At 30.4% G+C, this 72,089-nt stretch overlaps 4 protein-coding genes across 5 annotated transcripts; 1 reads left to right on the forward strand and 3 right to left on the reverse strand.

Annotated features, from left to right (window-relative positions):
- Positions 1 to 3,412: 3,412 nt before the first annotated feature.
- Positions 3,413 to 10,971, forward strand: LOC108326296 (chorismate synthase, chloroplastic). Of its 2 annotated transcripts, XM_017559704.2 has the most exons (14): positions 3,413 to 3,821; positions 4,520 to 4,670; positions 4,847 to 4,923; positions 5,009 to 5,067; positions 5,164 to 5,247; positions 5,341 to 5,433; positions 6,632 to 6,712; positions 7,506 to 7,637; positions 9,336 to 9,438; positions 9,542 to 9,636; positions 9,744 to 9,809; positions 10,044 to 10,128; positions 10,455 to 10,614; positions 10,743 to 10,971. In XM_017559704.2, the coding sequence occupies exons 1-13, from the start codon at positions 3,686 to 3,688 to the stop codon at positions 10,598 to 10,600; spliced, it is 1,308 nt and encodes a 435-aa protein (XP_017415193.1). In that variant the 5' UTR covers positions 3,413 to 3,685; the 3' UTR covers positions 10,601 to 10,614; positions 10,743 to 10,971. The 2 variants fall into 2 exon arrangements, with proteins under 2 accessions (XP_017415193.1, XP_052730911.1); XM_052874951.1 differs by having other exon boundaries at positions 3,414 to 3,821; positions 10,455 to 10,971.
- Positions 10,972 to 24,327: 13,356 nt separating this feature from the next.
- On the reverse strand, positions 24,328 to 29,683 carry LOC108326237 (patatin-like protein 6). Its single transcript, XM_017559618.2, has 4 exons — positions 29,059 to 29,683; positions 27,647 to 28,952; positions 26,524 to 26,834; positions 24,328 to 24,835 (listed from the first exon to the last, which is right to left on the reverse strand). The coding sequence occupies exons 2-3, from the start codon at positions 28,751 to 28,753 to the stop codon at positions 26,565 to 26,567; spliced, it is 1,377 nt and encodes a 458-aa protein (XP_017415107.1). The 5' UTR covers positions 28,754 to 28,952; positions 29,059 to 29,683; the 3' UTR covers positions 24,328 to 24,835; positions 26,524 to 26,564.
- Positions 29,684 to 41,988: 12,305 nt separating this feature from the next.
- Positions 41,989 to 43,206, reverse strand: LOC108325324 (caffeoylshikimate esterase). The gene has a single exon (XM_017558382.2). It carries the CDS (start codon positions 43,177 to 43,179, stop codon positions 42,136 to 42,138), a length of 1,044 nt encoding a protein of 347 aa, XP_017413871.1. The 5' UTR covers positions 43,180 to 43,206; the 3' UTR covers positions 41,989 to 42,135.
- Positions 43,207 to 58,338: 15,132 nt separating this feature from the next.
- LOC108326143 (aquaporin PIP2-1) lies at positions 58,339 to 61,179 on the reverse strand. The gene is made up of 4 exons (XM_017559444.2): positions 60,748 to 61,179; positions 60,034 to 60,329; positions 58,894 to 59,034; positions 58,339 to 58,763 (listed from the first exon to the last, which is right to left on the reverse strand). Exons 1-4 carry the CDS (start codon positions 61,052 to 61,054, stop codon positions 58,644 to 58,646), a joined length of 864 nt encoding a protein of 287 aa, XP_017414933.1. The 5' UTR covers positions 61,055 to 61,179; the 3' UTR covers positions 58,339 to 58,643.
- Positions 61,180 to 72,089: the final 10,910 nt, after the last annotated feature.

Below are 72,089 nucleotides of genomic sequence, written 5' to 3' on the forward strand. Positions count from 1 at the left end.
TCCTGTACCTCGCCACTATTTTTTTTATTCCAAAAATACTCTACACCTCCCTATTATTTTCTTTTATTCCAAAAATATCCTACACCTTCTCATTATATTCAACAATCTATCTCTTTCTCTATCCACATTAATGAGCATTCATATGGCTCAGATTTAAACTTGTGATATATTGCAAAATTTTATTTACACTTTTCCTTAAATAAGTTTGATTCAATCTTATTTTTACTGTTCAATATATTTTTTTTTCCTTCAAATTACTTAATAAATGGTAAAATTTTGTTCTAAATTTCTAGAAAAATGTTTATATATATATATATATATGTGTGTGTGTGTGTGTGTGTATTTTTTTTTTACATTTAATATCTATAATTTTTAACATTATATTATGTTTTAACTTATCGACATGTTTAACTCAAATAAAGTATTTAATTTATTAGATAAATAATATAAAAATATTATTAAATATTTAAAATATAAAAAAAAAAGTTATTTGTTAAAGATTTGGAATTTATTTAGTTCTTTCGTCATTATAAATTAGTATATAATAATAATAATAATAATAAAAATAATAATATATTATTTACTATTAATCTTATTATGTTTATTATTTTGTATTTGCATCTAACTTTTAAGTTTATAAAATGGAAGTGGTAGAAGCATTAATATTGAAGTTTCCTCTGAATTTTATATTTTGCAATATATCACAAGTTTAAATCTAAGCATATGAATGTTCCATTAATGCGGAGAGAGAAAGAGAAAAAAGATTGTTGAGAATAGTGGGAAGGTATAGAATATTTTTGAAATAAAAAAAAATAGTGGAGAGATATAGAATATTTTTGAAATAAAAAATAATAATTGGGAGGTACAGAAACACTTAAGGTGATAGAGAAAGTAACAGCAAAGCGTGAAATGTGGCTAGTAATTACGAGAGGCAAGGAACCAATAACATGAAGGCTGTTTCTTCCTGCACCCGTAGAATTTCTTCATGCACCCACCATATATGTAAATTTCTGAAACACGATAATTCTAGGAATATATTTCCAGAAAATACCCATTCAATAATATTAAGGATTTTTTTTGCTGAAGTATATGTTACGCCTCCGTTCCGATACCAAATTCCCACCAACCACCTTTTCAGATAAAAAATTCCGAAAGCCTATATTTTTGTAATGGGGTGCAAGAAGAAATATGATAGATAGCAGAAAGAAACAACTTAATGTAACATTATCTATCAAGTGAGTATTATTAAGCAGTACAAATTGGAAGCCCATTTCACATACAAATTTTATACTTTCTTTCATTTAAATATAACACATTTCACAAAAAGAAAGCAATTTCATCCGTTTATAGCATTACAGTTAAAACTTTATTAATGACTAAAAATCATAACATGTATTTTATCTATGGAAAAGTCTTGTGAAGAAATATTTTCTTGAGTGTTTTAATTTTCTACATGTTGAATATTCTGATCTAAAACCATGTTTTTAGTATTTTAGATATACTTGTGTATCTTCACGAAAATACTAATTACTTGTTTTCTTAATCATGTTCGACACGTTAGAATAATTGTTTTCATTGAGTAACTGGAGTATTGGACTTTCTAAATACTAAAACCCTTTTCAAAATCATTATATAGAGTAAAAATTTAGAAAATTCAAACGTTTCAAAATAAATTGCAAAGTTCCAATTCACTTTTTTTTTGAAACTCAACTCGACCTTCAATTAGATCAACTCAACTAAGTTTTCAATCGGGGTCAACTGGACTTGACCTTCGCCCTGGATCAAGCTTCGGCACGAGTGACTCATCTCGACCTTCAACCAGGATCGACCTGTCTTACCATTTGGGCTGGGTTGACCTGTCTCACCATTTACTTGTTATTCACCTTGGGTCGACACGCCTTGCCCTTTTTTTTTCTAGAATATTGAAAATTCAAGTATGAGTCTAAGTCTCATATTAGATAGATATGAGAAAGTTTAGAACCATACAAAGATGAAAACCCATAAACTCGTTACTTTAATGTTTTTGATTCAAAGTGATGTTAATCATTTGTGTGGTTGAACTCATGTCTCATCAGTACTGTGTCTTCCTAATGAATCTTTCCCTCTTGATAGACTCATCAATGGTATCATAATTAATGGTTAATCTTACTGATCGACTCATACAAGTACAATATGGTTCATGTACCAAAATTTTATTGACAAAGGTTTCAGGTAAATTTATCCAGTTAACATGAACAACGATATTAAAAGGTTATTCGTAGTCAGAAATGTTTATGTTGGAGAGGGAGTATACTTTAGAAGAGACTCATCATTGTGGGGGAGATTGTTGAAAATTCAAGTGTGAGTTTAATTACCATGCCCATAAACTCATTATCTTAAGATTTTGTATTGGAAATGGTGTAGATCTCTTATGTGAGTTGGGCTTGGATTCATTTGTGTTGTTTCTCCTTGGTGAATTCTCTATTAGACAGACCTATCACAGGATGACCTGTTTCGTCCTTCAATTTAGGTCGACACATATCGTCCTTCTTTTTGTGATGCTATCTCGATATTTAACTTAAACTAGTCATGTTGAGCTTTGGCCCGTGATAAACCTTTCTCGACCTTCAATATATGACAACTAGTCTCGACTCTTAATTCATGTTGTTTAGTAGTTAATTGAAGTATTGTAGTGAAATAAATTCACTTTGACTCTAACTTTAACCCTTTTAAAAGCAAACTTTAGGAGTTGAGGTATTTTTGACTCACTTACAAATTGATACTTTTACAAATTTTTTGTTCCATTTTTTTATTAAGCAAAATTCTATTACTTAAAAAAAAAATATATCATAAAACATTATACAACAACCTAAAAACATCCAAAAAAAACTTACCAAAAACTTGTTCCATCTGTTTTAACGTCCCTTACAACTTTAAAACGTAAGTTAATTAACATTACTCTAATGTTTCAAAAATCTGACATCACTAATCTAGTTTAAAATTGGTTATCCGAAATCTAAGAATAATAAATGATCATCATAATCCAAATCACAGCATATTAATTTCAAAAATAACTTTGAACCATCAATATATAATGTACTTTAACCATAGATTTCAAAACCCAACCAATCAAAGTATTCATAAATAAAATATTAATATTAATTATATACAAATTGTTGTTCCAAATTCAAAATATATAATATCAAGTTAATTTGTGATCTATAATCATCACAATTTTCTCAAATTTCAATTCGAGAATCAAAGTTCATACCAAATCTAAAATGAACTTAAAATATTAAATTTATCGTTTTCTATTTATTTACTTTGGAAGCCCACTTTTTCTATTTCTTAAAAATATATTCTTAAATAATTCATAGCCTAACTGATAAATTGTAATTGTAATTAATAACTAGGAAGGGCGAAGTAAGTAGCAATGCTGTACCAAACACTAGAGATGGACATAGGCGGGTCCGTACCCGCACACCAAACACGATATCGAAGAGCGAAGGGTGGTGGGTAGGTGGTGGCCACTTGCATTTCTCACCTTTCATAATTACACCCACTGCCACCAAACCAAACCATACACCAACCTCCTTTTTTCCTCAACTCAACAACCAAACTTGATAGGATCACATCATATCACTGTGATTGCTTTTGTTCCTCATTCAATCTAATTTTCTGTGGCGTGTTACGAATTCCAGTTTCAATGGCGTCTTCTCTCTCCACCAAACCATTCTCAACCGACGCTCTCTCCGCCTTCGCTTCTCTCAATTCCGATCTCCGATCTCTCTCTCCCGGTTACCTCCGACTCTCGCTCCGTCCTCGTCTTCCCAAGAGACTCCGTCAGTCCTCTCTCTCTGTCCATTAATAGTTTCATTTTCTACTAATCCTTAGTTTTGCGTTTTTTTTCTTCGCTTATATTTTAATTCTTATTGTTTTACGTGATCACTCGGAGTTAATTTTCAGATAAATCAGCTACTAGAATCTGCTCCTCGTTTTTTTTTTTCGTGTTTCTCTTTTTTGTTCGTTCATTTGCTTAGCTGAATCGATTTTATCTGCTGTATATTTCAAATCGTTCGCTGAATTCGTGCATCTAGGTTTCTGGTATCGGTTGTAACTTGTTGCAAGGAATGCGGTGTGACATTGTTATTAAGTAATTCGTGTAAGAATTTCTGAAACAAATCGTTTTAAATGAAATTGGATGTCACACTTCTCAAATCTCCGTCGTTTGTCTTGCATACCTTCTGGTGCCGCTGCTATTTTAATTTCTATGTTCACAAGTTCATGTAGGTGTAGTCTGAATTTTCTTTTGTTTTATATCTACTTTTAGCTGCTAGGAACTAATATTTCTTAAACCATGTTTTTTTTTTTCGGTTTTCATTATAATTTCAAATTCAATAAATAAGTAGGATTGGAGTATACGATAAACGCAACGAATTAAGGATATGGTTGGTTCCGAAGCCAGTTACATTACATGTTAAGAATTCTAAAGTAACAGAGGGATGGTTTTTAACTTTCTTAGAGTGTTGACCTATTACAGAGATACAGGCGGCTGGGAGTACATATGGGAATCACTTTCGTGTGACTACATACGGAGAGTCTCATGGAGGAGGTGTTGGCTGTGTCATCGATGGATGTCCTCCTCGTATACCTCTCTCTGAAGCAGATATGCAAGTGGATCTTGACAGAAGGTACCTGTCTCTTAAATCATCTATTTATCTTCTTTGAACCACTACACTTTGGTGTTTGGATTGAAAATCTGTGCTAAACTGCTAGTTAGGGAATATGACATTTATGAATGATAGGTAGTGGTTGCTTCTGATGCAACATCTCTTCAAAAAATAATTGCGTGATTTCTCATGTATAGGAGGCCAGGTCAGAGCCGAATTACTACTCCTAGAAAGGAGACTGATACATGTAAAATATTTTCAGGAGTCTCCGAAGGTGAATATTTCTTCCGATTATCTCTTAGCTTGGAAAATTGTATGTTTCATGAAAAAAGGTTTGAAGTACAATCTGTTAATTGCAGGACTTACCACTGGAACTCCAATTCATGTATTTGTACCCAATACTGATCAAAGAGGAAATGTGAGTATTTAAAGCTATATTTTGTTTATGAAAAGCAAAGAAACTACTATCATAATTCAAGCTGATAAAATATTGTACTATGGGAAACTTTTTCAGGACTATAGTGAGATGTCATTAGCTTATAGGCCTTCCCATGCAGATGCCACCTATGACATGAAGTATGGTGTCAGATCAGTTCAGGTGCTGACTTTTCTATTGTAATGAGGCCAACATTTTTTTAATGGGATATGTATATGTAATAAGCTCATACATCTGAACTCTATTATGTTTAAGGGTGGTGGTAGATCTTCTGCAAGAGAAACAATTGGAAGGGTTGCTTCGGGTGCTGTTGCTAAGAAAATCCTTAAAGATTTTTCTGGAACTGAGGTATGTTACTTGTCTTGTGAGTTTATTCTTCTTAGTCCTTTTTGTTCTGTTTTATAACTGGCCAAGAAGGATATATATTTTAACTTAAGTACATCTTAGCCTTTCTATATCCATGTTTGTATTGTAATTTTTACAAATTCACGGTTTTTGGTTATTTTATTTGCTTCTAGAACTGCATAAACCACATATTGCTACAAGTTTTAGCCGTTAAAATTAATCATGATATAATTGCTCCAAAGTTAGAGGATGCACCCAGTGACCACCAAGACCCTTTCATATGAATTTAACCTTCTATGCAAAAATAAGCAGCATTCTATTTCTAAATTAGATTTATGCATAACGTGTCTTGGTGAGGCCTATTAGCTGCAGAAGTCATGTGTGCTAATCGTATTAAACACTGCTATTAAAGGGAAAGACTTGACTTTAAAGGACCTCTGGAGATGTAGATGAATGTGAAGAAGGAAGTTTTAATGATTTTGAGCTAGAAACCAAAAAGATTTAAAATAACACCAGAAGAATCCAAAGGGCTATCCCTTCCCCCTGGATCAGTTGTTGATTCACTTTGAAGTATAAAGGATTTCTGCTGAAACGAAAGTTCCAACTTCCAAGTAAACTTGGACCCTGAATGAAACAAAAGTTCTCAATGGTTATTTATGTACGGAAACCAGATGATAAAGGTGTTAAAAGCCTCTATGAAGGAAACATTCCTCACCCAAAATTCCTTCTAAAACGCAATATGACTATTATCTCCTAAATTTGAGGAAATGGTGATTACGAAACGTGAACCTAAGAAATAAATGTCTAAATGACTAGTTTGAGTTGCAATGATCACTGAGACGACATCCTATTCATCTTGATTTCTATGTCATTTTCATTGAGTGCACATATACTCACCTGAGTTTGATGATTTTAAAGAAACTTACCCTGAGAAATGAACTTCCAAAGACTGACATTGATTGCATCGATCACTAAATTGGCATCCTATCCCTACTGATCATATGTAAGGTCAGCTTGCATCTGTCTGTTATGGCCTAACTTTGCCAGATCAATCTCTGTGTTCTGATTTTCTTTTTACAAAATGAAAATCTTTAGCCCCCAATGGATGGTTGATATAGATATAATAATGTACATACATGTAACAAGTTTTATTTGCCAATTCCTTAAGAAACATTGTAGCTAAAGGTTCCTTATTTTTCAGATTCTTGCATATGTCTCTCAAGTTCATAAAGTTGTTCTTCCAGAGGACGTTATTGATCATGACACTTTGATGCTTCATCAGGTATTAAAGTTAATATTCATTTATGCGTGTACTGGTGGCATAGTGCTTCCTTTGTAAAGCTGTTTGAAGTGAATGTCGTGTATTCTAAACATGGAGATGATTATCTGTTTTACTTTTTGTTTTCTTTAATGGATTTTGAATATATCCGGCTATCAAATATTTTTATTGAGCCTGCTTATTGGCAATGGAATACATTTTGCAATATATGTTTGTTGTTTGATTTAAACTGAAATTTCAACATCCTGAGCATTAACCATAAATATTAGTAAGGTAATGACTTTTACCATTACTAAGGAAATGGGTGATAAATACCTTTACCACCTCAAAGCCAAAGCTGAATTTCAGGTCAATAATATGCACATGCACATATATTAGTCTAGTGCATGAATACAATTGCATAATTAGTGCATGAATAGCTGATGATAAGTTATTGAGAGTTACATTTGAAATCTGTTTATTTTTTAACTAATAACTAAGGAAGTATTCATACTGTCCTGTAAGGATGGAATCTTCCAAATCGATTGCTTATTGTTATATCTTATATCGAGAATACTTTTTGTTGATGTTGCTATCGTTATTATATTTTTGCAATTCTGGAGCCAAATTCGTGGTTTGCCACTTTTATTGAACAGGTGCCATCATACTGTCCTGTTCAGAATGCTGTCCTCCCATTTAATTGCTTATTGTTATAACTTATATTGAGATACCTTTTATTGATGTAATTATCATTATTTCACTCTTGCAATTAGAAGCTAAATTCCTGGTTTCCAATTTTTTTGTGGAAAATTTTCAGATTGAGAGTAACATTGTTCGATGTCCAGACCCTGAATATGCAGAGAAGATGATAGCTGCAATTGATGCTGTGCGAGTGAGAGGTGATTCTGTTGGTGGTGTTGTAACATGCATTGTTAGGAACTGTCCTCGTGTAAGTCTTTCCACCTGTCTCTATCAAGCTGAAATAATTTGGCAAGATAGCAAGTAGAGATAAAAGCTATAACAACTGCAAAGGTTTTTATTAGTAACTCAGCTATCACATGGTTAGTTGGCTTTAAATGGAAACACAACTACATGTTTTTTCTTGCTCGAGTACAGTGTTGCTAAGTATCGGGTTGTAGTGATGCAATATTAGTTTCTTAGTGCTTTTGTTTAATGGTCTCTTTGTTTTTTTATACTATTCACGTTTTTTCATTTTACTTACTAACTTGGGCTTCTTTACTTTTAAAATAAATCCGACATTAGCCTTTTCATTTCCAGGCCATGCAAACTTTGAGTATTATTCTATGACCTAAATTTCTTTCCTCTTACTCTTAGACATCAACCCTGCTCTTTCAAAACTCAAAACACTCAAACATTTTCTTTCAGTCTAGCAACACCTTAGTTTTTACTGGTAACAATACTCTTTTATAAATGTTTGTTTTCCCCTTTCTTAAATCTTCCCCTTGTTTCTTTAACCTCTCCTTTTCCTTTTCTCCTTTTTTAACCGTGCCTTCTTCCAAATTTGAAGTTTTTGTTTTTGTTTTTCCGCTTCTTATTCTCTCTTATACAAAAAAATGTACCCACTATGTGATTTCTGCTATTTGCCCGTGACGCAATCCACTGTATGACAGTGGATTTTAAGCTTTTCACAATTTTCCACAATTTTCTATTGACAACTCTGCTTAACTATGTTTTTCTTCTTAATAGATTAATTCCAAATAAGCTCATATTAAGCATCGCTATGAACTTTTATATCTTAACTATACTGGTATCCTAAAGCCCATCAATCCTTTGGTATCACATGAAAATTTAAAAGAAAGAAAAATGAATGAATACAAAGCCTTAATCAATTTTGGTTTTTGTTTCGTTTCTTTAGTTAAATCCCTGATTTGGTTAGAAATACATGTTTTTAGTCCCTGTCATTCCATTTGTTTTGTTAAGTGATGCTGAGGCATAATCAAGTTGTGGAACATGTCAATGATCCGTTTGTCGTTTCATATCATCACTTTAAGGGAGTAATTCTAATGATAGGTACTAAATGTGTATTTCAACAAAATCTGGGTCAAATGGTAATCATCTTTTAGGTAGCAAAACCAACGTTTATTAATTTTCTGGGAAGATATGAGGTATTTAAGCCTTTTTTTTTCTCTTCTAAGAATATTCTAACTTCTCTCTTCTAAGAATATTTCTAACTTTAAGCTTTAACCCTACCTACCTGTAGCAGTGCTTAATGATAATAAATTAATCTAATAAACACACATGACATGAAATCTTGTGCAGAAAATGGTAGAAAATTTTCCATTATTAGACTTTGAAAAGTTTTACCCTTTAGTCATCTACGAGTTTCAGAACTTCCCTTCCTTGCATAGTATAATTTGCTTTTACAAAAATTAAGTTGTAGCTCACGTCCATAAATATCAGATTGCTCCAAGGTATTTTGACCCGGTTGTATAATAATTTAATATTTAGCATGAGAGAAAACACTCTGCTTTGAAACCATGCTTGTTGTTTTGCAACTTTGATCTTCCTTAATATCTTGTAAGGCACCTCTTAGTTCTCATCCTAACACCTCGTAATTTTATTTATATTATTAGGTTTTTTCTATTAGTTTTCCACTTAGAATAAACATGACCTTATTATTTCTCAGGGTCTTGGTTCACCAGTGTTTGACAAACTTGAGGCGGAGTTGGCTAAAGCTGTTATGTCTTTGCCTGCAACCAAGGGTTTTCAGTTTGGTTCTGGGTTTGCAGGTAACCGAAACTTGCTTGTATTGTTGGTACCAATTTTACAACGTCGTTTCTTTGATAACTTGTGTCCGAGGTGTGTTCTAATGCCATAATGAAATCATTATAGGCACCTTTTTGACTGGGAGTGAACACAATGATGAGTTCTATATAGATGAACATGGAAGGACAAGAACAAGAACAAATCGCTCTGGTGGGATACAGGTATTTGTGCTGTTCTATAATTACTAATTAGTTGTTTCTAGATGTGCACGATGATGGTCATGTCTCTCTATATTTGTTTTACTTAAATTATCTGTATTGACAATCAGGGTGGAATTTCCAATGGGGAAATCATTAATATGAGAATAGCTTTCAAGCCAACATCGACTATTGGAGTAAGTTTAATCTGTTCTTTTTCTATCTTCATCACTGTTCCATTCGTCCATTAAACACACACACTAGCCAATCTGATCTGTTCGCGATATCTTTCACAGCAATTTTTCTTGTTAGATTATCTAGGATATTTTAAGTAACTTTAGTAATCTTTTAAGAGTGATTTTTGTATTTCATTATTTTTGTATTACCATGTGTATTTTATATTAATTGAACATGGTGTTGCACTTTTGCAGAAGAAGCAACATACTGTGACTCGGGATAAAAAGGAAACAGAGCTGATAGCCCGTGGTCGCCACGATCCTTGTGTTGTCCCAAGAGGTTGATAACCCTGCTTTTTTAGTTAGAATTCTATTTGTATCATCTTTAATTCATTTTGGTAACTTCATCTCGAATATAATTCATCTAAGTTACTGAGAGGACAATCTTTAGAACTATTAACATTGAACTGAAGGGCAAGATAATTTGATACGTGACAACTTTTCCTTAAAAGACATCTAAATTTAATGTCAGAAAGAAAGGACGATTGAGTATTATGTGTGTGCATGATTTTCAATCATGACAACATTTCAAGTTTTTGACTCTTGCTTGAATTTTAATGACTAGAAAATAAAATCTCTGAAAATTTTGTTGGATTGGGCTTGCAGCTGTACCCATGGTAGAGGCAGTGGTAGCTTTGGTTCTTGTGGACCAGTTGATGGCACAATATGCTCAGTGTAATCTGTTTCCCGTAAACTCAGATTTGCAAGAACCCATGGTGCCCGTTTTAGAGCCAGAAGAAGTACCATTCTGAAGAATATGAAGCGGGTACATAAATCAGTATTTGTCTGCCTTCTGGCTATAGTGTTTAGTTGACGGTTAATTCATTTTGATGAAAGTTCTAGTTTCCTCTTTTGAGGATCCGTCTCCTAATCTGCATGTTCACCTTCTGGCAGCTATTTTGGCGAATGGAATCTATCTTCTTGTATTAGTGTAAGTTAATCTGTGTCTTTTTATTTTCTCCTTTTTCATTTCGAGGGTAATATCGTTTCTAGAAAACCTGGTCGCAAAAGCACCGAGATGTATCCTTGAAGTGAATTGGAATTATATACTGAGAAATGTAACAGTTTTTGGTCTAGCAAGTGTTGCTATGCATTTCAATAAATGAAAGCTTTGGGAAGTTTAGCTGGCTGTTCATAATATATTATGCATTGTGATTGCGAATTACAATGTCAATTCTGTACTTTTATGCGTTACTTTTTGCTTGTTAATATGTTACTTCACAATTTTATGGCGAAATTTTACAGTAGCGGTGACAGATTCCTGAACTTGTTAAAATATAATCTGGACACGATACTTAACTTATTTGGTATGTAAGAAGTAGAAATTCACCGTAAGTGCGTACCACTACAAATTACCACCCTAAATCATAAAATATCACAATATAGTCGACTCAAATTTACAAAAAGTGACCTTTTTCATTCACGCTGTTTGGAATATGGACATGAATAGTGGCACAGAAGGTTTCAGTCATTCTTTTTGTATCCGTACATATATTTGAACATTGCAGTTCTCTATTAATTTTTTTTCCACTAAGAACAATTTTTATAAATGAAATAATAGTTAATGTAGGTAGGAAATTATTTAACATTTTGAAATAATCATTCTGAAATGTAAACAAAATGATTTTCTAACAACCAAAAGTCTTTTTAAATGAAAATAATAATAATAACATTTTAGCCATGAAATTATTTCAATACAAATAAAACGGAGGTAGAGATATCTTTCAGGGAGGGCTAGGGTGATGCTCACATCTTTTTGGTAAGAAAGTTTGCAAGATATTTTTAATGATTTTTTTTTTTAAATAGTAGTTAACATGCTTGGAAATTAAAAGTGAAATAGGATATAGTGTAGTTTTATCCATGGAGAGAGGGAAACATATAGTTTTAATATGTAAAGGACAATTTAATAGATCTTTCAAAAATAAAGTGCATTTTACTCTTTTAAACATTATGAAAATTTAAAATTGAATGAATGATCTACGTATATTCAGCTTTACATCCATTTTGTTTCTTAACAGAGGAGCACGAACAATATTAGAAATCCAATCATGGTTAGTAAAGGTAAATTGAGAACGCAACCAAACTTATTTTAGAAATCCATTTCGTCCTCTATGGGTTTTACCGTTCACTTTAACTTAGGGTAATTGTTTAAAAAATAGTACTTTATTTAGTCACAATTCCGAAAAAACACTTTTTATTTCAACATACTAGTTATAATTTCTGCTTTTCTATGTAAAAACACTCAAAATAGCTTCTGCAAATAATCAGACATATTATTAAACAATGCATTTTGACTTTTCTTAAAAGAGTTTAAACAAACACATTAAACTAGATACACAATTTAGAGATTTTTTTTTTCTTATCAACACACAAGTGATACTCTGAGTATCTCACTCTTGTCAATTACTTATGAAACATTTTTAACATCTTGTTATCTCTTTCGTTTTTATTAAGTAAGAAAATTAAGGAAAAATCTCTCAACTATTATAAACTGCTTTTCTTTTACCATTATTTTTTTCTGTACCTATTATTTTAACTACTTGTCGTTTTCAAGTTGTTTTTTCGCCTTATTCTAAATTAAATTCAAAGAACTTTTTTTAAAAAATTCGTTAAAATTTTAAAAATGGTATTACTTCATAATTTAAATCGTTCATTGTAAATTTAAAATATAACTTATATATTTAAAAATTATATATATATATATATATATATATATATATATATATATATATATATATATATTGTGTCAGACCTCGGAAATTTAACCCAAACCCCACCTGTTTAATCTCATTAATGCGCCTAAAACCCTGCTCAGAATCATTAAAAACCCACCCAAAACTCTGCACGCCAAGTGTCAAGAATGAAAGATTCGAAAATCAGTAGTGGAGGACAGGTGTCCACAGGAGAGCGCACATTCATTTGGACGTGGGCAGACAAAAATGATTTTTCTGAAAACCCTGTTCACTCTCCTCTGCACGCACCGTCTTCCTCCCCAAACTCTGAATATCCATTTTCTCCTCCTTCTCTCTAGAAAACTCTTCCTTCTCTCTACTGAAACTCATCCTTTCTCTTCTCCGTTCATCATTCAGAAACCATAGAAGTACTCCCGGCGTCGTGAGCTTCTTGCTGGACCGAACAGTTTCAGAGTCTGAAGCTGGTAAGTTCTCGACCTTAGCTGTTCATTTTTGGGTTACATGCAAAACCAAGATTTGGTTGTATGCAGGGGTACAATCTAAATTCTTCTGTATTTTTTTTTTATGGTTAGACTTAGTTGGAGGAATTAAGAAAAATCGTTGAGGGTAGAAAGCTGTAGTTGGACGAATCAAAATAATACTCTTAGGACGTTCACCACTGATCCAGGTAAGGGAAGCTTATTCAATTTAATTCGTATGTTTGTATTGTATTGTATGAATGTTCTGTGTGTTGCATGAAGTATGATCTGTATTATTTGATTGTTGGTATATGATTATGATTATGAGTTTAGGTATGAGAATCATGAAATGTACTATGATATGAGTATTTGAAAGTATGAAAGTTTATGCTGAGAAATGAGTTTAATGTAAATGAAACTTTGAATATGAATTTCCTATGATAATGAACGTTCGTCATTGAACGGTCCTTGACCGTTCGGTGTTGTTACCAAACTTCTGTGAAATTGAATTCTTTCATTTGGAAAGAATTATAGTTGAGGACGAACGCCCTCTTGCATTAAGTGCTACGTTTGAGCGTTCGGCCAAAACGTAGATATCCTGAGTGTTGTGTGAGGAATTGAGAAACTTGTAAACATAACTGGATACTTAGTCATTATGAATTCTATCTTCACTATCCTATATTACTCTTATTACTTTTTCTATTATGAGTTCAAATCAACGATGGGTCTCGACCCAAAGCGGACGTTATGAGTGGCGCTCGGTCTTATACCGAACGCTCGTCCTTGTCTTTAATTACCAAACGAGTGGAAATAGCGTTCGTCCAAAATTTCAGTAAATACGTATTACCGCGTTCGGTCATTGACTGGCCGTCAGTTTCTATAATTGAATTGTTCTCGGTATAGTTATTTACTCGTCTTGTGGTGTCTCTATCCATTTGGATTCGGCCTAGAGCCTTTGTACTTAACTTATTATGAGTATTGATCGGATCGTTCTAGAGTCAGTTCATTCAACTGATTCGAGTGGTAATGACGTTCGTCATCTGATATGTGTCGGTTTTATTCTGTTCTGAAACGAGGATTTCTCGGTCTCGTTTTTAACGTTCGTCCTCGTTATGAAGAGGGCTGGACGCTCGTCATTTTATGTAATTGGAACGGAAGATGGAAATGATATTAAAGTGAAAAATTATAAAGAATGAACAGTATATGAGATGAAATGATGGTTGTGGATTTTGAACGAGCGTTCTAGAGAGGAACGACTCTTGGATGAAAGTTGGAATTTGTAAAGTATGAATGTGGACAAAGCTTAGCTGATGATTCATCCTGATGTTCCGTGAGTGCTCGTCCTCAAGTAGAGGGGAGTATGTCATGTGTGGGAACGGCAGGAGGTCTTAGTCCATAAATGTACTTTGGACGGAACGGACTAACCTCGGGTGGTAGCTGATGAAAATCCCAGTTACTGTATCACCCGGGTGCATGAACGTCGTAGCTACACAGAATTCATACGGTCCAGACAATCAGTCTAGTATCAGGAATTGATTGAGTTAAAGAATTGATTGAATTATATGTTGTGAATTATTCGATATGTTTGATGTGATATGAAATGCATGTTATTACTTGAATTAAATTCAATAAGCTTACCCTTCGTTTTTCCTTGTGTTGTCTCGTCCTTGTACGTCCGTCCTTGTCTTGCAATGATCATCCGTGTGGATGTGAGCAGATGGAGAGGCGTTGCTTGAGGAGACGCTTGAAGAAGGAATCTTAGAGGAAGAAAATCTCGTCGATGTTGAAGTGAAGGCCGAACAGTAGTACGTTCGGTTATCTGTTTAGTTTAGTTAGATTAGAGTGCTGTATTAGAATGACCCCTTCCCTTTTTGATTAATTTGACCGTTCGGTATTTCTATTTTGTAAACCGTTCGGTCAGGTATGCTTAGATTGAACATCTTTATTTCTATTAGCTTACGTAAGGCTGTTCGGCTAAGAGCGTACTTTATTCTCTTTAATTGTAAGACTGAATTGATATATTAATATATGTGAATATTCTATTTGTATGGTTTATGACTGTATTTATGGGATGTTAGATATTGCATAATAAAATGTATGTGTTAAAATTATTTTCTAATTATATTTAAAAAGTCATTTCATGTAAGGTACACTTTACAGTGCGAACGGTTCCATATACATATGTATTTTTTTAGTCTTAATAGTTTTCTTGATTCATAGAAATTGAACACACAAAAATTTAATATAACTTACATACCATGCTAAACCAATTAAGCTGTATTCCCCTAACATAATTTTGTCTATTAATTTTACAAGTATAAATTTATTATAGACTTAAGTTTAACAAAATATGTAAGTTTATTTTTTATCGTCTGAAAATCGATAATAATAATATTTAAAACATTTAATAGTTATGCATTATTATTATAAAACTTTCATAGTATTAGCTAATAAAATTAATTTAACAAGATTTATAAGATAAATAATTGTAAAAAATAAAAATCAGCACCGCTTACGAATAGATATATTATTTATTCTTTTTTCCGATTTTGAAATTCTTCAAATATTCGTGGGAATTTGAAGACAAAGAATGGGAGAATATCCTAATTTCAGCATGAATCTATGAAATCACATACAAGTGTCTTAGTCAAATAATAAATAATTAGTATAATCATTTGGGTTAAAATTTGATTAAGACTAAGTATTCAAACTTTGTCAGTCCTGAAAGGTAAGCCGATCTAGGTTGTTAAAGTATCTTAGTTGGTTTGTCTTTAATTAGATATCATCATATTTGAATATTTTTCTCGCAAAGTGATATCTACTTTATAATGAAAGAGTGATTTTAAATTTTAAATATTTCTTAAATTTCATAACTAAATAATTTATATAATTATAAAATAAGTATTTTTACTTTTTTCTCAAAAATAAAAGGAATAAGTTATGAAAACTTGTGTCTGACTGATGAATTTTAGGAAAATAATTTACTTTCAAAACTAATTTAAAATATTAATTAAGAATTTATGAGAGTAGTTTTACTATGTACAATTGGATAATTTAAGTTTTACCAAAATAAAAATAAAAACAAGAAATTATCTATATTTTATCTTGTTTTATTTATTATATTGTCTCTTCAAGTTTATTTTGATTTAGTAAATCTATTTAACTTAGTTTGTTGTAGACTCAACTAATGTTTAAATATCATCAATTTAATATTATTTTGTTAACTATTGTTTTAGTTTAAAATAAAACTAATTATTTTTTACCATTATTTTCAAAGTTATTTTTTTATATAGATAGGTGTTAACTTTAATTATATTTTATTTTATCAATAATCTTAAGGTTTATAAATGTAAAGAATAATTATTTTAATCAACATTGACAATATTATTTTTAATTGATGTTATTTAAAATATTTTTTTATCAATATTTATAAAAACAAATAAGCTATGATTAGTTTTATTTTATCCATATTAAATAAATTTATCGATCAATGTTGATATGATTTCTTTTAATGTTAATTATAATATTTATTAATATTAATAAGATTATTTATTGTATTTCATGTAACCATTTTTTGTCAAATAATTGGTATGAATTAATATTTATTTAATATTTCTGATATATATATATATATATATATATATATATATATTTATAGAAATGTCAATTCATTTTTTTATTTAAAGTTTATAATAATTACTTTTTATCTATAAGTACATAATGATATTTTTTATATTTAGTAATAATTTAAAATAATGTCACATAAAAAGTGTTAGTTTTATTGTAAACGAAACATATATAATATGTGGTACGTGATAAATGTTTTAAATAATGAGTATTTGAAAAAATAGAACATCAAATAAAATATGAGTTCAATTTATATATAAAGAGTTGACTTTATTTTCAATTTAAATTTTAAAATATGATACTCAATTTTGTTATCTTTATTTAGGATTTAAATTCACATACCTTTTAACATATGTGTGGAAGTCGATAATATTTTATAAACTCATTCTATACCACAATCCTTTAGGATCGTAATTATGAAAAAACCCAAAGACACTACTTAATAATAACATTCATGTCAAAATTTATATATCCATCTTAAAATTTTCTTATAGTAAAAAAAAAACCATTACTCCTTTTTAAAATTTAATTAAAATCCAATTCTCAACTATCATGAGAACTCTTTAAAATTTTAATTATTGCGCAATCAAATCTCTTCTTAAAAAGTATAAAACGAATAAGAATTATAAAGCTTAATTAAGGAAATCTAATTAAAACGTTAAAAGAAATACTACAAAAATTGAATATCCTGGATAAGTTTTCTAAACTCTTAACTTTAAGAAATTTAAATTCTTCAAATTTAAGTTTTTTAAAATTTATAAAATTTTCTATTAAAAAAAAAATTATATAATAAAAAACTTGCTTAAGATGTGTGCCATTTGGTTTCGGGTTGTGTGTCTAATGCTCCCCCAGACCTTATCCCTTACATATATGTTTTGCACAACATTGCATTTTAATATGTTAAATATTATAAGATAAACATCAGTAGACTAATATTTAAGAAACAAATAATTATAGTTATCCAAAATATAATCATAGGTCAATTTTTATTTTCTCTTCTGTTTATATTATTTAAGGTGATTATCATACAAGAAAAAAAACAACACAATAAATATTTCACATAATAGAAATTGAATTAGTATTTTATAAAAGTCATACATAAAAACAAACATATTACAATGAAAGACTTTAAATAATATTTATTTATCTAAATGCATGTATTATATCATACTCCTCTGACAAATACTGTTGTGCAGAATTTTATCAATAAATTCATCCTATTACACATAATATTAGTTCCAAGATAAAATTCATATACTAAGACTTTATACTTCTTTCAACACATATAATATTTTTTCTACATGAATCTATAATTATTAGACCGTCCGAATAATTTATAATATTGAATTCTCATACATACACTAAAAAAAACTCAAACAATATTCTTTATATTAGTATCATTCATTTTTATACAAATCAAATATACAAATTTATCTTAACATCTTATAAGATTACATTAAACAACACAAGAGTAACTTAACATTGAAATGAATGAACACTTTCACTAGTCCAAAACAATTACTAACTCAACAAGTAGTATTGAAAATCCACTCATCCAACAACTAGAAATCTAACTTAGAATACTAACACTAAAATTCATAAATGTATCTAAAATCACTATTTAATATAAAAAAAAGATTGTACAATAAATATTCATTTTAATATTTATTATTTAGTAAACATCATGTTTGTCTTCTAATTCTCGTAACATAATAATTCTCGTAACATTTTCAGTTATAGGAGAAAAATTTATTGAACACTTAAATTTTTGCACTCTTATCCTATATCATACTTAATATTTTTAATTTTATAGGTGATTTTTCTTAAATTGTTATATATTTTAAAAAAATATGATATGATTGGTGTTAGATAAGTCTGCACATGAATTAGTGTTTATCTATCCTTAGTTATAATAATAAAAGCTAAATATATCAAACAAATGGGTTATTTTTATAAAGATAAAAATCATATAAAATAAATATATTATTATTGTTTTATAAAGGAGTTAAGGCACGAATATTAAATATTATTATATTGTTTTTTTTCTTTCCGTCTTAAATTCTTTATTTATAATGAATTATTTCTCTAGAGATTTAGATTAAATCTCCTATTGATTGAGATTCGATTTTTTTTTGTCTTGTTAACCCGTGTCTTAAGAGCATTGCTCAATAATAATTCTTAATGTTGTGTTACTTAAAGAAAAAAGTTAATAAATATTATATAATTGTAATTAATAATTTATTTGATTTACATAAAAAAATTAAAAGATATTTTTATCTTTATTAATATATCATATGAATTTATATTATTTTAATTAATAGAGTTAGTTATTTTGAATTTCAACATAAAATAAAATACAGTGAAATTACGTGTATCTTCCTCCACTGCACTGGTTAAGATTCTCTTTTTTTTTTTAATTGGTTACTTTCTTTTGGAATTATAAATACTTAAAAGAACATAGTTAATATTAAAGGAATATCTCCTAAATCTATCCAAACAATGTATCAGTCATTGTCTTTCAATCTCATTCAACAATCCATGATAACTAACGACCAATAATGTTTAGCAAAAGAAATAGACATAATAAAGAAATTAAATAAAATTGAATTTCATCACAAATATAATTGCTTTGAAATTGTAGTTTTTGTTTCTATCCACAATGATGACTCATATAGACGACAGCTTATAGTTTGTGATATGTCGTATTTGCTTGATTTGACTTTAATACACATTTGAACTACTTTACTTTATATAATCTCTTTTAATCTTTCATAATAATATTCTTGCTCAATTTATGTTAGTTCCTTGTTTGATCGATTTGAGATTGCTATATTCACCCTATACTGTGTTTATCTTTTTGAAACTTTATCAATTCTTCATTAAATTTATTAGTCACGTGTCACATTTCAATCATTAATGTTTGTTTTTTAACTAATCTGGTCGTTGAAACTGAAGGATCTGAATGGAATATATGATTAGATATACCCAATGACAGCTTTATTTATTTAGTGAAATTATATGACTATTTTATTTTATTTATTGAAATTATCTATAACTAAACCATTTCTTTCTTAATGCTTAGGTTAATGGGACCTTTCTTTTCATTAAAATAAGACCAAAACAATTTATTTTATAAAAGTAAATGTAAATAAATAACCTTCCAATAGCTTATCAAATAAAAATAACCCCAATGTTCTTTTCTTAAGAGATATATATTTATTATTAACTGTAATATAATATTTTCTTTTTATAATTTCAATCTATCAAATTATAAATTACTTTTTATAATGTAACTAATCATGTTGGCATCATTAAAAATGACAACACTTACCTGTCTTGGTATTATTAGTTGAGTGTCAGCGTAAAAGATGTTTGTAAATTTTTAATAGTCATGAACTTTTAAATAAGATTATTAAAATTAATTATTGAAAATATAATCTTGAAGTATAATAAAAGAATAACTTAACGAAATATTAATATAATTAAAATTAGTTTATGTAAAGAGTTATTTCAAATGAGATGTACAAGAGAGTAGAAATTTAAGTAAAGTTATTTTTTTATTCAATTTGATAAATCTAAATAAAGAAACATAGATTTATAAAATCAAATTTTAAACAGTAAGCTAATTGTCAATGTATGTTTTACTGATATTTCTATTTTTATAATTTCATTCATAGAAAAATATCTAATAAAAATAGCTCACAATATTATATATATATATATATATATATATATATATATATATATATATATAATATTTGCGAGTAGATTATTATTTTGTCATTTTTAATTAAAATAAAAAACATTTGTGAGTATATATAAAATCTGACGAGAACGTAATTAAGGATATTTTAGGGAAAAAAGTGATTCCTAGTCATAATCTAATAACATATTTTATGTAATATGTGATGCGTGTTTTTTCATACTTTTTAAAAATCTAACACTGTACACAAACATGTACTAATGTCAGGATTATATTGTGTGTTTGGTAACAAATTAGGACAACCAGGTGTTAGGCACATTTTAATTAGTATGAACAAACACATGTACATAACTAATCATATAGTTTAAATTCTACACTTCTTCACCAACAAATCAACAACTGCCTAATGCAAGTCCTTCAACATTATAGGATTGTTTAGTTAATTTGGCCCTTGCCTGTTAATCAAAATGAAGAGACTCTAATAGTTATTATTGGTAAATTAATTAATTAAGCAGCTTAGCAATGGAGGTACCCATCATTCTCATTCCAATTCATAGTGGCATGTGTTAGGAAAAAGATGCAATTCATGGTGAAGTTGAAGTCTCTGATAATAAACCCAAATAAGAAGTTCTTGTGAACACGGCACTTAAACAGGGACTTAATCTCTCACATTATAATATAAATTCTTATTATTTTTTTTGTCATCACTTTCAGTTAGCAGTCCTTCTAATCCAATAGCAACAGCTACGGCCACATACGATTGATTATGATTACCTTTTTCATTGTGTTTCAGTTCACACATGATGATGACTCAAGAGAAAAAAAGAAGAAGCGAGACCAAGCAATTAGTGACGTAAACTGTATATTATTTTTATGATTAGTGGAATTTGTCATTATCATTGTGATCATTTTCAGTGTTATTATAATGTAATTATTTTATAGAGTTTAGTAGAAAGTCGTGTTTTTGGGCCCTAGAAGCATGCTAATCCCATTAATAATGAAAACGGGTGGGAACAAAAAAGGGAAAATGGCCAAATGGAAGAGGATAAACCAATAATTTTGAATACTATAAGAAAGATTCCATTATGAAGTTTGGTCATCCATAACATAAAGACCAGAATAGTATTAAATTTATACGATACCATATGCCAAATTAGCCAAATTAAAGATAAGTAGCCCTGTGGTTGAAGGCAGTACCAAATAAAAAAAACATCAATATTAATATGAAGATTATATATTAGTAGGTTATGAAGACAAATGGCATGTACACGGAAAAGATGAATAGCCACAATGAACATGACAAAAAGCAACGTACCCACTATTATTTTTCTTCAAACAACGACTCTGCACCAGCTACAACAATCACTTTAAAACTCACTTATTTTATCAAAGGATTGCACTTTCTTTTAGCTATTTCCAAACAGGGAATTAAGTAAGAACTTCCACCAATGGATATACTTTATTTTTCTAATAAGATGGTGACATTATTTTAATGAGGCCGAGCCTCTTTCTATAAAGCTAGAAAGCTTAATTCTTTATATGTTTGTGTGTATAAGCTGGTTTGGCCAAATGCAGGGTATCTTTCAGATTGAACAGTGGAAAAGATGGAGAAAGCACCGTACTAACTATGAGACGCTAAATGTGATCAAAGGAAGACAAAAATGTCAAAAAAAGCAAGAATTGACAAAAATCCATGAATTTTATCTTTATGTCTGTTTGATTAGAAGATGGGAATTTAATTAGGTGGGAAACTGATAAGGGAAAAGTATCTTTCTGAAAGATAGGACGGAAAGGATGAAACAGTAGTGGTGTAGGATTTTGATGCATGATCACTTAAAAATTGCAAAAAAAAAAAACAAAACAACTGTTGAATAGTTGGTGTAAAACACTGTCAACGTTAACTTTTTCACTGGAATAGTAGAACATATTTCTTGTCTCCTCATGCATGTGAAACAATGGTAGGGTCGTGTTTTGGTCTTTTAGACCACCTTATTACATGGATTCATATTCCTCCAAATTCGATCTTAGAGAGTTAAATCATTCATGATAACGACACATGCATTGGGTAAATAACAAATGGGTGTGTCTTGTTATTGTCTTTTTCTTTGTAAGAACTTAGAATTTGTGGTTTAAATTAATTAACTATACAAATGGCATTTATGGATCATTATCAAATCCTGTTCTCAGAATGAACTCTCTCAGATGGTTACTAAATTCAAACACTCTCAAAGCATAAAGGAAAATCTGTATCCAAAAGCAAATTTGTAAACAAATCAAAAAGGCCCAACAAGTCCCTAAAAGTTAAAAAAGGTAGGGTAGGTTACCCTCAATTACGGAGAATCAAAAGTAATGCCCACCATATCTTATGCTTTCACTTCTTTTTTCTTATCTGTTAGGCTTTCTATACTATTGCTCAATTTGTATATTAAAATATTTTACATTTTAGAGTTTAAATATAATATTCTTTATCTAGTTTACATATTTCTGTTGAACTTTGAGCATTATATTTTTTAATTTATTTTAAAAAATTTACCTGAATTATACAAGTGAAAATCCAAGGAAGCGCACAAGAAATTTAGAGGATTTGATACAAAGATAGAACAGTCATTCAAAAAGTTTTGTGCCGACTGCCATGTTACCATATTGATTGCGTTTTAACTTTGTTTAATTGTTGTCGTGATCAAACTGAAATCTCTTTTCGTACCCCTTGCCGTTCGATCCATTTTATTCAGCACACAATCATACCCGATCGGTCAGATCTAACTCTATAATAACATATTATATGATCAATATTATATCCTGCTACAATAAACTATTTATTGTAGTTACAATAAGGGAAATTAGTTAAATGACATTAGCACAAAATAATCTGATTTTTTTTTTCTTTCACCTCCATTACAGTAACTGTATATTGTTGTATTTTGCATCATACTAATCATATCTCGTAGTTAATGTCATTGTTTCTATTATTATATTCCATTTATCAACATTGCCATCTTATTTTTTGTTATTCCATTTTTATTGTTGTCATCATGACTTACGTATTTTGTTACCAATATTACCGTTGATATCATTATTTTATTATTTTTGTTATTATTATTACCACAACCTATTAAAATATGATTTGTTATCATAATACAAGTAAACAATAAATAGTTAATGTTTATACTATTGTTACTTTATGTTAGTTTTATAACACGTGTATTATGACGATGATGTTGGATAAGTTTGTTGGTCTGCTTAGAAGCGGATAAAACCGTACCCCATGACTTCACAGCATGCGCACGGATTAGACCGCCCTCAATTTTTCATTAGTTGTTATTCGCTCTGGTTAGGTTACGTTCCACAACACACACAATGCAAACAGCTCCGAGAATAACGGCTACTTCTCCTATAACTACCACTTCACACAGACACCAACGTAGCCATTCACTTTTCCAAACTTCAAACTAAAACTCATTCATAATTTATATTCTTACAAGATAAAATCTAGTAATTTACACAATCATGCTTTTAGATTGTTAAAAAAGAAAACCTTACAATGAATTATGAGGCCATGATTTAAATTAAAAAATAAATAAAACTTTGCAAATTTTATGATGACCTAAGTATACTTTTAGTTGATAAGTTTATTTATTTTGGTCTATGTTTTAGTGACGGGTTATATTAATCATATTTAATTTAGCAACGACATCAATAACTGATTCGATGTAGACAAATCAATATTGATAAATCTATAATAACAATAAAGTGTAATTTGTGAATGGAATGAAATCCTTGGTGTCACGTTAGATTAGTAATCATGTATTGATAACATCCAAAACTGTTATCATCAATCAGAAGATGACATAATTTAATAATTTTAATTTCATAATCAACATTAAATCCGATAGTACCAAGCTAAGAACATGATTGCCACAACTTGCGAGGCAGGTGATCAGTAAAAAAGAATACAGAATGAAAATAACAAGCTTGAGAACAAAAATTAATCTGCGGTGAGACAAGAATGGCCACATATTTGAAATTTAAAATAAGAATGTAGCCCACCACCTTCATAGTTTCTTTGAAGCAGTGATGAAACTTTTTTAAATATAAGAGATTTACAAAACATAATTGAACAAAAAAGGAAACTAGAATGGAAGAATGTGAGGGAATTTACCACCCGGAATTTTGATTTTAAAAATAAAAAATTCACACTCGATTCATGTTTGACCCTAAAAAGCTTAAACTCAGACACTTGGCTTTTTCTTTCTTGGTTTCTTACCCTAATAGAAAGGTAGAGTGGACACCACAATGTCTGCCTTCCAGAGAGCAAAGTATCCCACAAAGATTTTCCACCCTTTTTACACCACTTGTCCTTTTCACTCGACTCCCTAACCTTCTTTGTCTAATCCTCAAAAAGTAAAGCTGCTATACTACTACTACTATCTGCTCTTTTCTTTTCTTCTTTTTTTTCTTTTTTAATTTTTTTCCCTTCCTCCTGCTTCCTCCTGTATCGGTTTTTCCCTGCAACAAATCAAACCCCAAGTCAAAATCTTTTACATACAATTCGCATCAGATACAACAAGGATTTTGCAATTGACATGATGAAATTCTTTACACTTTCAACAATTAGACAGTGAAAACAATCATATTGCTTCTAACTTCAATTTCGTAGAATCTCATTGGCCATTGGGGTTGGCAAACATAATCATTCCAGAGTTTGAAAGGAAAATGTCTGGAGTTTTAAGCATCTATTGAACATTCTCCCTTTACAGGGGACATGTGACCAGTGACCGAATAGCGAATACCTTTTGTTCAGTAATTTTCTTTTTTAAAAAGAAGATCTGTTCAAGTGCTCATGCCTGGTAATGTTGTCTCCATTTCATTGCTCCCCTAATAGTCAGTCATACTTCCCCGAATCTTACAAACCAACCAATTTCTCTTTGACTGCCCAAATGTTCTTTATTTGGTCAAAATTATGTAAAAAGTTAATTTCCCATACGAACCCCAGAAACATACTCCATTAAAGTAAGAAAACCGGTTTCTGCGAAATCTCACAGTAACTTCAAAAGATGAATTAGGCCGGGTCATTTATTCCATGGCATAGAAAACTACCATCTTTGGTTGGAAAAGATATAGAAGATATGCAATCAAATAGACGGATAGAAGGAGGGAGGAAACAAGAAACGACAAACCTCAGGAAAAAGAGGAACCTACTTCATTAGGGTATGACCTACAACTAGTGAAAATCAGAATTTCAATAAAATTACCTGAATGCCCTCTACACGGAGTTAGCTAGTTAAGGATCTCCATACTTAATTTGATTTACCCTGAAGCAGAAAGTTAATAGTCAACCACCCCACCCAAACCGCCCTTGGCATGATGACATGAGAAGCACCTTTTCAGGACTACGGAAATACTTTTAAGGCTGTCCCGCCATGATCTCATTCTTTATGATCAAAATACCCTATTAACATCTTCCAAGTTCCCATCCTGCTTTTCCCCTTTTGAAATAAATTGACCACAATGCCCTTTCCCAATACTAACAACGAGTGTCGGTGGCCCGACATCACCTATGTTCTTTCATCTTCCTTCTATACGACATATTGCCTGTTCTAAGATTTGATAATATATACTGAGCTAATAAGGACACAGCTTAGACAAGTTGACGTCCACGCATACACAGAAGCTGACAAATTCAGCACCTGTTCTTGATAACAATTCAATGTTAGTCAATGAAATTTAATTGGAGTAGTTAGGATGAATCTGTATCATATTTCACTACAAGACATCCACAGGTAGGTGATCCTCCCCCACCAATTAATTTTACAAATACTATGTTCAGCAAGAGAACAGCAAAAAAGAAAATATTAAAAAAAAATAGGAAGGGGTTCATTCGGAGAACAAGCTTTCAAGTTAGCTAACAAAATGACTGAACAGGAAAAAGAATTTAACAATGTTATTCTGTCATACCATGGACACAATAAATGCTGGTGTGATTTTGATTAAATGGACAATGTGATGTCGGGCATGTTTTATTTAGTAAAAGTGAAAACAAAAACACCTGAATAGTGTTTAATCGGCATCATTATTTTAATTAGGATGCCTTCCCTTTGGTAATTTATTCAGCGGGTCCCCTAAAACTCTTTCTTTGAAAGGATGACTATAAATCATTGAGGTAAACACAAAACAAAACAGGAAAGAGTGGTTACCTTTTTCTTTAGGTAGATTCTTTTGTAGTGTTGGGCATGGCCTAAGTCGCTTTTGGGGTAGCTTGCTTGAAAGCAACAGTGGGAGCTATTCTGCAGCTCCTCCTCTGATGCTCCTGAACAAGTTCTCCGGCAAACCAGTCAAGTTTCTCGAAGTTACTCTGTTCCCCAATTCTCTTTCCTCCAAACAGCACCGACTCTACATTCTCCTGCTTCAACATTTCCTCTGCTATTCCAACCATCATCTTTACGTTGCCGGGACTTGAATCTGTATCCACATTGGGTCCACAACGCCCCATGCTCGACCCATTTGCCTGTCACATAACAATTCATCAGAACATCCATCGTGTAAAACTGAAATATACCCTGCTAAATATTACATTCATCTCTACATCATGGACGGTGTCAGTAAGATTTCAATGCCAGCCACCATCACACACTCGAATGAAAAGGACAAAATTAACGACCATAAAGGAAATTAAATAAAAACTTTTGGTGATCACAATCCCAACCAATATGGAATGGGCTTTTATTAATAGTTGTGACTAAACTTAAAAAGGTTTTCCACTTCGCACGACACGGCTCTATTTAAGGAAGAGTCTGAATTGGGCATTCTTTCAATGAATCCAAGTGACAAAATGCAATGTGTATGTGTATGTGTATCCATTTCATGAGCAAATCCAAGTTGCTCGAGAATGGGAAGGTTTCCTTAACATGGAAACAGAGTTAAAAATGAACAAAAAGCACAACATTTATTAATACCCATCCATCAATAGATATCCCATAACAAGTCCAAATCCAGCTATGCTGTCCCATACATACTCATCAACTTGCTACATCCAGACAACACACAACAGATCCCCTACGGAAACCCCACACCCCCTACCCTCCGGCTGGTGTGAAATTGACTCCATTTAATACACCATTGACGTTGATGGAGTTCACAAACTCAACCAGTTACCGGAAAAGAGAAAAATAAATTGACACCCATTAACAGTTTCCATTTCCATTTATTCAAATTATTCAAAGCCTAATTGTGACATTTAGACAATTCACAATTTGACTAAGCACAAAATTCAGTAACTGGCCCCACCAAAAAATATTCAAAATTCAAAATTAAAATTACCTGAATGCGGACATAATTGGTGCTGCGGCTATGACCAAAGGCCATGGCGACGGCCTGGTCGACCAGGTCCGATGACCCGTCGCCAGAAATGCGGGCCATGGGCCGGGCCCAATCCTTGGCCTTCCAGCGTTTGACGCGGTCAAAGTCGTAACTCACCTCCAAGAGTTGACCCGTTCCGAGGGACAGAACCAGAAGGTCCTCCACGCCGCGCACGAAAGGAAACTCTTGTTTGTTGTGCAGCACGTGCGTGATTGCCGCGCCCGTTGGGTTACTCATCGCCAACCCTCCGTCCACCGCCACGCACTTTGTCTGACCGTCCACGGAACGCATCTGAACCGGTTCAAACAAACCGGGTTCGGCCGAGGTCGCTCGACACACCTCCCACAACCGAAAATCGAAGCTATCCGTTTCCAACGCGTCCGCACGTGAGAACAAAAACGGCGCCGTACTCGATAAGTCGTAGCACGGAATCAATACCGGTTTTATCGTGTCCTTCAGCGTCAAACTCCCACCCTTCTCTGCCGTGAACGCTTCTTTCACAGCCTTCTCCAAACCGGCCGTCGCCGTCGACACTGAACTTGACCCGCCGGAAAGCAACCTCTTCAAGAACCCACCCCCGCTACCCGCGCGGTAGAACTTGCTTCCTTTCTCCGCGAGAAACCGCCATGTGTCCTCGGCGGCGAAAATCGGCCGCCGGTGGTCCTTCGTTGCGAAGAGCATCGCCGTGAAGATGCCACCTACTCCGGCGCCAGCTGCAACGTCGAAGTAGTCCGCGATGGTGGCGTTCTGGTCGCCTGATTTTTTCTTCAGCGCTGATTCCAGGTAGGCCAGGGCTTTTCCGGCGAGAATCCCGCGCATGCCGCCTCCGTCGATGGCGAGAATGCATATCTTTCCACGCTGGTTCTTGACGGAAGAGACGCCGTCCACAGCGGTGACGTTCGGGGGGGCCTCAGATTCCGGCTTGGGAGGTATTTGTTTGGGAAACCAGAGCTTCGGATCGTCGTAGCCGAAGAGGAACTTGCTTTCGAGAATGGAGAAGATTTCGTAGCTAAGCTTATCCGTCTCAATGCTCGGTTCTTGCATTTCTAACTCATTCGCACAATCCATTTTTCTCTTTGTCTTCCTTCAAATTTTTACAGGAATGTTTTTTTTTTCGAAATCTTTTACGAAACAAAAGAAACACTTTTTATTTTGTTTTCCGTCTCAAAACAGAACAAGGAGATTCGCCAGCATGGTGTTTAAAACATATTTCGTGTCTATTGCATGCAATTAAACCTGCGCGTCGAAAAAAATTCACCTGCGAAACCTGTAAAAGAAATAAAGAGGAAAATGAATTTTATTCTAGAAGGGGGGGTTTTGGCGTTGAAGATTCGAAGGCGTGCTACGAATTAGAACATTCCAAAAACACATACCTCATTTGACAAGAATGCTGAACCAACCAAGATGACAATTCGAAAACAACATTTTTGATTTCACAATCGCTCTGCTGGTGTTCCTTCTCCAATCGCCCCAAACGCAAATTATATTATTTGTCTGAGCACTAAAAACTGCAACACTCGCTATCAGTGAGAAACTGAAACTGAAACTCCGAGTGAGAGTAATGATTCTGTGGTACAAAAAGTATGGGTTTTTTGGCTAAAGCGTAAAGGGGCTCCTTCTTTCCCAGTGTATGAGCAGCAGGTGCAGTTGGGTCTGCGTTTCTCTGGGTTTCTTTTGCCCAAAGTAGCTAAGCTAGCTCCTCTATGTAAACATCAAGTGGAACCAACAAACCAACCAACCAACAAGCACCGAACAAAAACCAGAAAATGCCAAATCACCACAGCTGCACCACCATATCTATATCTATATCTGTATACTCCCACACATATATATACCCATTCATTCTTTCACTTTTTTTATCCTTTTACCATCACAACTATTCACTGTTCTTTAGGCTTCTACAGTTTAGCCTTTCTGGTCATGGAAAAAACAAATACAAATAATAAGAAACGAGAAAGAGAGAGAGAAAGAGAAAGGAAGAGAGAGAGAGGTGTAACGTTTGTGTTTGTGGCCTCCTCAACTCAACTATAGAGAAGTAGAGAAGTGGGACAGGTGATGGGTCCCAGAACAGGAATTGTGTTGGAGCAATTCAGCGTCATCACCAATGAGCCACCGACACTTGTACACCGTCAATCGTGGTGCTCGCCATCCATGGCTCAGATTGCACCAACACTATTGCTCCGTGATCAACGTTGCAATTCCCCAATTTCTACCGTATACACTTCACATCCATTCTTGGCAACACCTTTCTTATTAATTATAAACTTAATGATGCATTATCAACACCAAATGTCCTCGCTAATTTTGCATTAAATGATAAATCAAATAACATATTGCCTCTCTTAAACAGTTGTGCATTTGTTGGGGGAAGAAGGAATAGGGTAGTTTGGCAATAAATTTCGCTTTGCCCTTCCGAAGGGTTGTGGGGACCACTTCGCTTTGTTTTGCGCATACATGAGAGAGGAGAGGAAAGACAGCAGGGACAGGGAGACAGTTTCTGGTCATCAGGTGCAACCAAAAAAATAATTAAAAACATTTCATTCTCTCAATCACAATAATCTTATTGAAATTGCAAATAAAGAATGAAATTCATTCAACATTTTTTTAATCTAACGGTTGCAAGTAAATTATGTTCAAATATCGTACCTTGTATTTCTTTTATGAAACAATTAAAAAATTATAGTTTAATTCACGGCATCTCCTTATCTTGTTAATCTTATTGTCTTAATCAATCTTAATATCCATAACTTTCATGAGAATGAAACTTCAGAGAAAGTTCCACTAATTTTAGGAATACTCGGTACAATAACACTCAGGATTTATTTTGAAAGCATGCAAAAGATAAGATGAAGGAATACTCGGTACAATAACACTCAGGATTTATTTTGAAAGCATGCAAAAGATAAGATGAACTTGGCATTATTATAAAATATCAATTAAAGTTCAACTCTAATTACAACCCTACTGCTACAATTAACAACGTAAAAACACCCCACAGAATGGAGCAATTATAAGCCATGAGCGCATCTTCGTGAAAAGCATCGTATTCTTTAAACCTTTGTTCTCAGATTTAATTTAAAATATAATCATCAAAATTCAGGAAAATAACCTTCAAGTGTAAATTTTAACTCATCTTGATTTTCTTTTAATATATCACCTTTGTTAAAATAAACTAACAGTGATCTTAAAATTGAGTCTGTATTAATTGAATCTCAAAGTTTAATTTAAGAAGGAGATTATATATAATCTATGTACACCGTTATAATCATGTCAATAGTAAATATCACATCTTCAAAAAACTTTATTAATGAAAATTAATTCCGACGTTACATTGTTGTTTCCTTTCAACGTATATAGTTTTCTCTGGTTTTGCCTAACTTCTTAGGAGTTTTTTTGAATAACCAATTTATTCTAGGTTTGTGATTGATTGCAATAGAAAACAATAAAATAAAAGCTGTTATTTTCAGAAGTTTCAGCTCATGGCCTGAGACGTTAACCCATTTTATTTTACTTGAAATTACTTTTCTTAAACTTTTTTAAAGTCATTTTTATAACTTAACTCTTAAGTAATTAATTCTTTTAATTAATTATAGTTTTTTTAATTAATGTCTTCTCGTCAGCCCTCATTTAACTCCTCTCTCTATTTTGCTTTTTTATTTTTTTGTTTAAAGGTGACTAACGTGTGGATCACCACTACAAGTAATTGATAAGAAATAGGGATAGATATATTGACACATAGTGCATGATCACAAACAAAAGCAACAGTATAAAATTGGCGTGCTATGCGTACCTGGATGGAATGGTTATGACAAATTCAAATGATAATCAATTAAGTTGTCGTGAAATGAAATATATAACTTGGTACTTGAGCAAAATGTCCTATGTAACTATGTTGTTCTCACCATTCACCTTATATGATAAAATATCTGCAAAGGATTTTCGCTTATGTACGTACTGTATAAGATAAAAAAAATGTACTGCATATGGGTATGTTCTTTGAATTCAACTCGTACTTGGTAAGAGTATCATGAAAAGTAGGGTGACATTTGAGCTACATTGAATTGTAGTATCAATTGTTACGGAAATATTCAATTTTAAATTAAACAAAGATGAAATTAATATATATATATATATATATATATATATATATATATATATATATATATATATATATATATATATATGTGTGTGTGTGTGTGTGTATGATACACATTCATGCTTTAAATATTTTTTTTTAAGTTAGAGTATGTGCATTATTTAACATGTTTAGGTATATTTCTATTTTATGATTGAATACATATCAACGTGTTAGATTAATATGTATCCGGTCAATACATATTCAATTGGAACGTATCTATATCATCAAGATTAATTAGCTATGATAATTCGATATATATTAAGATAGTGAAAAAAGGATTAAGTGATTAGGTCACATAATCCAAGTTCATCAAGTAATGACTTATGAACATTAATATAAATAACATGTTTTACGAGATACAAAAATTATGTTGATTAATTATTAATACATTTATTGTTTGTTGACGCACTAGGTTGATTTGAACATCGAAGTGTCTTATGCATGCACTTATCTAAATGAGTATATTGGAGATTGAATATTTAAAGTGTTTAGAGTGTCCTTATAATCTTTACACAATACACATTCAACTTTGTAAGAACAATATATTTTTAATTCTTGAACTTCAACGTGAAATTGAAGTTTGTCTATGTTCGAAACTTTAATACATTTTTGTCCTCAAGCTTTAAAATTGGATTTATATAATAATTTAAACTCAAATGCCTCAAGTTTTTTTAATATGTTAAAAGTGTTTTATGCTAACATTTGAATTATTTGACATTTTCTCGCTTTAATGTTTTCGAGAAAACGTTTTTGCTACCTAAAAAGAGATTAATTAATATAATTGGATTAAAAAGACTATATTCATTGTTTTTAGAGTTTAAAGACCAAAATATATCAAGGATTCGAAAATATGCAAATTTGAATTTCACATAAATTAAAAATATATTTAACTTTGTTTTTACCATTCATTTGATATTTATTGGCATTATAATCCTTCTTTACTTTATTTTTTATTTTAATTTTTTATAAAAAAATCTTCTTTAATTAGTATTTTAGTAATGTAAATATATCCATTATTTAAGAGGAACTACAATGAAATACAAATTTTATTAATCTAACAAATATTATTTATAATAATAGGCGTCAATTTTACACAGAGTACTAAAAGAAGTATAATTAAATCTAAATTTTTCCTTTGTGATTCATAATAAAATGCATTTATTAATTTATTTGCCACATTACTTTCTTAGTTTTGGCTAGGATTAGAAAATATTACCAAATATGAAGATGGATATCAAATATATCTTCAATGAATATTCTAGATAATGAATAGAATATTTAACTTAACTATTTGTTATGAGCATGTAAAATTCAACCTATTTTTAAGTATTTGGGTTAACCCAACTCAACCTATTTTTAGTATATTAAAATTTGATTTAAACCGATCAGATAGACCCTTTTGACCCACCAAATAGTATTTGGAAAGTTGAATCACCGTATTAATCAATGACCGAATCATTCATTCCTCAAACCCGATGAGTGAACATCCGATTTTCGTAACGTGGATTTGAATAAAGATTTTCCAACCCTAACCAATTTCTCTAATGAACTTAAATGTGAGAATAGTCAAGACATTCTTCTACTCAATTATTTATTATTATTATTATTATTATCAATGAAAAACACCTTTAAGAAAACAAAAATATTTTCATGATACCAATAATTGAAAGTGTGTGAATTTCGAAAAACGAAGGAAAATTTTGGCAAGACGTTATTTTTATGCCATTCTTTCTCCTTGTTTTAATTATATATTGGTATAATAGTTTTTAAATATTAGTTTAGTTTTGTATTATGTGTGATGACTTAATATGAATGATATAGTTGGGTAATTGTGATTGAAAGTCCATTACTGGTAAGTTTGGTGATTAACCACAGAGATTAAATAGCCAAACACAAAGACTTTGAGAAAGGAAAAGGAGCTTCTTAAAGAGGGAAACATAACATCAAGATGGGATTAGTGGAGTCATAAGTCAATTGTGATTAAAAGGGCGAAGCAAGTTGGGTTTGAATAGATTGAAAGACATTTGAATGACCACTCACACTCTCACCTATAATAAACCACTCCTTTAACTTTTACAATGCCAATGTAGCTATTCTCCTAAATCAATCATAATACACTTCTTTTTTTTCTGTTTCTTCTTCTCATCTCCCAATTCTTTGCATGCGTGTCTGCCATGCCAGGGCATCTCTTCAACAATCAACCATTCACTTCCTTTTCTCTCCATCTCAAAAATCCTCGTTTTTTTACAATATAATTTGTTTATATAGATTATCATATCACTAAAAATTAACGATTTCATAATATACATATGATATAAAATGTATTTTATAAGTTATTTATAAAATTTAATTAAATTTAAAATTATATTTTTAACATAATATAGAATCACAAGTTCGAAACTATTCCAACAACAAAACATTTCTTGTTGTGTCTATTATATTAATGGTTATCCAAAAATTTATTATTTATTAAATTTATTGTTATCTATTATGTGAAAAAATATTGTTTTGGGTGTTGAGTTTAGAATTACAATTAACACCTCTTCAAACTTTTTTATTAATTTTTAAAAATTGTTTCAAGTTTATGTTATCAAATTATCTTCAATCCTTTATTTTCAAACTTCTAATCGAGTAGGTGGGTGTTGTCAAAGGCACTTCCAAGCTCAAGTCAGTTTTGATTGGTTAACACACAATAAAGTCTTTAATTTGTAATAAATGTCATTATTTATCTCCTTATCTGTATTTATAAGTTTCGAAGTAGATTTTTAATTAGAGATGACTAAATCACTGCCCAAAAGTTTGTAAATGTGTTTTACCTGTAAAAATAGAGAGTTGCTTCCTTCACCACCCTAATTGCTCTCTACACCTTCTCACTATTTTTTTTATTTCAAAAATATCCTACACCTCTCCATTATCTTTAACATAGCTATCACTCAAAATTGAAATATGAACAAGGCCATCTGTGAAAGCACCAAAATCAACAAAGGCATCAAATGGCTGGACAAATTTTACTTTCCCAATAAAACTTGCCCTAGGAATCAAATCCTCATTCTTTACCGAAGGCATCTCACTTTGATGTGCTGACATTTTGGCCTTTACAGCACGAGACAATGCTTCTAAGGTTGGTGGCATAAACTATTATGTTTCATCAGGACGTAGCATAAACTATTATGTTTCATCAGGACGTAGAGATGAGCGTGTCTCTATTGGTGACGAAGTGCCACAAAATCTTCCTGACCAGGTTTCAGTGTTGATCAACTCATCAATAACTTTGGACAAAAGGGTTTGTCTGTAGATGAAATGGTCACACTTTCAGGAGCACATTCAATCGGTGTGGCTAATTGTGTTGCCTTCTCGAATCGCTTATACACTTTCGGTGGCACAGTGGCACAAGATCCTTCACTCAACCCTTTATATGCTGAAACGTTGAAAAACTAGTGTTCTCCACCACCCATTGTGATAGGCACCACAGTTTCTCTGGAACCTCCCATTGCTCGTTTGGACAACAAATACTATGAAGGTTTGATCAACTATCATGGGTTGCTAACATCATATGTTCAACACTCATGATTCTTAAACGGATGTCAACATCCGTGGACAAATATCGACATTCGTCGTTTTTCCTTCAATGGATGTTGATATTCGTGCATGGATGTTTACATTCGTTTAAGAATTCAACGCATGTTTACATTCATTTAAATATTATTAAAGGGCAAAAAATGAATGAAGAGGTGCTAGGAACAGTATGTGGTGGTGAAGGAAGTAACTCTCGTAAAAATATATTGAATTTATACTACCGATTTCTAATAGTAGTCACACCTATCGGCTTGCCGAACAAGACGTATAGTTTACATAAGCATTAGGTTATGAACAATCTTTCACGCTTTTAGAAAAGTTAATCGAACAATAAAAAATATACCAGATATTTATATGGTACAAATATGTAATAAATCTCATAATAATTAAAAATAATTTTTTTATAATATATAAATAGATGTAAATCATGTTTTTCAAATCAATTTATAAAAGTTATTGACTTAAAATTTATTTTTTAATATTCTATAAACTATTTTTATCTAATATCAAGTGTTATTTTAATATTAAGTATAAATTCATATAAAAAGATCTTTACTATGCATATAAATGTGCAACATCGATCAACTATGAATACATTATCTTTACTTAAAATTGAAATCTTTCCTTCTTTTTATTTTGTTATTGACAAAGTTTAAAACTATGATTTCACTTTTAGTGGTACATAAAAAGTTATACTTTACTTGGATGAACAGATTATTATACTGTGAAATTAGAATCTGGATAAGGAAAAATATATTTATGATTAGAAAGAAGATTAGGTGTGATCTCCGGAACCTTGGTGGTCCTTTCCACGTTAATCTCCTAAATTCTTACCCATTTTTATTATTTTTTTCTCTATAAATGGCCTGAGACATCCTCACTCAGACACTGACTTGTTTTACTTCCTTTCTTTGCAAATTAACATGCATCCAATGCTACCCTTTTTTCCAATCACTTTCCATTTTCATCCTTTACGTAATTTCCATTGCAAATATATAACACCAACATTCAAGCCTTGCGTGGCTCCCCTTACCTTTTTTAAATATTTTTGATTCTCACGTGGCTACGTGTCTCTAATGTCTGCCTGGTTTTAAAATGTTTGGTCAAATTTTGAACTTTCACAAAATGCTGGCTCAAAGAATCAAAGTCAAACTAAATAAATTGATTACTATTCTTAGGCATTCATAAACTGACCCAATAAGAGGACAACGATCTACTTACTCGCCCTAATCGAGGACATCCAGGTACAAACTGTTGGTTACAACACTACATTTGTTTCGTGTACGTAGGTTCTTTCGAATCTCAAAAGGAAAAACAAAAAATGTTTGCGTGGTCTTCTACAATAGAACCATGACAAATGTGATCTTGCCACCTCGCTCGAAAGGGACTTCGTGGGCTCTAAACTTTTACAGGCCTTTTAGGATCTGCGGATCCATGGAGGTTGCTCCACGAATTAATGTACGGACGAAAGATTATTCAATGCATGATGTTACTTTATTGACCCCTTAAAAATTATGTCAATTAAACCAATTTGCATTTTGCTTCTACCAAACAAATTCTGTTGTTTTCAATTACTTCGCCTAAAAATACCGACACATGTTTGCGCACACGTTATCGACGTGGTTTCTTTCTCTTATATTCTGTAATGTTAGTCGGTATGATTTCAACATCTTCGAGTGAATTAATGTGGTTTTATCGTATCTGTACCATGTTTCCGGACACAGTAAACATATGCAGTTAAGGCATCGTCCGAAAAATTAAATTAAATCAACCGATCAATAAATGTGTTCACCGAAAAATTCAACAAAATAACCGTACTACGGTTTTACTGAAAATGATTGTTGGTGCAAAATTACGGTACTTAGTTATAATAATATTGGATTGTTGTAATTTAATAAATCTTCATATGTCGGAGAGGATTCTGTAAAAGTTTCTAATATTAGTTTTAGCGTACTCAAAGTCTTTCGTTTTCTTGTGTAGATCTCTGTTCAAGAGGACTGCTGAGTCTATGAAGATATTATGAGACTATTGAGTATCCAAATATCACGTTTAATACAGTAACAGAAGAATAGTAAAATCAATGATTGATATTTTAGGATAATTATAGTTATATTATTCGCCTTTTACTATTGAGTATCCAAATATCACATTTACTATTATAGTGGTTTACATATATTCTTTTGCGTGTATATTAGTAATTCCTCGCATATAAATATTTTAACTAGATTCATTGCATCTAGCAAAAATCAAACTATTTTGTATTTTTCATGTCAACTGTTCATTGTGAATTGTGGCACCACTCTTCCTTATTTTATTTAATAATTTAAAATTTATACGCACTTCAATGTTTTCCTCTTGGCCTTATTTCTTCCAATTCAGTCTGTTTTCCTTACAACAATCATCTTGTCTCCAAGGATGCAACAGTGACTCGTGTAAAGAGTTTATTTGTATGGAAATAGAAAATGAAAATGCTAATAATTTTTATCTCAAAGCTGTGAATGAATTTTAGAAATGAGGAATAATCTTCATATTTTATTGCTTTGTTTTTGAAAACTAAAAACTAAAACTTCAAAAAAGCTTTCTTTCCCTCTATATGTTTGTTTGCTTCATTCTTTCTAACTGCCCAAACTTCATTCAAACAGTTCACCAAACTTAACAAAAGGCCCAACTCGTTTAAGAAAATCAGCAACACAAATTCTTTCCTAATCACAGCCGTTTCTTCCTGCACCTCTCTTTTTTCTTCTAGCACTCCAAAAATATTTATATATTCTAAATTACCTTTTTTAAAATTATAATAGAAAAGGTAAAATTTATTCTTTTACCTCTTCCTTCTTCATTCTGCATCTTCACAATCCCTCACCTATGTTGAAACCTTTGGAACGCTTGCCCCCATCCCTTTAGCAGCTATCGGCCAATTGAATAGTGACATAAGGTTGCCGATAGCTGGGCCTTGTTCAGTTTATAAGGAGACTTTTGCTCCATGCACCTGTGCAGTTACTATCTGCAAGCTATACTATACATTTGTTAAAAAAAGAAAAATGCAAGGCCCAAAGATTGAGTCTTCTATGCTGGGTCTTGAGTCCTATTTGGAAACAGCTGTCAACTACTGGTTTTAATCTTTGTAAAGTTTTCATCTCCAATGAATGAAGATATCATTTTTTTTTGTTCTATTTCTACCCAACTCCATATCATAAAAAGAGGGAAAATAACAAAATTTTATTCTACCTCTCAAATTATTCTCATTATATTATATACACCAATTAATGATTATTTATGTATTATTTTGTGGTTAAAAGATGGAAATCATTTTTTAAAAAATAAATTAGGTCCTTTATTTTTATTATTATAACACGATTATAAAATGTAAATAATCACCTCTAGAATAACATAATGAGAGAATTCCAAATCATATCTCCAACCCATTAACCTATTTTTTTCCACAAATATTTTTTTCTTAACATAAATTTTTTGAAGGTTTACCATCAGTGTAATCTACACTAAGAGCTTTACCAAAACCCCATATTCAATTTCTCTTAACGGTAAGTTCAAAGTTTGCTCATTCTCTATATATAATACGGTAAGTTCAAAGTTTGGTCATTCTCTTAACGGTAAGTTCAATGACTCGAGAAAGGTTGTCTTACGATGTGAAATTAGCACTGTTATTTGTAATTTGAAATATTTTAAAAATCGTATGTGAAAACATATTATCTACAATTGTCCTCTATGGATACCCTATCGGACGACAAATAATTAACAATTCAATAATTAATTGGTAAAGATAATCGTTAATGTAATTAAAGGATAATCAATAATAATAACAACTATTAGTAGATCCGTCAATTTGATCCCCTTACATGATTTGGTCCTAACCCATGTGGGTTGAGGCCAGAAAAATTCATAAGTCCAAAATGTTTCTCACAGAAAAAGTCCACAGGACCAAAATATCTACAAAAGCCCAGTGGGTTAGAACTAACCCATGAACCTTTTTTTTAGAAAAAATGTTCATTTTGAATAAAAAAAATATAATTAACATTTAATTTGTTACAAAAATAGTTATTATAAAAAATAAATTGAAATTTTTATAGAAGCAAAAGCAAAGTGACAATATTTATTAAGTTTGATTCTCTCAGTATATAATGAAAGGATTATTTTATAAATTTGAAATTCAAATATTTAATTTAGCTTGTTTTATAGGTTATAAATTAGAAATTAACTTTCTGTCTAAAATTATTCTAATTGAAATTTAAGAGGAGATTTTCAATAGTTGAGACTCTTAATTTAAAAAAAAAATGAGGCTTCTTTATTTTCTTAGAAAGCTATTGGAAAAGAAATTATATATAAATGATTTTCTTTTTCATTTTATACTCAAAAAATCATGCTCATAACATAAATAATAAGTAAAAAGAAAAAACTGATAAACCTTGTGCAGCTGCAGTTGTATTGGCCCATAAGATTCAATCTTGTTTTACCATTCACCCAAAATGTTTACATTTTAAATGTCATAAACATAAACATACATTTATGTTATGTATTCCAATTGAAAGTTAAAAATAAATTATTTAATGTGTGTTAGTTAAAGACTAGAAACACTATAACATTTGTTATTCTTTAGTATTTTAGGTCTATTTAAAACTTTCATTTTCTTTTTATAAATTTTAAGAAATTAACTTTCTTTTTATAATCTATCCTATGGTGATTTTGAGAGAAGATTATCATAGAGAAAAAAACAAAATAAAACATAAGTTTAATTTACACATAAAATATTAATACTATTTTTGATCCAAAAATTTTAGATAATAAAATTTTGAATTATTTTTAATTTTAAATAATTAAAAACAGATTGAGTGATATTTTAGAAGTCGAGGAAACAAAACAGTGATTTTTTAAAGAATTGTAAAAGCAGTGCAAATATTAAATCAATTTAATATATTATTATCTCTCTTTATTTTTCATTAGGTTATTTTGATATTACTAATTATATAAAATTTTCTAATAATTGGTGTGTGCAATATAAGGCATAATTGTATTAAAATTGACAACAAAATAAAATTTTTTTATAATATGTTAGTAAAATAAATTTGTAATACTATTTAGTTGTATAAAATTAAGTGTGTGGTTTGCAATTGTTTTTAATTATTTACAAAGTGGTTATTTTGAATATTAAATATTCTATTATTCTATAATTAATTAGTTTTATTTAATAATTTAAAATAAGAAATCAATTATATGAGTATAAAATTTAATATTTTTAATAGTTACTATGAGAATTTTGGAGTTTAGTTTTCAAAAGTTTTTGTGTTAGGTTAAACCCACCTTAATAGTGATCCTAACTCACTTGAGAGAGAGCTTTGGGAGTTGGAACTTTTTGTTGGCCTCCATTTGAGGGGCTTCCTAAGAGGAGGCTTTTTCAAGAGTGTGTTAGGGCTAGTCTTGGGATCATGGTCAAATTGACAGCTCTAACCACTAGTGATGCGTCAGATCTAAGGATAAACTCGTTTTAATATATATAAATATATGTTTGACAGGAAGGTCAGATAACGAATTTTGAGTACTTATTTTTATTAGACATTACGTAAGGTCACTGACTTGAGCGTCAAAGTGTCTTTGGTAGGTACTCCCACACGGCTTGGACAAAAAGGAGAGGGAGCGAACAACGCAATTTGAATAATGGAGGAACCATCAAGAAGTTCATCCGATCTATAGGACAACTTGAAACCTCTTAAATAAGCTTATCCGAAACAACCATATTGTATGATGCTAAATATAAAGTGATTTACATATTTCGTTTCTTTAGAAATACATACAATCCAATAACAATTACTTTTGAAGAGTTTAAGAACAAACTTTGAGTTTTAAAAAATTACTATGATAGTAGGTATAATAAAATAATTAAAAGCAGAATAATAAAATTGTTCAAACTTAAAAAGACGAGACGAGTCCTGCTACAGATATTAACAAAGAAATTTAAATGAATTTATTTAAGTTTATCAAAAGTAAAGCATCTTAACAATTTTATAATTCCATAGTCGATCACATTAAAGAAGAAAGAAATTCTATTTCGTTCAAGTTGTTGTCATCAAGTTGTTAAGAATTTAGCGTTAAGAAATTATCTTTAACCACTTAAATAGTGTACTGTTTAATGTTTGTTAAAAATGTGACTGATAATATTTTAATGGCAAGTAAAATATTTTTATTTTGTTTAGAGAAATAAAAGAATGAAATTCGGTGAGTCATGTTTTCGTGTGGAGGTTGATAAATTTATACATTGTTACAATTTATTTTTTATATAACCTTTTCCAGAATATATTTTCTCGTCTACACAAACTTAAAGATTGTCATCATATTTAAATTTAATTTCTGAAATATATTGATCTATGTAAGTATACTTTTGTTATTTGTTTAAAACTAAAATGTAAATTAAATAAAGTTATTTGATTCATTATAAATTAAATTTGATAATTCATTCAATGATTTTTAAATAAGGCATCAAAATTCATATCGTGAAATTCTTACCTAAAACATTAAAATTGAGAAATAGTTTGAAATTAATTGGTAATGAGATCTGTCCTATTTTGTTAGAAAAACTCTATTTAAAAATTTAACTTAAACATAGTTAATGATTAACTGAGAGTCATACATATATGAACATTAAACACTAACTAACCTATCAAAAACATTATCATCTTATTATATTATATAATAATGTATGATATAATAAAACAAACTACTATAGCACTTAAGCGGAACCGTGCACGGTGGCGCGTTGGGCGCGTGTTCGAAGCCACTCTAACATATCCCCAAAAACCAGCTCCACGTTCTCTTCAGGTTCCCCAATCATCTGGTGCCACATTTCCGGATATATCTTCAGCGTCTTATCCTTACTCGCAGCACGTGCGTACAACTCCTCCACGCACGCGGGGTCGCACACTACATCGTCGCCGCCATGCGCCACCAGTAACGGCACCTCCACCTCCTCGTACCTTCCCTGCAGCTCCCGGCAGATCCGCATGAGCTCTTGCGCCGTGGCAGCCCGCGGACGCGCCACCGTCCTCCGCGGACTAGCCAGCGCGAGCTTCCGCTTCCACTCCACCTTGAACGACACCTCGGGGATGGAGCCCCGGGTGGGGACCACGCGCCACGTTGGGATTACCGCGGCGGCCAGGGAGAGGAAGTGCTCGAGCGGCCACGGCGGCTTAAATTTGGCGCTGATCCCGCACATGGCGCCGTTGAGGATAACGCCGTTCCACGACATTTCGCGGCGGCGGAGCGTGATTAAAAGCGCGATTGCGCCGCCGAGGGATTCAGAGTAGAGGAACGAAGGGAGTGAGGGATCGAAGCGAGAACGGAAGTTCTCGAAGAAGGAGATGCAGTCGTCGACGACGGGGTTAATGTCGGGAATGTGAGCGATAAGGCCATCGGAGAAGCCGTGGCCCTGGTGGTCGATTGCGCAAGTTGCGAAGCCGGCCTTTGCGAAGTGGACGGCGGTGAGCTGGAGGAGCCAGCTGGACTCGCCGGTGAATCCGTGCACGACGGCGAGGGTTCCGACTATAGTAGTGGGAGGGAGAGGGGTCCACCACTGAGTGAAGAGCTTGAGACCCCTGGGATTGGTGATGAACTCGGAAGCGTGACTCACTGAGTGGCGCGCGTAGAATTCGTCTGGAGTTAGCTGCCCGAAGGGGCTTTCCTCGTTTGCCTCCGCAATTGGGTGCACCATTCTGGCTAAAATGCGCAGTGAGAGTGTAGGATTGAGCAGAGTTAGAGACTGGTTTCTTTCACTCATACACCATCCAATGACAATGCAATACTTGTGCTATTCTTACCCCTATTTATCCTATCATATTTATTGTTACACATTTAAATAATTATTATTTACTTTTTAATTCAATAAAAATTAACATATGTTACTTTTATTATACATTTTTAACATGGAATTTTTTTATTGTATAAAGGTTTCCGTATATAAATTTATCAGGTACATTTACTCGATTACCCAATGTAGATAGTTGGATCTCTGAAGCAATATTCTTATAATTTTGATTCCAAGTCATATATAGGAAGAACATTTGTCGATATAAATATTTTTCAACTTCTGCTTGAATCATGTAATTGTTTACATAATATTATTTTCATTTTTAACAAAGTAGAGGTTGACTAAAATAAAATATCATATTTGTATAGATTGTCTTTTTAGGGTATATTTATGAGTAGTGGTGACTTAGGTGTGAAAGACAGCAGAAGTACAACCTATAGAGTGGAACATTAAAGTGATGTGAGAGGTGGGGGTTGAAGTTCAGCAGTTGTAGTTAATAAGGATGAGGAAAGTAGTTGGCAAATGTAAAAAAGGTGATCATCCACTTTCTGTGATAGAAAGAAAAAAAAAAAAAAGTGAAGGTCCAAACTGAAGGCTAACTGGGCTAGAATAGAAGTGGGCTTATGTTGCAGCAGCCTGTTTTCCCTCCACTGTTGGGAATCCGAGATTATCAGCCTTACGCAGTACCCCCAAGTCTAGGAACCGGGAAACCTAGTCACATGGATCATTTCCCAACTTGGATTGGACAGGCCAGCAATTTTGCAAGCAAAGCCCAGCCCAACTCGGCCTCAGATATGTTCCTTCACTCTGATGTCCCCACTTGGGCCACAAGCTGACGCAACCCAGCTCGACGTTTTGTCTACCTGATCTAAACATTTATTAACATTATTATTTTTAACATCCTGCACGATATGGGACCTGTACATACAAACATAGATGTCAACCCTCTTTGTAAATTACCACTTACCTTCTGAAATTTGAATTTAAAGAAACAAGGTTATGCAGGATGAATGTTCATTAGTGTGCTGTTGATTGCAGGAACTCATTTTCCTATGTGCTAGAAAATTTACAGACAATACAAATAAGATGCGGAATACTCTTACTTTGTGGACTGCTTAGTTTCTTTCATGTTATTTAGGAAACATAACTAATAGGAAAAAGAAACAAAAATAAACATGAAATATATTTCCTTCGTTAATAATAAAGATAGAGATAACATGAAAATTTATCCATGACTCATTTTCTTTCGAATCATGCAAATTTTGTATTTTCAAATCTTACTTAACCTTCCTCGTACTATTTGCTTTTTTATCTGATCATTTGAATGCTACTTTACTTTTCAGTTCTATTCCTTAAATATTGAACATGATAATTCAAAATGGGAATTCCCTCCTTAAAAGATTCACATGCAACAAGTTCATAGCTAACAACACATTCTATCTCTTAAAGATTTTAAGGTAGCACATGCGATTGATACATGTTTTGTTTAAATTGGGACGAGATGTTGTCTAAGAGTTGATTCGGTGTATTGAACGTTCGTCTTGCTCTTCTCAACCGATCGATGTATGGAGAGTGACCTGCAGAATACACTCCCATGCTCAAGTCAGAATTTGTCTGTGTAGGTCTTTAGTAATTCAATAGGGAGTAAAAGTAAATTTATCTCGAAATTAAACCCTTATTTATAGAGTTTAGAAGAATCTGACCCATTAATTTACCTCTTAATGATCATTAATGCAAACCTTAATCACTCATCAGTAGTCGTTATAATATTAACTGTGCATTAATTATGCTAAACTGCTGTCGGATCGAGCAGCAGTGAGACGCTATCTTATGCATTAACCCCTCAATCATGTCCATCCAGTTTGTCACCATATCCGATCAGTCAACTATAAGCTCGTTGTAACAATACATATACTTGATTCTCATTGTAACAAAACTTCCTAAATTGTCTTCTATAATATAATAGTTAAAAAAGATATAAGTTAGAATAAATTTTAAGAATTAACTCCTTCGATAAATGCATATACAAATTTAAAAAAAATATCTGTATTTCATCTATTGGTATGTCTTTTATATATTTTTACTCTCTCCTTATATTGTAGATGTTTCCACATATAAAAAGGTCTTTTTAGAATTTAGTACATTATTTTTGAGATTTCACATTATTATAAAATTTTCTCCTTCAAAAACTAACACTTTAAAAGACAACGGGGAGATGTAATTAGAAAATGATATAATGTAAGTAGTAGTAGAATCCATTTAATTCAAATGTAGTAACAATTTTATAAATACTAAAATATATTTTAAATCGATTATAAAAATACCGATTTAATATGTATATATATATATATATATATATATATATATATATATATATATATATATATAATTATTTTTTCTTTTCTTCTAGCCCACTCCAAATCCCCGTCGTTATCGCACTTGGGTTGTATTATCTCTTTTATTCTATTTCAATTTTTTACGTTCATTAGTTTCTGCTGTCTTTATTACTTTTACATTACACCTTTTTAAATCGTTACTAATTTAAAATTAATGTCTCTACTTCTTATGCGTTTTCCTTTTTCATGAAAAAGATGTAGTCATGAGAATGATTGGTTAAAGTGGAAGCAAACAATTCGAATAAATTTCAATTGAAAATAGCAGATATTATGTTAAGAAAATATTAAAACCTAAACTTTTATTGTTTGGTTGAAAAATTAACTTTCATATTTAAATATCGCTATACATAATAAACATTATTTGAAATAAGAAAAAAAACTACGCATTCAGATTATAAAATAATTTTACACTATCACCTAATTACAAATATTCAATTGTGATAAATTTATTACCTTTATAATAATTATTTTAAGATCATTTTAATGATAAATTATGATTAAATGGTAATATTAAGTTATTAAAGTATATGCTTATAATCAGGCGTCAATTAATATTGTAGAAATTTATAAGCGGAGTGATTTAGTTAACTTTAATTGGACAGAAATTGTATACACCATATTATTCTTTTTGCATCAAGCAAATTAATAAGATATTATTTTATTTTATTTAAAAAGTGTTATTATATTAAGTTTTTTTTAATAATATGTTTTTATCGGTTGATTCAATTCTACAATAAAATAATATTTTAAGTCGAACTCCATATTTTAGAGTTTAGATCTCACGTCTTAATTTACTCAAATGTTAACAAATTTTTATTGTGTATTATTAGTGTCATGTTACCATTTATGAATACTTTCAAAATATATTCTTTGATAGCATATGGAGTAGCTGTTAAATGCTTCTTTCAAAATATCCTTTATCTGCACTTGTGTCTTGCAAACAACAATCACTAATTATTGGTCACACTCGTTGAAAATGATGGCTACGAAAAGCAAAAGAAATAAAAAATAAAAAAGGATATGCAATAACTTCAAGCAAAAGAAATATCTTCAAGTAATAAACACATCCACCCTTATATACACAACCAACAATTTAATATTTATTTGATTTAATATTAATTTTGAAATTGTCTCACGATTTTTAAAGAGTTACCATTCCTGTTAAAATCATAATTTTAGTCTCTTATATCCAATTAACAAGAATAGTATTACAAAAGTGATGACATGAAAAATTTACTGAATGTCGAAAAGAATAATTGATTATGTTTTTCAAATTTGATTTAATTAAAAACTTTTAAAAAGTAAAATAATATCAAAACAAACGAGACAAAGTAGATTATTAAGTTTGTCTAACTCTATCTTGTAATTTTTTTTCTCTATTTTAATATTATTAGAACATATAGTTAATCGTTTTTTACTTACTAAAATTATATGCTTTCAGTCCTTAATATAGGAGAATTTATAAAATACATTGACTTTGTTAAATATAAAGATAAACAATGAATGAAATTTTATAAAAATAAAAGACAAAAATATCATTTATTATATTCAACCCTCACTTTAAAAAAAACTATCATATTCAACAAGCCTGACATCACAAGAAAATATTGCATATGGATAAGCATGGTAGCCATTTATATTTAAATTGACTACAACAGGATGAATTTACCTACTTATCTTAAACAGTAACAAAATTACATCAAAAATTTGAAATCATATAATACAATCAATCTGAAAACTATCAACAGAAGGGATAAGTAAGATATACATATACATAGATAAATATATTAAAAAAATTGGAGGACAAAAATACTATTTTAATACTTGTACATTATCAAATGGTTGTATAGATTATAAAGTTATCAAAATATTATATGCTCCTAGATGTATAACTAATGAAAGAAATAATATCAACAAGTTTTATAAAACTTAAAATGAAAAGAAATCACACACGAAGTTGGAAGAGATTATTACTGATTTTTTTTGTAAATAATTCACCCTATGATTAAAAAAAAATTAAACAAGCTTTGGTTGGTGATGAATTTATGTTTTTTAATAAAATATTAAATAAAATTGGTTGTTATAGTGAGTCGTCAGTAAAAGGAATTGTCTACAACTTTCATGAAAAAAATTACGTGACACGTCAATTGTTAAACGTCTAACGTTGTGATTTTAAGTGGGACCCCTCTTCTTAAAAACAATAGTTTCCCGTCCCTCAACAATTGGTTTTTGTCTACTAACAGGTGGCTGTTCGTCTCCGTCACTACGAAATAATGTAAAACTATAATCTTGATTACAGCTAAACCGTCTACTTAATAAAGAAATATGGGGGTGCATTAATTAGCTGTGATATCATAAATCCATTATAATTATTTTATTAATAATGTTTAATATGTATAATTTAAATTCATCGAGTACTAAATATTCATATATATTTTATTATTTTAAAATAAATATATCAACATGTCAAATGTTGTATCCGTACATCAAAATTAGTTAAAAATAATCATTATGTAAATAACTTTTTACTTATATATATTATCCGTAAAACTGTAGATGGTGTTTTTATAGTCTTGATAAAAGTTTATTCGTTTTAATATCCCAAAGTTGTAAAGACAAGTTCTTTTTCTAACACCGGTAATGGTGCACTCAATCTTGATAAGTTAACAAGTCACGTCATGAATTTGAGTACTAATGATGAAACAACCTTATAACAACGTACCCCAAACCCAAACACATGATACTCACATCTTTATATTATATTATATATATTTTCAAGTTCACAATTTATCTTTTTATATTAATTTACAAATTATAAATTTGAAAAAAAAAAAAAACACAGACACGGTGTGAGAATAAATCCTTATTTGATAGAACAATTAGCTCAAAGCAATAATCATTAAGCATCTGTCGCATAAATTTTATTAATTGCAAATTACTAATGTAAATTTGAACAAAATCTGAAACAAAAAACATCATATATCTGTAGAATAAAAAATATATCGAACCTTTACTTTGTCTTAAAGCAATAGAATTCCACTTCACAGTCAGGGTCCAGATCAAGACAGCAAAATATTGTTTTTCTTCCAACACTTAGAATTTCCAAGTGGCAGAAGTAACCAGTCATGTCTTACAGACACAAAACAAAACAAAACCAGATAAACCATACTCACATTTCTTAAAACTTAATGAAATTACATGAATTTCTCCATTCAAATACACAGAAATGCATGAACAGAAATAATTAATAAACAGCATTACAGTGTTTGATAAATGAAAAGAGATAGAAACTATAATCCATGGTAATTTCATTGAACTCCAGAAGAGTGGAGTGTAATTTACTAAGAAAATAAAAAGATCTTACAAACACACTCATTCCTACCTCTGTATCTCTCCATTTTCCTAATCACGTTACAGATCAGATTTATCTGTTTTTCTTCTCTGAGTTTCTGTTCTCAGCAGAGAAATTGCAGAAGTAATAAAAGGTGAAAGTGAGAAAAAGAAGAGTGTATGAAGATAGAGATTGAAGTAAGGTAGAGAAGAGAGAGAGAGAGAGAGAGAGAGGTATGGTTCAGAGAAGGATTGGATATTCATGGTGGTTGAGGGAGAAACCGAAAGAAGAGTATGGAAAGAGAAGATGATCATGAACAGTGTAGTCTTCGAGGGCGAGACGGGCATCGGAGAAGACGTAGAAGACAGAGGAGATGAGCATGAGGAAGTAGGTGGTGATGGGAGCCATGTTCTGAAGAAAAAATTGAAGAGCTTCGTTAAAGTTTGAAGAGTCTGCAACGCATAAATGGTTAAAAATAAGAGAAGAAATGAGTTTGGTGGGAAGATGACAAGAACGGAAATTACCAGTGCGGATGCTAAGGCTATGTTATGTAGCCAAATCCCAAAGCGGTTGGTCAAAAAGAACAAAACACAGAGAAAGCAGTGCCTACACTTCCACTTTCCTATACTTTACTACTTCGTAATTTTCTTTTGCCCCACTACAACTTCATTTTTCCTCATTCTTTAAAGTTTTACTTTGGATTGGGTAAGTACAGGAAAAAGGAAAAAGATTAGGAATAATTAGATTGTTTGGGTTAAAAAAATGAATCACAAATTATACTTTGCTTTTATTCGTCTGATGAAATTAAAAAAATAAATAAATTAGTTACTGTGAGTCTATATTTTATATTTAATAAAATTTAAAAAAAATTGAATATCAGATTCATAAAACTACTATTTTAAAACTTTTAATTGAAAATAATGTAAATTATTTATGAGTTAAATTTTGTTGTTTCTCTTCTTAATAAATTGATCATGAAAGACCCGTTAATTACATCATATAAAATTATTAGAGTATCTTAATTAAAGTGGGTGTAATAAGAATTGCAAAATGATTCTTTGTGAATTAATTATTTTATGAAACAAAAATAATATTAAAAATTAATTAAAATTCAAATTTTGTTTCGTTAAATAATGTATAGTTTCTTTAATATATCAACTTATATGTATAATATAATTAATTCATAAGTTAAATGATTATTTTTTTTAAAAGTCATGGAATTAATTATCAAGTGTTAGAATAGTTTACTTAATAAAATATGAAAATTTAAATTATTCTATTTTTTTATTCTGATATATTTTTTAGTTAAAAGAAACAAATGTTATATTATATTTGATTTAAATCTAATTATATGTTAATATTAATAAAATGTTTATGATATAGTTAATTATATTTTTTAATATAATTGATTATGAACTTTTATTGAATTGTTATAGCATTTTTTTAAGTAAAAGTTTGTTTTATTTTTCATATTTAACACTTTGGTTTTCAAATTTTTATGCAGTCTTTTTTCGTTTCTCATGTTTCTGTCGCTGGAAATAAGACAACATAAATCGTACCTAGTACCTAACTTTATATGAAAGAACAAAAATGTGTTAATTAAGTTTTAACTGATAAATTAAAAACATTGGTGTCATAGTTATTTATGTTAAACGATGTGTAAATAAGTAAATTAAAAAATTTGTACTATTATGATAAAATATATTTCACAATATATTGTAAGATATAATTTCACAATATCATTAAGATGCAATATTAATTATCTAATAGACCAAGAAATCCTATTATTCATATATAATTTCTCAAAAATTATACTTCTTTAGAATAAATATAGTAGCAGAGGGCGTTGAAATATTCCAGAATATAATTCAAAAATGATCTTAAAGGTTATCATGACTAGCTCTTTAAAACTTAGAAGCTGCAAAAAAATCTTTGAATCATGCCAGCTGGTGTTATGAACCCCTCTCTGTAATTTTCTGTTGTATAATTGTACGGGATTTCACATCATAATGTTTCAACAGTAAAGGAAACCTACAAAAAGTATAATGTAATGTGAAGTTATACTAAAATGTTTTTTTTTTTCATTTTGTGCTTCGTTACTTTTTTTTTTTGTATTTATCTATCTAGAAGAGGCAGAGAGGAACAAAAATCATAAATTGAGAACAAATTAAAATTAAAACGAACATAGATTCTTTTAAAAATATTCACCGTAAAGTATCATTTAATCTTCATTTTTCGCTGTGTTCACAAGACAGGTATTTACAAATTTAATTTTTAATATTAAAAAACATATTTAATCAATTTTAGGCTAACTTTATTTATATATTTTAGATATTTTAACTAATATGATCTATTTTATTATTTTTATAAAATAACTCACATTTTTTATTTACAAGTATATTATACTAGGTGATAATATATACCAAACTATAGTAGATATATGTTCATTTTTTTCTTCTTTATATAGTACTCTACCTTTTCACTTCTATTCAATATGGGATCACACTTTGATTTCGAATAATCTTCCTGTCAAAGGTGAATTCTTTCACATAAATACATTCTCCCTTCAGCGAAAACATTTTCAACCATCCACAATCACGAGTAACCCTCTGATACTAATACCACTATTGAGTTTATCGAGGAAGGGGTTCACCGGGAAGACACAAACACCAATGACATATGAGCCCAACCACATAAGAGATTAACATCACTCTCTACCAAAAACCTTAAGCCAATGTGTTAATGAGTTTTTTATTTTTATATAATGCTCTACTTTTTACTTCCTCATTTCTATCCAATGTAGGACTTAGACTCACACTTTGATTTTCAACGTATCTTAATAATTTCAAACTATTTTGTCACACTTTATCTTGTTTGAAATACTTTTATTAAACATATTTAACTAAAAGCAAACATCTAACTCACCAAAAACATACCACAAATCAATTCTTATGTAAGAGTGATTCGTTACACCTATTTTGTAATAACAATGCACAAAATTTGTTTCAAATTGTAATTAAAGTGAAATTAAAATATATATCTTTTATAATTGTTTCTTAAACTATCTTTGAGTCATAATATCATATTAAGTATAAAAAAACAGTCTTGATATATTTGTTATACATATATAAATTTTCGTAATTATATAGGATCATCTTTCTATTAGAGGGATTTTACTATTGAACTCTTAATTTATATAATTATAACAAATATCATCGTTGACAGTAAAATTATTTTAACATCTCTCTTATTTAAGTCTCACATTATTATCACTTTGTCATCTCTTACAACACTTCAACTATCTCTTTTGGTACCTTTAATTGTTATTAATTGTTTGAAGTAAATCAATTATCAAGCAATACATATCCAAACTTAAAAGCTCTTATTTTTCATTATTTATAATTATAATTTTAAGAGTTGTTTTATACTTTTAATTGTCAATGTACTAATAAGTCGAGGAAGAAGACACCTTGATTTACATAAATCGTATGATCGATGATACCTTGGCCAACACCACGACCTAAGAGGAAATACTCAAACAATATAAATAGCACAATAAATTGTAAATGTAGATATATCTCGATCTGAAAAGAAAAAATAAATGAATGTGTGAATTTAAGTAAATGTCAGCCTAACAAAATACCAATTTTTCATTCAACAATTATTATATATCACTTTAATTCAAAATAGTTATACTAGAATCTAAAGTCAATTTAATTAATTCAAAGAATACTATCTTTTCCAAATAATTACACCCAATCTAACTAATAACACATTTCACACTTCTAATCTAATACTAGTTGACCAAATATAACTCAATTATCTTCCTTTCTTTAAAGATGCTTGGCTCATTAACTAAGCAACTCTACTCGAATCGAGGAAATCTCTCCATTTTGTAATATCTACTCTAAAGTCTTGGAAAATTAAAACCTCAGTGGCCCAGAGACATTATAACAATTTTACTTGTTTTATATTGTATAACAAGTTACCACGTTTGAATCTGAAGAAGAAAGTGAAAAGCATTGTCCAGCAATGATTGTAAAAGCTTAATTTATTAGATAGAAATGATAATTTTTTTTTATATTTGACACGTCTTCACAAAAGCAATAGTATAAACAAAAACATAAACCTCGAGTAATAAAGATGAAAATTTTAAACGCATAACTAATCTTACAAAACACAATAAAATTAGCAATTTTTTTATCTCATAAAAACTTAGATATTTAGTGAAAGATTATCTCCAGTTGCTACATCTAACCAAAATTCAATTAATAACTAGGTGATGAATGTAGAATGGCACGTTGTGTCAGCTTTTATTGCTGTGAAAACGATGAATGAATAACTACATCAATTAGAGGACCACATGGTGGCTGTAGCCAGGTCTCATATTTAGTATATGTAACCAACCAACATAAATTGGTATAAAAATCTTTTTTTTATACAATATAAATAATATAAAAAAAAAGGAAATATTCGCTGATGATGTCTAATATCAAGTGTTTTAACCTAACTGGTGATATTATTTGTCGTGAGAATTTTTTATAGGAAAAATTAGAATCAGTATTTTTAATCATTGAGGAACTGAAGCAATTCACTGATTAAGTATAATCTTCACTGCCAAAACAAATGAATTTGTGAAGCAAAGCTGCTTCCTATGGTCTCCTTTCTTTTCACACTTTTAATGCAATACGTATGTATGATTTTGTTTATGAAATTGAGATGTAAAGGAAAGTTTAAAATAATTTTCTTAGTGTTTGTGTAATAGATCTAGAAAAGGAAAGAAAATAATGACGAGGAGGACCAATAATTTGCATCGAATCCAGACATCCTCGTTTGTTGTTCTCACTAACGCAATCCTTAAACTGTCCTTTGCGTCCTGAAATAAGCATGGCCCATTTGGGCTCAATTTACATTGCTTTGCTAATCCCTTTTCTATTATTCTCCTTTGTAAGTGAACTAATTTTTTCTTCATCTTCATACTTTCTTCTTAATGCATCCACTATTTTATATATATTTAAATAAAAAGGTTGATTCTTTTAAAGTATGTCAAATATTTATCGAATTACTTGTCTCTTGGAAAGATTCCAAAATAGTTTTTCAAGTATATCTTGTAGAACTGTCATTATGAGAGATGTTTTGATGTGACTTATGAATTATGTAATTTGGAATTTTTTTTAAAAATTATATTTAAAATTAAGAAATTCATAGCTGTATTTTGAATTTCAGATTATAGTTTGAAATTGACAATGAGAGAGATGGAGGTGAGCGAGGAAAGTAGGGGATGGAAGAAAGAATGAATCTTGTTTGTGGTGGATTTTTATTTTTTTTTAAATAATAAAGTCTGGGACAGTTTCTTCCTGCAGTTTCATATATTTATTCTTAAACCTTTATATATATATATATATATATATATATATATATATATATATATATATATATATATATATATATATATATTGAATTGTACAATCCATAAGTTAAAAATTAAATCATACAATCCACAAGTTAAAAGTTAAATTATACAGAAGTTAAAAATACTATTAGATTGTATAATTTAAAAAATTTAAAATGACTTTTAATCCAGAAATTAAAATGACTTTCAAAAGTCAGATAGGGTTATAAAAAAAATAGCTTATAAATTACATAATCTGATATTTTTGATATTACTTATTCTTAGTTTTCAAATTGTGCTATCCGAAAGTTTAAAATATAAAATTACTCAAATTGTCCAGTTCAGAATGTCTTCACACAATCTGAAAAAGGCAAAACTGAAATTTTTTATGGGGTGTGCAGGAAGAAATGCATGGGTGTGCGGAAAGAAGATACCAAAGGTTGGTTAATATTCTAATATTGGGCTGAACGTTCAGTGATGGAGAAAGCCCAACGCGTCATCTCACGGACGATCTCTGGTTCAGCCCAAAAAGAATCTTCTGAAAATTTCGTTTGAACTTTTGAAAGCAGGAAAAAATAAATTAATGGGATAAAATATGTAAATATATAAGAAAATAATATTTTTTTAATCATGCGGAAAAGTAAAGAGAGAAGGAAAACCTATTTATAATTTTTTCCTCCTTTTTTTCTGTTATTTCTGAATAATAGATTATTTCAAAGAAAGTTTGTTGAAGGAAGATGAACAAAAATTTACTATTAAATTTTGGAAATAAGGCATCTTTATCCTCTTATTTTATTTGGACTCTTTTTGAATTTTCCTACGTCTAGTGACTTCAAAACATCATCACAGCTTTAAACTCAATGTGAGTTCATATTGTCATCATTTGTGTATCACTATCAAAGTAGCAAGATTACAAAACATTTTTCCACAATTTTTTCATTATATATATATAAGATTTTAATCCATCGTCGTATTTAAGGAATTCAATTGTTATGTATAGTATGATTCAAATGATTATTAATTAAACATAATAATTCAAATAAATAAAAAACTCTTGTTTAAAGGAAAGTTAAAATTTCCTTAATAATAAAAGATTTGTCTTTTTTAATGGTAAGGGGAAAAAATCCCATTAAATTTCAAGTTAGGAAATAATTAATGGAATATAAGTCCACTACAGTTCAAAATGAATATAAGCTAATCTCTACCTCAATAAACTTCCTTGATTGAAAAAAACAAAACTTTAATATAAGTCCACTACAAATTTAAAATGAATAAAATGTCTAATCTTTTTATTTGTAAGACCTATTTAGATAACTTTTTGTAAAAGGAGATTAATTTTGAGTTACTGACTTAAAATTAATTTGATAATAATTGAAGTTATTTATTTATTTTTTAATTTAAGCAATAGTTAATTTGAATTTATGAAAATATTTATTTAACTCTTTTTCACATTTTCTTTTGCAGAGATATTTTTATATAAGTTTATCCAAATAAAAAGTTTGTTTAAACTTTTCTTTCAATGTATCAATCAAGAATATATATGAACCAATAATAATATTAAAAATTGTACATGTCTCTGGCATTTAAATAAGTATTTCATTTAAAATATTTAATTTGATAAGTATTACTTAATTTTAATATTTATCTAGTTTGAGATCTTTATACTTTTTTATTTTTCAATTTAAAATACTTGTGTATTAAATTAAGTAAGATAATAATAGGTAAAAAATAAAAGATAATACAAAAATGTTTTAAACTATAAAATACTATAATAGAACAAAACTAAATAAGTTGTTCTCTTTCCACTAATAAAAGCGATACATTTAGAATGTTTTAGTGGTTGGATAGTCATTAGTCACTAATACCAAAGACAAAAAAAATGTCACCTCCCGAAAAAGCTTATGCAATTTTTAACTTCCTTTCGAATCGAGGCATACGACTAACCAAGGGTGAATAAAAGTTTATGCATTCCAAATATGGCATGAAATTTATTATGCCACGTCTTCTACATTCTAATCAACTTAAATTAACTAACTAAGGGAACAATATCAATGCTTTGTGAAGGAAAATTTAATTCACACATATAGTTTCGGAAACACATTTTCAATAGACATTTATAAAAAATAAATTATTCATAAATAAAATTAGTTTACGTATGATAAACTAATTTATATAAGATCTCTTATATTATTTCTCTAAATTTGTATATTGTAATATATAAACAAATTACTTTTAATTTATAAAAAGGTACTTTACCTTTTGATTTAAATATTTATAGAGAAACTTATATTCCCTAACAACATATTCAAATGATCTTTTTTATTTCTTATAAATAGATTTCTTGATAAGTTGGATTAACTCAATACAACTTTTTTTAATTAATATATTTAAAAAATGAACTTTAATTTAATATCAACAAATCAATCTATAAGACAAAATTTACATTCAATTATATATTTTAAATTGGTCTTATCTCTTATTGATACAGGATTTTCAATATATTTTTCATGTTGAGATATATACATATCGTGCATGAAACTATTAATAAGTGATTTGATTGTGGATGAAATAATATATCTAATAAATATCAAATATTACTAGGATATATTTTAACCATAACTCTAATATCATTTTGAATATGGTAAAAAATATGTATAAAATATCTATGTATATATTTAGAAAGATTATTTACATATATATAGTTTTCACTGTATGAAATACAAAGGTATCTAAAAATTAATCTTGTTATTAATTTATCATATTATATGTCATAGAGAAATTTATCAAAAACAAAATTTAAATTTTATTTCATTATATACTGGCCTCACTTACGTTAAAATTGGGTAGCTTTGTTTATCAAAATGGGTATTTTAGAAGTGTTCAAATCATATTACATTAATTTTATGTTTCTCCCATAACTTTCGAAAATATGTGTTTGTTGATTTCTCTGTTACTTGTAAAATTGGGTATATCATGGTTCTGCTACAGCTCTGTTCTTGTTTGTTTATTCAGCTTCTTTTATGGTGAGTTTGAAATTCAGGTCTCCAGCGTCTCTTTTCATCTAGTAGTAAATTTTTTGTCGTCTTTCTTGACTTTATTTCCTAGTTTCCTTTCATTACACGTTTATGCTTCTGTTTCTTTCCCAAATTGTGAACAGTTTTTCAAAACTTCACTTTTTGCTTCTTCTAACGGTGAAGATACTGCTACCGAGTTTTAAAAAGAGTACCTTTCAAAATGTAAAAAATAATAATTTTAAACTTGTCATTGTAAAAACTTTTCTCCATGATCCTAATATTCTTATGATTTTCTTAAAAAAAAATAAACACTCCACAACAGTATCTGATGTGGCAACAGATATTCAAAGCCTGATCACAAGATTCCACCAGCATTTTCCAGTTCCAACGTTTAAAAGTCTTGGAATTAACAGTGACCAGGAAGACGATTGGAGAGTAAGATGCTGAGATATTCATGACTAGACCAAGCACCAAGGTTTTCTTTTCAGGAAAGAACATGCTCACCACTGCAGAAGCATTTTCTGAAATTAATGATAAAATAATAGAGTAAAAAATTAATCTAAACATGTTATATTAACATCACATTAACATATTCGGATCAAAATCAGCGAAAGCAAAAAATGAAAGAATGTGTGTATCTCCTGTCATTGTAATTTTGTAATCCAAACACATTTTTATTTTTTTAAACCTTAACTGATCAAAACTGAGAATAACTCATTTGCTCGTATATTGTCCGACAGTGACAGGTTTCAAAATAATACTAACAATTACATCACATTACTGAGGTAAATTTTTCTTTAGTGCCAACTCGAATAAACAATTCAACTCACCACACTCGACTTTACATTTGTCATATTTTTCTTAAATAATGTTTTAAGTTTTCTTAAAATTAGTTCTGGTTAAAATGGTATGCAGATTGTGCCATAATGCAGTTTCTTTCTTGTCTTATGTTTTACAACGTTAGTTTGTTTGGTGGTCTGCTATATAATAAGGATGTAGTAGGTGAAATTATTTTTTTTCCCATAAATATATCTGAGTACAAAGATGACAGAAGAGAATAACATAAAAGAAAAATGACACGCTAAAGGCAAACACAGAGGAAAGTGCAAAAGGCTCCCCCTGTCATGAAAGAGACTTTAATCTACACTTATCCACAATCTTGAAGACATAATTGAGAGGGCTAGCTAAATAAACGTTGCAAATACAAGCCAAAAGCATTTTCCATTATTAAACTTGCAATATCAACTCCATCTCTGCAATTATCTTCTTTCCAAAAGAGCCATCATGAATAGAAGGACAACTCAAACATGGGGGTTACTCCTGAATGATCCAAGGGCCTTAACAGCACCTGCTCTCAAGATGAACTGGTGGTAGAAAGCTGCAATGGCTGCCCCAATAAATGGTCCTACCCAAAAGATCCACTGACCAGACACAAGGGAACAATATATCAGATAAAAGCTATAGCTTTATAAATTATTTCTAAGTTCATAAACTGACTTTTGGTACAAGATATAGATAAAGTGATGACAAAAGCAAAATATTATTACTTACATGGTCATCCCAGGGCTTGTCTTTGTTGTAGATAACAGCAGCTCCAAGACTCCTTGCAGGGTTGATGCCAGTGCCAGTCACTGGGATGGTAGCCAAGTGAACCATGAACACAGCAAATCCAATGGGAAGTGGAGCCAAAACCTAATACAGAATAATGCATAGTAAGAATCTTATGTTATTGATTTAAAGTAGACACCGTTGATGCAAAAGTTATTCCAAACACGTGAATCCAAATAACCAGAAAAAAAGAATTCGGTACTGATAAAACACTAGACAATTGAGTTGTGACAGATGGGGCCATGCTAACATGTGAAGCCCGTATTTCATCCTATTTAATTAGAATAATCAGTAAAAGGCAACTTTATTTGGGAGCCCAAGCTTATAATTGATGAATTGGTAATAGATTTGCCAGCCTTGGGAAAATGACACATGCATTAGAGACACAATAATAAATCTTTTATCTGAAACTTAAGACACTCCAAGTCCTTTACTTGTCGGATAACATGGATGCGGTAGAATCCACTTTTCTCAAAACTGGAAGAAATTATGTAACCTTATAATCATGTGGGGGGCACGAAATTCAACCATCACCACAAACTCTTGAACAAAGGCAAAGGGGACCCAAGTTCCACAAACGCACGCTACTGTTACACTTCTTCAACATAATCATTTCACTTGGAAAATTTGGTATTCGAAAGAGATAGTTTCACCACCCAATGATGTATCCAGTCAGAAATTAAATGTGCCTATTTCAATTTTGGAAAACTAAGAACAATCAAATAAATTGGCTACAACAAGTAAAGCAAGAAACCTGAGAAAAAAGTCTTCTGATTTAACACTGAAACACGCAATGCCTTATAAATAGATCGAGAATTGATGCACAGTATTTTCTTTACCTTCAACTAGACGCAATTCGAAATCACTGTCTTAAAAACTATTCACCATAGTTTAAGGGGAGACTAAAATGCAAACCAGATTGAACTTTATTATATCAGAACATTTAACATAGTACTCCCTTCAAGCACGACTCAGGCAGCAATTGATGTTCCACAGTTGATATATTATTCATACATACAATTAAAACAAGGCCACAGGATCAGAAACAGAAACTAATAATAAGAAAAATGATTGAGAAGGTACCGGCACATGAGAATCTCTGGCATTCCTCTTGGGATCAGTGGCAGAGAAGACAGTGTAAACCAAAACAAAGGTGCCAATGATCTCAGCACCCAATCCAGTACCTTTGCTGTACCCAGCAGCGAGAAAATTAGCCCCACCACCATACTTGTTGTAGTAAGACTTTTGGAAGGCCTTCACCAACCCAACTCCACAGATAGCCCCCAAGCACTGAGCCACTATGTACATGATAGCACGGATCAAAGACACCTTGCGAGCCAAAAACAGCCCAAATGTTACTGCTGGGTTAATGTGACCCCCTGCAAACCAAATCAACAAAAGTTTCGTCCATGAGAGCTAAACCTTTCGTGGTAATCCTGAACAAACAATTGCTACAAAAGACACAGTCCAAAAACAGTCTAGGAAACTTGAGCCAGAAAGAAAAACAAAGGAAACCAAGTAAGAAATCCCTTTTATTTTGGATAACACGTCTGAATAAACGGTGCTTAAACAGAGCAAGTTTCTACGCTTGGTAGCGTAGAACGAAAAATTCAAAACAATAAGAAACCCTCTGCAAGCAAACATTTTTTTTTTCAGACAGCCAACACAGAAAAGTGTGAAAAGGTAAAACATAATGAGAGTTTGCAAAACATGAAGCAAACATGGCAAATGACAGGATATATACATATTTTTTTTCATTTGGAGCCAAAGGATCTGGGGAAAGGACAAGAGAAGAACCTGATATCCCAGCAGTGCAGTAAACAAGGATGAAGATCATGCCACCGAAGGCCCATGCAATACCAAGAATGCCAACCCCACCACAGACATCACCCTTGTCCTTGATGTCACTCTGGTGACTGTACCCTATCACAGTGAGCACGGTAATGTAGAGGAAAAGCAAAGTTGCAATGAACTCAGCAATGAGAGCCCTGTAAAAGGACCACTTTGTTAGCTCCTCAGTATCAATGAGGGGTGCAGGAGGAGGGTCATGGTAGTCCTTCCCAGAGAAGGAGCCACGCTCGGTAACCTCAACGTCCTTCGCCATAACAAGAATACTAGTACTACCCTCTTGCCACAACAAGCTCAGACAGGAACCTAGGTTGTCAGAGAAGGCAAAGAGCAGAGAAAGGAAGAGACTTTGGGGTAATGGGCAGGTGTGGAAGAGACTTACAAGAGAAGGGGTATATATGCTGGTGCACCCTCAGGATTATACCAATTTTTTTCTTTTTTCTTTTTTCTTTTTTCTTTTTATCTAAAAACTTTTCTATTTTGGTGTTAATGTGATCTGTCCAATTTGGCAGGAATGGCGTATGGTACAAAGTTTTTTAAAAATTGGAAGAAAAAGAAAGGTTTGGTTTGGTTTGGTTTGGTGTTAGGCTTTTAGCTTTCATTTCACCGACCCTTCACTCCACCTCACTTTGCCACACCACACCACCCCCACTCCACTCCCTTCCTTTTCATTTCTATATTTTTATTTCTCTTCTTTTTGTCATTTTTCGTCTCTCCAGAATCTGCATTTCACCATAGTGGTTGGCTCTTGCCTTTTGCAATCACGGGTTTTCACCCTTTCTTCAAACTTCTACAACTTGTACATTTTTCTACCCTTCCCATCGCAAGTTGTTTTGTGTTTTATGTTGTCCTCATATGTTTGTTACACATGTTTGCCAGTTATTCAGAAAAAATCCAGATTTCAACACAAAAATTATACGATTCCTACTCTTGTTTACAATCTTTAAACACATCCCGAATGTAATTTCATATGCTCAACGTAAACTGTGGGTTTCTAATCCAATTTGGAATTCGAACTTGTTGCCATTATAACTATTTTATTGTCCCAGACTGTCATAAAAAAATAATTAAAGAATGAAGACCCATGGTATAAAATAATTAAAGAGTAAAGAGTTTCAAATATAAAAGTAGAAGGATATGATTAAAAATAAAAACGTGTAAACCAAAACGATATATCGTTAATCAACTCTCAAAATTACATGTGCCAAAACTACTAAAAAATCAATCAGATCAGTTCAAAATGGAGTTAAGTGATAATAATTGCCTTAAAGGCACTTTCTGGATAAACAGTATTTTAAAAAAAATCTAAAACTAAAAGCGGCGATACAGGCTAAATTCAATACCATGACAATGAATATTAAATCGTTGAATACCACCATATTTTCGTATTATGGCATATTTTGAACGCTGCATTATAAGAATTACGAGTAATGACTTTCGTAAGAAAGTTTGATTTTTAATATTATGTTGTTTTCTATATTGTTCAGTATATTACATTAAAAAAATGCAATGATATCATTTAATTAGGGACTCAATTATATTTTGCTCGCGGTTTGATTATTGAACTTTTAATAATTACTTTCATTGGTTAAGGAATTAGATATTAAGATTGTTACTTTATCCTTTAATTTTTTTATAAAAAAAACATTATCCTTATTAGTAGACGATGCATTTTTATTTTTTTGCATATGAGAAAAACTAACTGTACATATGTTCGTTTTAGTTATTTATCGCGTGAGTTGTAAAAATATAAATCGTTTGTCAATATAGTAGTTTCGAAATAAAATATTTCATAATTTAAATGTATGCGAAGAGCATGGTTTAAGTTTAGTAAAAGAGATTAAATTAGGTCTCCCACATGAACTTGGCATATTTTACCGTTGAAACTAATTTCAATGGCTACAAGTTATGTTTTGTGTAAAAATATCTTTACACCAACTATCCCAAAATGGGGTACATGTTTTAGTGTATAGCCTTGACTTTTTTAAGTCAAAAACTTAATAACAACTTCTTTTTTCTAAACGAGATGCCTTGATTTTATTTTTTATGAATAAACATGAATTACCTTTCAGAAGAGTGGTTTTCTTAATCAAATTCATATATTTAAATTTAGAATAATACACAAACAAAATTTTTATCATTACTTTTTTTACAAATACAAAAATTCATTTTTAATGACTATTTTACTCAAAATGAATGTCAGAGTCTTACCATTCTATTATTCTTACTCTTTAATTAAATTTAGTATACCCACCTCTCTAGATACCTACAGTCTCCACCCTTTATCATTCAAACCTCCAATGGCTACACACTATGTTTTGGGTAAAACTAATTTATTACATGACTTCTATTGACTCTGTTTTTTCCAAGGAAAAAAATATCTATTAAGCATTTAATTTCTTTGCAAATTAATGTACTTTACTTTTAACTACACTGGTGTAAAATAAGAGAACGACCACGGAAATAATTGCTGAAAATATATTCTTTTTAGTTTTACCACGTTGTAAAATATTTTTTTAATTTCAAGAACGTTATCAATCAATTCCAACTATTCATTATTAACAATGACATTGTCGTTATTTTATTCTCGGAATATGTATATGGACATATATGTTACAATAACTTATACTTCGATATATAATAGGAATTTTGTAGTGAATTTCTGCCTGCGAAACTTTGAATTAATTACGATAAATATAGAAAGATGGTGGAATTTTTATTAAAATCGTGGACTTTAAGATTCTTTCATCGTTTTTTGTTTTTTTAAGGTAAGACATTCCTTCATGGTTTTCCTTCTTCTGCTTCTCAGGATGTTAAGGGAAAATATTAGCGTAAAATAAAACGTAGGGTTTTGATTTAAGAATTTCCCACCTTTTAAGGTAAAATGACTTGATCCATATACCTTCATTAACAATTTTCGTTGGACTGTTTTTTTACGCCAAAGAATTAGATAAATTGAAACAATGGTTAAATTATTAAGTGTCTAATTTTGAATAATTAGAACAAAAATTTAATATGTAAGTAACTAATCCATTTTGAATAATCAATCTTCATCTCTTCTCGTTAACTACATTTATAATAAACTGTTAATTAGTTAAAAAGTGTTCATAATTCACACATTCTAATATATTATTTGTTAATTAAAATTTCTGATATGTTTATGTATGGAGAATAGTTTTTGTTCCCCAAAAATACCTATAGGAATCTATATGCTTGGTACCACCTCGTAGCAAATACCAAACCTATGAATTTAATTATTGGTTGACGTAGTGAGGGAGAAATTTTGATATTGTAAAGTAAAACAACTTCGTGTAGTAGGTTGTGGAAGTTCTTGCCAAACTATTAAATGTAAATGAATAATGTATTGAACGTGGACTAATGGAGGGAAATATGGTCATTGTTGAATAACTATGTTTTATTCTGTTAATTGTGTTATTAGTTGTCATAATTAGTTGTTTAAGTAATTAATTATAGGCTTTTTGTTTTGTCTTCTGTTGTGGTTCTGCTACTTTCAACTGTTTTATTCTCCTCGTTGAAACCTATGAATGAATTAAGTTTCAACTAGTTTAACCATTTTTATTTTGGTTATCTCACTTTCAACGTGGTATCAGCGTCATAATGGCGTTGTTCTATTGACATTTACTTATATATTCAACTATCCATTACGTTTCTTCCACTGATATAATATTCATAGTTAACAATTACATGATTAATAGAGTGACATTAAAACAATTCTATCGTAAAAATTAAAATAAAAAATACATACTGAAAGCAGTGTTAATGTAACACTAACGTTAATTTTAATTTATTTTGATATTTATACTTATTTAAATTAGTATTAATTAAATTGATACTGGTCTATTTTTTTTTAAATATTGTACTTTATGATGCTAATTTTCTTTATGTTATAAATTTTCGTCATTCATAGTTTAGAAATTGTCAACATGTTTTAATTCAACTCGTATTTTAAATAGGAAAAGAATGTTATGATCCTAATTTGCATTACCGAGTTTAAGATTTTTCTCACTCACTATTTTATATAAATGCTTTAAAACCAAATATTTATCATCAAGTTAAAAAGAAAGTCTCTCTCCGTAAAATGGTACTTTTTAACATTAAATTTACCTTTAACTTCTTGTTTACTTTTTGTATTTTTATTTTTTTGTTTCTTCTGTATTTTGAAGATGAAATCGTAGATGACTATGAGGTTTTTAAATAATACATAAATAAAGACACATGTTGTTACATTACTATTTATTTGTAGTTGTGATTTTTTTTCCGAGTATTTTTATTATTAACGTTTATAAAAAGGTTTTTAAAGATGGTTTTAGAATCATCGTTAATATAAACGTTGTTGTTAATCTTACAAATTAATAATGTTTACAACTATGGTCAAAAGTCATACTTTTAACAATGGTTTTAGAAAAGAAGCGTCATCCTTTTTTCACTCAATACAAGATAAAAAAAAATTAACCATTGGCAATAGCATGGTGAGGTAGAAACTCACAGAAAAACAAAGGAGAGAAGTAAAAATCCATTGCAAGAGACACATAAGCTGAGATGGCACAAACAACGCAACTCAAATAATTATGACAATAAAACAATAGTAAAAACAAAAATGAATGAATATACTCAATTTCAAGAACAAGAATGAATATATTTAAATTCTTTTATTTTATTTTTTCATAATTATAGTGAGACATAAATCGTAAGTTAGATATTATTTTTTCTTGTATTATCATAGACAAATAAATAACAAATAATGTTAGATGTGTCTTTTTAAAAATGTACTAGTTTAATCTTAATGAATATAATCAATTGATAGTCTAAATATATATTATTTTAGATATAATAGCTCGAATAATATCAACCAGAATTTTGAATGAAATCATTAATCGTACAAAAAGAGTTCATATTATTTTCATCTCTCTGTATAAATTACATTTTTCAAAAGGTAGTTAGAAATCCTACATTATTTAAAATTTAAATTTTGAAATTAAAAATATCCGCATACATTCAGTTTCTTTATTAACGTTGCTTTGTGTAACAAATTATAACACAGTTATTAATGCTGAACAAAAAATATTTCATGACTTTGGCAACATTAATGGATATGAGTACTCTAAAACTGGACAAATAACACTCTTTTGTTTCCCCATTATTACACTTCTAAATGTAATTGACATTTGGAACTTTACCACAGTCCTCCGTTGTTTTAAGGCTAAGATATTTTTTTAACCATTACGATGAAGAATCTAAATTTCACTTGGATTCAATGAATTAAACTTAAATGTGAGACTATGTGCATAAGTGTAGATAATTACAGCAAAGTTCTGAATTTTTTTCTTAATATTGCAGGTGAAGTTTAAATCTAGATAAAATTCTTACTATTTATTTAATAAATTATATTTTGGCTAAAATGGTTATTGTGATGAGTTTGATGAGAGGCAGATATTTTTAAGTTTTTTATTCGAGTGTGGAAATTTATTTTTAAAAAATTGCATTCGTTGATGTGAAGAAAATGGTGCATTTTATTAAATATGGAAAAAATAAATAAAAGGAAGTGGTAGTGGAGTGTGGAGCATGGCAACTTGGTCTTCTCCCTCTCGACCAGTCTTCATCATTCTGCTCCAAATTTCAGAGTCGTGTGCAGCACAGGGTTAAAAGGACCTGAAATCGCTCCTAACCCTAGTTAATGACACCCTGTACACGTGTCACGCTCCTATTGCCCTATACAGATAGCTTAATCTTTTTTGAAACGCCAACCCCGAGGAGGGCGTCCATACCCTTATCGTACACCTTCTTGACACGTGGTGGACCCACAGCCACATAACAACTTTTTTATTCTTTTGCCACGAAAAAGAAAACGAAAAAAGTAACTAAAACACGCCATTCAGGGCAACCTAAAGTTATGGCCCGAAACCACTTGGCGGTTCTGCCGTGAACACTGCGCATGGGACCCACTCCTGCACGCAGGACCCGTTATTTCCATTCTAACGGTTTCTTTTTTTCTTCCTTTCTAACGTTTTCTTCACGGTCCTCGTAGTAACGGATACTATGTCATCGTCCTCGAAAATTCTAGAATGCTCACTCTCTTTCACGATAGCGATACATTGTTCTACTACTTCCCAACGGTCAAATTGTTCAATTTGAACAGCTAATTAGAAAAACAAATATAAAATTGAAATATTTTTTATACAGTTATTTGCAACAACTTAATTGAAAAAAAAAATCTACAGTATTATGTTATTTTCTTTATCTACAGAACGTTTTGCCTTCTGGATTTTTCCAGCTTTTGCCAACTCTGTTTTCTTTTTCTGTTATTTACGGAGTGCGGGATTTGTTCAATAGATTCTAAGAAAAAGATAAAAAGTTGATTGGATTTAGAGGTTGGGAAATGACAATGCAACATTTGAAGCTACGACAAGGGGTTTGATGAACACTGTTTAATCATTGGGTTTGGAACGACATGATTGCAATGCCAGCAATATTCTGATCATTAACTTTAACAAAATTAAAAGTAACGAGAATATAAGTGTCCGCTAATAATTAACCAGGTTCCCGTTTTAACATAACCTAGCACGACCATGATTACTAAAATCAAAAGAGAGTCATATTAAATGCTATGTCCACCAATCATCACTTCTCGTTCCATCGTTCATTCTAGCTGTATCGAGAATAGTTTACTGACCTATTATTTTAAAAAATAAATAAATTACAATGATATAAATGATAAATAATAGAGTTTTTGTCTCGCATGTTATTTAAGAAATGTGACTACACGTATGGCTGGGTTTGGGTCGCTTTGTCTGTGCTGGAATATTGGCGTAATCACGTGAAAAGATATCGATTCCTTTCAAAGCTTTTCTCATAATGAAGCAGTACATGCATGCATCGGCTTCTTCCTTTGATCGCACAAATGAAGCTCGTGATTTGTTAAGGAGTGGGCTATATATTTTATGTGGTACACAAAACGTATCATCAAGGGGACAGAGTTGCATCAATCAATAATAAATATTATCATATTTTTGTTTTTTCTTAACTATACTTTTTCACTAGTTGCTTTGTTATAAGTACGCCAAAGAACAGGGATATTCATTGGGGTTGTGAATGGAAGAATAGTCAGTGAATTGTGATGTTGTTTTGCTGCGAATATGATCGAATCCTTGTAACATTGGGAATGTGTGATAAAACGAGTAATAATGAGAAAAATACAAAGGAAGAAAATGTACTTGATAGGCATATATAGCATTCTCGTTGTAACTCAAACCAAACAGATTATAAGAAAAGGGTGAAAATTTGACGTTAACCCTGTTGCACTTACGTTGGGTCTTTTTCCAGTCGTTTTTGTGTGACAGTGATTGATGTTATAGAGGCACTGGAATCTTAACGTGCAAAGATTCTCCATTCAGCCCAAGAGCATTGAAGTAGACTCCAAGAGTGATGGTTTGTGATGAAAGGAAAACTGAGATGTATATGCTGTAGATTAATTGGCCACATATATCTTTCATTACAAAAACAAGAAAGACCTCTTGGGAAGATCTTTTTTTTTTTAACTGGAGCCTCTGCATATAGCTTCTAGGTAGGTCATAACAAAAAATCAAATATAAAAGGACTGAAAAATGGTCATGGTCAAGTACGAATTTGATTATTCATGAGAATCAATAACTTATATATTAAATCTACAAGCCTCACTCCAATTTCTTACGCCTTGTAAGGAGTGGAAACGCAGTAAACAAGAGTAGAGAAACTAAGAAACTAAAATTAAGAAACAAGAACAACAAACAATGCATTTAATTTTTTGTTTTCGGATACGAGGCTAAGGTCAACTGTTATTTTTTACATGTCATTTCAAGTCTAAGTTTTGGGTAGGGTCTTTTGTGTGTCGAAACCATTTGAATGATATCGGTAGAAGATAATTTGATGTCAAAATCACATCAACAAACAAAAAGAAATAAAAAGAAATAATGTTATAATTCATATGTAATATATCTTTTTATCTTAAATATTTATTTATAAGTTTTTTTGTGAGTTTTTTTTAAGATCGGTCTAGTTTAAGTCCAAACTGAATAATCAGGTTCTAATTTTTAAGTTAATTGATTTTGGGATTGATATAATTTTGTTTTGTTCACATCATTTTGTGTGATGTACTTTAATTATAAATGTAAAAATAGTTGTAAGAAATTATATATTGCATATAGTTTTTAATCTTAATCAATTATTTTAAAAATACTTTCTTATATTTATGAAAAATTATATTAAAATATAATTGGTTATATCTTAACATGTATTACTTTTTTTAATATAATTACTTATATAGTTTATATATATATATATATAATTGTTTATTTGCTTATTTTTTATTTGTTTTATTTTCATCTTTTATTTGTGGAAAGAGAAATTAGGTGATAATTTTAACCACTAAATCAAGATCACATGTCATAAAAAATTGTTGTGGATTAGAAAAAAGAACAGAGAAATTGTAGATTTAACTTGTCTTATTAACATAATTATTAATATATAATCTTTATTGATAGATAACTAAGAAGTGTGGCAATAAATATTGAGTTGGCTCTTGACATTGCATAAAGGTTATATCATTTTAATATTTATATGTCAATTGTTTTTATTATTTCCACTCTAACAAATGACAGACAAGTCCTGTTAAGATTAAGCAACCGAAATTGATGGAGCCAGCAAAGCACTTTCAACCATTGCCACAGAAACCCATTTTCTTTGACCTCTATGCTAGAGTTTGTCTTCAACTATTTATTTATGATAATACTTATCAATATCCATCAAGTTTAAAGAAAGGCAATTTAAGCCCAGGTGCATGACTCAACAATATTGTACCTAGATACCTTTAAGTTTGCAAAGAAAGACATCTGAGAGACCTAAATTTAATAATCTTAGAATTGATTTATTTTATATTTTGTCTGATGTGTGCTGCATTGTGACAAGATATGGTTGTCGAGTTTATTGCACGTTAAATATTTGAAATAATTAATATGTGACTTGGAATGAAAAGTATTTATATAAGAATTAATTTTTAACATAATAATTGTGTGAATTGCACAACTCTTCTCCTGGAATTGTGGACCAGTTTGCTACAGTTATAGACATTTTGTTAGTGCTGACAACATGGTTGAACATGTGCGCTCTGTGTACAGATATGCAATGCAAACTTTTTTTCGGATTCATTCATGGACTCCAAACTTTGTCAATTAAGTTATATTCCATGATTTTGTATGACAAGGGATACCACTTTTATGATTTGAAAAATATTTAACAAACCATTCTGTTTATCACAGGTAAACTATTAAATTTATTCAATTTAACAATATTTTAGCTTTATTTTACATTAATAATTACTAAATTAACTTTGTAGATGTTAAAGTTATTGATTTAGTTTATGTGATATTTATTTTCTTAATGTTTTTCCTTTTATATATATATATATATATATATATATATATATATATATATATATATATATATATATATATATGTGTGTGTGTTCACTGTTACTTTTTCTCTTGTGTGCCGAATATGCATACATAGAACTAAAAATACGCTATATATAGAATCAAATTAAAAGTATTTTATATATAAAAGATAAACTTTAAAATATGTTATATATAAAAATTAAATTTAATTAAATAAAAAAAATTGAGAACACGATTATTTCAATATTAAATGATTTTAATATAAATAATTTTATTGTATGAAATTATTTTTCTCGGAGTTTTTTAATTTTTTTAAGGGTTTTTATTTGTTGTTCATCTTTTTGAATATCAAAGGTCGTTTGGTGATTCTTGCGATGAGATCTTTAAGTATAATTAATTAGTTTTTACAAAAGAATAAGTTGATTTCTATTCTTTTTCATTGGTTTGTTTTCTTCTCCTTTGCATGTGTATCATTTGTGCTTGATGTATCATCTTATTCTTTTATAAGATTATGTTGATGAGTGATTATAACAATATGTTCTGATCGTGTTTTAGTGGTTTGTAGATGTAAATAGAAATTCCTATATGTTGAAGTTGTTTTATGTTTTCTAAAACGGTTTAGTCTTTTCTAGGAAGTTAATATTTATTTTATTTTGCGTTAAAATGTATGATTTTATGTTTGCTAGGTTGTGAAATGATGTTTGATTGAATCTATCATAAATTGAGATGATTGTTTAGTGATGTTTGCATCTTGATGAGTGAAGGTTTGCATATTGATGGATATTATTGTCTATGCTTGTGAATTGATAAGTGTTTGGAATTTGATATTACTAAATAGAGTTTAACTAGATAGAAAACTAATGTATAACTAAAAAAGGTAAAAAGAGAGTGTTGTTGGAATGGTTATTTGTCTAATTTGAGGTTTTGATACGTGAATTTCTAGAGGAGTGAATTTGGAGAGATAATTGATATTTGGGGTTTGTCTTTAGGCAATTTAAAATTTGCCTAGACTTTTAGTAAATAAAAAAAACATGTCATTTAGTTGAGTTTTTGATTCATTTTAAAGGTTTTAACTAATGAAAATCTAAAGTAGATAGTTTGTGATGAAAATGAAGGTTTGATGTTTGCTTTTTAGTTAATTGTGACTTGTTCAGACCATTAGTTTGCAAACTTTTGGTTTAGAAGATGTATAATTGATCTTAGGTACTTTTGAGTTATTAAATTGGTCTAATGTATTTTGTTTTTAACCAAATGAGTAATTTGGTACTCCATTTTCATATATAAACGTGTTTTCATATCAATAGTGTTAGAGAACCTAAATTGATCATTTGCATAGGTTTAAGGTACACCAAGTTTTGAAAAAATAGGTTGTTTGTTTTTTGATATGGTACTGAGCGATCTTATGTAACGCTCAATGCTGTCAAACTTGAAAACTCCGACTCTAGAACGTTGAGCGCCACAAAATATAAGTATTTAACTTTAGAAATCTTAAATCTTTCAAATAACCATAACTTTAATTTCTTAATTTGGTTAAAATTCACCTTAACAAAGCAAAGTGAAGTAGTGGGAAATCAATTTTTAAAAGCTGCAAAGTATAGTTTGTGAAGAAAAAGGTCAACAAAATGACCCGACCAATGAGATGGAAGAATAACTAATGCAATGAACCATATGTGAACAGTGGAATATCTAAATTACCTGAGAGAGTTGCCACGTGTCCTTTACATCCCAGAACTGCAGTCATAAACACCGTTCCATACTCACCGTCCATTTCACTGTTATTTATTGACCATGTTGTTTATGATTTCATTTCGTTTTATTCTACTTATATTTTTTTTTATCAACGTG

The sequence above is a fragment of the Vigna angularis genome, chromosome 3, assembly GCF_016808095.1.
Source record: "Vigna angularis cultivar LongXiaoDou No.4 chromosome 3, ASM1680809v1, whole genome shotgun sequence".
NCBI lineage: Eukaryota > Viridiplantae > Streptophyta > Magnoliopsida > Fabales > Fabaceae > Vigna > Vigna angularis.

Coding starts and splice junctions, on each gene's coding strand:
- LOC108326296 (XM_017559704.2), top strand. CDS start 3,686: ATGGCGTCTTCTCTCTCCACCAAACCATTCTCAACCGACGCTCTCTCC. Junction 3,822..4,519: donor TCGTCTTCCCAAGAGACTCC/GTCAGTCCTCTC, acceptor GACCTATTACAG/AGATACAGGCGGCTGGGAGT. Junction 7,638..9,335: donor TTGTTAGGAACTGTCCTCGT/GTAAGTCTTTCC, acceptor ATTATTTCTCAG/GGTCTTGGTTCACCAGTGTT.
- LOC108326237 (XM_017559618.2), bottom strand. CDS start 28,753: ATGGATTGTGCGAATGAGTTAGAAATGCAAGAACCGAGCATTGAGACG. Junction 26,835..27,646: donor CCAATTATGTCCGCATTCAG/GTAATTTTAATT, acceptor GTTATGTGACAG/GCAAATGGGTCGAGCATGGG.
- LOC108325324 (XM_017558382.2), bottom strand. CDS start 43,179: ATGAGTGAAAGAAACCAGTCTCTAACTCTGCTCAATCCTACACTCTCA.
- LOC108326143 (XM_017559444.2), bottom strand. CDS start 61,054: ATGGCGAAGGACGTTGAGGTTACCGAGCGTGGCTCCTTCTCTGGGAAG. Junction 59,035..60,033: donor CCAGAGATTCTCATGTGCCG/GTACCTTCTCAA, acceptor ATTCTGTATTAG/GTTTTGGCTCCACTTCCCAT. Junction 58,764..58,893: donor ACAAGCCCTGGGATGACCAT/GTAAGTAATAAT, acceptor GTGTCTGGTCAG/TGGATCTTTTGGGTAGGACC.